At 37.5% G+C, this 64,220-nt stretch overlaps 1 protein-coding gene across 6 annotated transcripts; it reads left to right on the plus strand.

Annotated features, from left to right (window-relative positions):
- The first annotated feature begins 3,411 nt into the window (after nucleotides 1–3,411).
- LOC139980241 (acetyl-CoA carboxylase-like) lies at nucleotides 3,412–59,153 on the plus strand. 6 transcript variants are annotated; one of them, XM_071991774.1, is made up of 53 exons: nucleotides 3,412–3,595; nucleotides 9,453–9,544; nucleotides 10,369–10,481; nucleotides 10,599–10,856; nucleotides 15,155–15,320; nucleotides 15,702–15,840; nucleotides 16,509–16,700; nucleotides 16,991–17,199; nucleotides 18,072–18,235; nucleotides 18,861–19,017; nucleotides 20,036–20,209; nucleotides 21,040–21,131; nucleotides 21,669–21,738; nucleotides 23,106–23,269; nucleotides 23,568–23,718; nucleotides 24,894–24,997; nucleotides 25,966–26,193; nucleotides 26,877–27,071; nucleotides 27,627–27,717; nucleotides 28,137–28,283; nucleotides 28,949–29,137; nucleotides 29,383–29,483; nucleotides 30,183–30,396; nucleotides 30,930–31,157; nucleotides 31,698–31,787; nucleotides 32,139–32,257; nucleotides 33,916–33,936; nucleotides 39,959–40,090; nucleotides 40,787–40,871; nucleotides 41,864–41,974; nucleotides 42,879–42,977; nucleotides 43,505–43,642; nucleotides 44,096–44,260; nucleotides 44,732–44,892; nucleotides 45,564–45,831; nucleotides 46,251–46,316; nucleotides 46,684–46,758; nucleotides 47,350–47,481; nucleotides 47,927–48,064; nucleotides 48,641–48,761; nucleotides 49,822–49,919; nucleotides 50,297–50,407; nucleotides 50,841–50,984; nucleotides 51,573–51,693; nucleotides 51,953–52,046; nucleotides 52,555–52,651; nucleotides 53,046–53,181; nucleotides 53,569–53,746; nucleotides 54,385–54,530; nucleotides 54,995–55,116; nucleotides 55,920–56,090; nucleotides 56,562–56,701; nucleotides 57,453–59,153. In XM_071991774.1, exons 3-53 carry the CDS (start codon nucleotides 10,471–10,473, stop codon nucleotides 57,580–57,582), a joined length of 7,053 nt encoding a protein of 2,350 aa, XP_071847875.1. In that variant the 5' UTR covers nucleotides 3,412–3,595; nucleotides 9,453–9,544; nucleotides 10,369–10,470; the 3' UTR covers nucleotides 57,583–59,153. The 6 variants fall into 6 exon arrangements, with proteins under 6 accessions (XP_071847875.1, XP_071847876.1, XP_071847877.1 ...); XM_071991775.1 differs by lacking the exon at nucleotides 33,916–33,936; XM_071991776.1 differs by lacking the exon at nucleotides 10,369–10,481.
- Nucleotides 59,154–64,220: the final 5,067 nt, after the last annotated feature.

Consider the following 64,220-nt stretch of genomic DNA (forward strand, 5'->3'; position numbering starts at 1 on the left):
ACAACCCCCCTAAGCCAATAGTGGAATTGGCCACCGTAGGTTTCGTTACCACTATAGCTAATCCCTCGCATTGCTTGACGTGAATAAACCGTGTATTAACATGGATTATTTCTCCAATGCAACCGGGCACTGTAAGGGTGAATAAATTGTTATGAACGGGGTGCTTTTGCGCATACCGTAGTATACCACCGTCAAACTCCCGCAATTGAATTTTTCTTCACGAAGAGCAGTTTTAGATACAGTTTCTTATATATTTTTTTACCAACAAGGCCTTTTCATAAGTACACTTAAATTGAGGTTAATCACAAAAGAGTTTACCCCTCCCCCTCTATGCCAAATTCAAAATCCGCTTTTAAGTTTCATATGTGTGACACAGGTAACGATATGTAAACAATTAAAAGTACTGTTTGACTGTCATGTGATTATGCTAAATGAATACAGGGATCTATTTCAGCCTTGACAGTTCCTCTGTTGCGGATACACATTACACAAGCCATTCCCCCAGGTCAGACAATTAACACGTCTTTAGTGTATGATAATTTGTCACCATAACCAGGCGCGTATCCAGGATTTTCTAACCCCGGGGGGGGGGGGGCGCGAATTACTATCTAAGCGGAGCGCCACCATCGGTTGGCGCGCTGCGTACAAGAAAATTTCTGGTTTTGATACCCCCCAGATCACCGGAAACGGCACTTCTCGGGCTTGAAATGACCAACCAGATGTACACTTTTGGCCTGAGAACCAAGTATTTCCTAATAGTTTTTTTTTTCCATCCATAACCTTTTTGAAGATTGTCAACCCGGCACACGTCATGTTCGACCTGATCGCATGTCCTGTGGGTCTTTGCTTTTGTAGGTGATTCTACGTCGCCGCCCACAATACCCGTCAGCCCCACTTTTCAATGTTTTAAGCCCCAAATTTGTTCAGAATTTGAAAATTCACATTTCTCGTGAATAAACTCACTTCAAAACATACCCATAATGTTGTACAAAATTTCATCTATGGACAACCAATATAGAAAAACTACCTTCAACCCCTAACAGACCGGTCAAAATTGCACGAGTAGAGGGAAGTGTGATGCAGAATGTTGGTCAGAAATTTTCGAAAATTCAGACACAGTTAATTTATTGGCGTACAAATATTAAACCTCTTATAACGGCTATTATAAAACTTGGTTGAAGGAAATGAAAAAATAGCAGATATTTCCGAAACCGAACACTACACACATAGGCGTAGGAGGCGCGGCGGCCGTGGCGGAGCTAGGGGTATTGGTCAGGAGGGGCGAGAATGGTCTGTAGGGGCGCTTTCGACACTATCTAAGCGGAGCGCCACCACTGGTTGGCGCGTAGCGCACAGACAAATTTTGAGTAAAGATACTCCCTAGATCGCCGGAAATGACCCTTTCAGGGCCTGGCTAATTTGCAGATAAACGAAGACTAGGGTGTCATCACATCTACATGAGACATGTCGTTGTTTACATTAGCATCCCGCGGTGTACTGCGCAATTTTAACGGACCGTACGGTACATGATGGCATGCGATGTAATAACCGATGCTTGCTTAAATGATATTGACATGAACACGTTGAATGCGCGCGAAAATTTTTGGTTATTTTTTCAGGCAAGTCGGACAGTTTTGAGGCTTTTCATCCTGGAACGCCATTTTCATGCTCACTGATATGATGTGATATCTGCTGTTTGCGTTACAAATTCGAACAGGCGCGTAGCGAGGAATTTGCCAAGGGAGGGGCGAAGCCTGTAGGCAAATTATCTAAGCGTAGCGCCACCATAGGTTGGCGCGAAGCGTACAAGAAAATTTTGGCCGAAAATGCCTCCCAGATCGCTGGAAATGGCACTACCCAGGACCATTTGTTAGCGCGAAGCGTACAAGCAAATTTTGGCCGAAAATGCCTCCCAGATCGCTGGAAATGACACTTCCCAGGCCTTGTAAGTTGCATCTAAGCACTTTCTATTTTGAAATTGCTTAGCGATATCATTTAAAAAAATGCTGAATGGGGGGGGGGGCGGTCGCCCCATCTCGAAATGCGTCATGTTCCCCGACGACACGGTCGAGTTCGAGACCAGCCACAGTTGGTTTCATAGCACAATTCTACACACGCGTTATGATAGACCATATATAGTATATATATAGATCATTAGTGAGAGAGGAAAATGGACACGTCAAAAAAAATGGAGTTGTCGGTGTAAGGGGTAGGGTGAGGCACACTTTTACGAAATCATTGATCCGTCACTGGCTACCCTTCAGCGCTGTAATGATGTCACTGTTCCTCTTTCTCTTCCCGGTGTCTTCGCGTTTTTCTTTTACTCCCTCCTTATCTCCTTCTTCTCTCTTTCTTCTTTTTCTTTTCCCTTCCTTCCTCTCCTCCTCCTCCTCTTTTCCCCTCTTTTTTCCTTTTTTCTTCTCTTTTTTTTCTCTCCTCTTTTTCTTACCCGGGGGGCAAGCGCCCCCAACGCCCCCCTGGATACGCACCTGATAACGCTGAATGGAGATCCTCAAGGAATACAAAAGTATTAAAGACGGCTGTAGATTTCACTCACTATAGAAAATAAAGACCTGTTACAAAATGAAGCATATTTCAGATGAACAGAAAAACCAGGGTAGCCTAATAATGTCAAGGCTTTCCGGGCAATCGAGAGCTTTTCTACCGTTTTCGCACTCCCGACCAAACCGACCAACAGCTATCGTTTGTTATAGGGAGGAAACAATCGTTGCCAACGACTTGGTAGAGTCTTAAGACCAGGGATGGAACATTGGATGTTATGATACCGTATCGAATGTGTGAATTCTGTGCTAACGTATCACATGAAAAAAAAACACCATTCACATGCTTCTTGAGCAAATTCGGATCAACTGTAACTCCCTCATCCCAACCCCCTCCCCATTCTCCCCTGGACCCAGCCGGACTTGGAACATACGCATGCATATTTACGAATCACCCAAAGCCATAGTCTTGAGTTCGATACGAATTTACAGTAAATGTTTAGAAGGGACTGTTATAATGAGCACAGATTTACGATAAGCTTAAAAAATTATCAATTCCGAAACTTGATCAACGTTCGATTGGGAAAGTTGGGTTGTAAATATATCTTATCATATTATTGTCTTACAATATTATTTCGTACTGTGAAATCCTTAGACCTGTGTGTAGGGTTCAATTGATTGAACCACCAGCGATCCCTTTACATGATAACATACAAGTACACTTACGATGACGTAAATAGCGAGAACTTAGACCCCTCCTCCATAGGACTGCTTGGCTTATCAAGTTTTCTCAGTTAATACATATTTCTAGTCTGGTACAAGGAGATGTAAGGCTCGCCGTGCAGGTTAATGTTTCAAGACACGCCTCTATATTGTCCGAATGACTATATAGTGTGATATGGTTCGATATTTGAGATTCTATGCATGGATTGAACAAATTAGGTTGCCATGCCTGAACGCAAAGATTACACCTGCAAATAAAATTACCGTTGAGTTTTGCAGAATAATGACCATGAAATACGCAGAGGAAGAGCCATAATTGTGATATTAGCTGCACTCAAGTGTTCCAGACAGGGTAGACAGCTATTCGAATTGTAAGTAAACTTACTGGGGAAGTGCAACACCATAAATAATGCCTAACGTTTTGCTAATACTGAAGTGTAGATAACAGTTTTGCGAAAAACACCATCGCTTAACAGTACACTAGCCTAGAGTAGTAATATAATTGTATCGGCCTACCTGTAGGCTGTAGCTTATATCTCAATAACACCGTATTGCTAACAGGTCAGATAAGCTCTCCAGAAGGTAGAGTAGTCAATGCAAAGAAACCTTGGTTGCAAAGAAACTTTGGTTGCATATGCCTATTCCATATTCATTGGAGAATGGAAAAAGGAGAATCATTTATTTAGGGCTGGCTCAGCTTAGCCTAAGTTAGTAAGTAACCAAAGGGCAGGCTTATTATGCTAGGCCAAACCAGTTAGGCTAGCATGAATTGCAGCAGTGTGGTTGCTGACGAGTGTGACCACAGTATCAAAATCTCATGGAATTTGGAAGAAATAAAAGTAAACATGCAACTAGGCATAAGTCAAATAAATTGATGTATTTCCTTGAGAATTTAAATAAATATTCAGAGAACTAAATTAAAGTAAAAATTTGTAGAGCAAGCAAATAGTGCAAGCGTTTAGCTGGTGGTTAAATTAAAAATGCCTTGGCTAACATTGTTTGCATATCATGTGTGTTTACCAAATGGTTCCAATTTCGCTTGATTTCACTTGATTGCGCAACACATATCAGAGGAAAGAGCGCAATGTTCTGTTCTATAACTACTGAAAACATGCACACACACACACACACTGAGAACATCACTCTCTCTGAATAGATTTGTTCACATTTAATAATCTCAAAAATGAAACTTTCATCTAGTCTTGAGTTAAATGTCTGGTAATGAAAATTCACTAAAACTCGGGCTTTGCAGAAGCATGTTCAACATTAATATATCCATTGTGCAGTACATGTATGTATGAACAATATTTGATTGCAGCTCAACTTAAGCTAGTTGCTTCTGGTTAATGGTTACATGTTAAAAGGAGAGACGGTTAAACTTAACTAGCAATTCTGTATCTGTTATGTTAATGATTGATCCATGTTCCTATCTTGTTAATATACTCCAGTACTCCTAGAATTTTTTTTTTTGGGGGAATCCACCGGACAATTATAGTGGGTTGTAGTGCTACATCCCACACATAATTGTCCGGTGGATTCCCGATGAATATTCGAATGTCGCGGGGACCATGCACTGACCTGGCCTTAATAGCCAGCTACCACTGAGACATAGGCGATGTTAGATATATTTGTAGTGATTTCCTACTAAAGTATTACTATGACTATACGACTATCCTTGACCAATTCACTGAACGTAGTAACTGAAAACACTGTAGCTGTACACGTGATCGTACAGTACAGTATATTATATAACTGTCTCTCGTTGAACACCTGTCCTATTGTATCTTATACAATAACTACATGCTCGTTTGGCGAAGATTAACAAGAAAGTTGGACAATAGAATGTTTGTCAACAAAATACGTAGACTGGACTGTTCCACTTTGCGAGAGGGAATACTCTATAGGCTCGCTTGCAGTCACTACAGGTGCTAGGAATGGTTTATATTTTAAAGGAAAACCACTCAGTAATCTTGAGGTGATGTGGTGAAACATTGATTAATGTGGAGAGCTGAAAGAGCTTTTGAAAAAGATCAGTGGGCTGTTGGTAATACTGTAATTAGATATCAGATCTGTTATTTACAGCAGTAGTACCTAACATCCATGTGCTCCATGTATTAATTCACAATATTTGTCCATCAGACTGTGTGTATATTGGTGACTGCGATTTATGGCATAGTAGGTGACTGCATTCTCTGTGGAGGCAAATAAGAAATATAAGATCGTACAGTAGTACGTCATGTACTGTACATTCGTAGTGAAATGTTTCAGACTGTCTCTAGGAAAACTTTTCTCCTGCCAGGATTGAAAATTCAAGCATCTACCTATAAATATGTACCTTTCCACAGCTGGGTTTGATAAGGCAAGCAGTTGGTATCTATCTGCTTCACATCTTTCAAGAAAAATTACTGTTTTGATTGTTTGACTTAATAAAAGTTTACAGTATATGAACCATAGAATATACCGGTAAGAGGTTAGAGCCTCGTATTTCATTTGTTGACCCGACTCTGGTGTAATTGTTTACAACAAAAAATGTATCATGGGATGGGATGGTCAATAAACAGTTAGAGTACTAACTTTTAATCAAGGGATATCCATCAATGACAGCATTAATGAATGAACTCATGAAGTACATGAATGCTATCAAAATGTCACAGCTCCCAGGGTCTAAAGATATCCATAAATGTGGCGGAAAATTGTGTCGTGATGTTGGTTCATGCAGAGTGTATCGGAATTTGTCTGTCCCAAAGGTCACATGATGTTAACAGCTAGGATAAAGTCTGAAAATGTTATAAATACATATCAGGGTTTTCTTAAGCTTCAAGGAGGCATGCATGTGATACTGATTCCACTGATTATATCAAACAAGAACATACTCTTAGCTCCTAATCCTTACTTGAGATTTCATCTTAAAGAACACAATCATGTTAAGAGAGCCATCTACTGTACTGCTTCTTTTCCCCATAGCAAACAATTGCAATCCAAGGACAAAACCAAATCGCATACAGTGATTGGTAGAAAATCAATGCAATTTGAAGAATAACCTGTAATGCACCATTTGACTGCATAGTTCCTTCACGGTTTATAAGAATAGAGAAAGTTCTTCTGTTATATTTCGTTTATTTTTCTGTCAAATACGACATTTTAGATATATACCTGTAGAGATAACTGGATTAGTGACCAATGTTACTTTTCATGTAAGAGATGTCATTTTGAATTGGCCATAAAGTCATGCTCACTTTTATGTTGAATTATTGCTTTTAGAAGATATTAAATCTGTGGTAGTCAATTTTCATCTGGGACTTGTTTGACCCCTCCAGTGTGTAAATTTAGCGGTCGTCCGGTCGTCCGAGACGACCAAATTACCTGCCGGACAACCAAAACTTGTCAAATCGTGAAGTACTGGTTGCCCGGCGGACAACCAAAACCTTTCAAAAAGGCTGGTTAATGTTCCATGAAACAAACGGAAAAAGACACGAAACAAGCGTGAAACCAAAAACTTTAAATGACATTTCAAATAAGAAGAAACTCATTCCAAACTCCGCCTTCATCTAATAAATAATATACGTAGGAAGGCCAAGCCCTCACATTGACATGGACAACTCAAACCAAGCTTCATGGTATTTTCTGTTCCGTCCATTTGTCAACAAAGGCCAATCAGAGTTCAGGTTTACCCCCACAGGCAAAGACCCCGCCCATCCACCACATTTTTTTTTGAGAAACAAACACTAAGTACACCTCACAACTAGGTCAACGGAAAACAACAAAACACAGTTTTGAACAAACATCTTTCATTATTTCTTTCCAAAAAACCACAACTTCTTCTGACAAGAACCAAAAGTTCTCCTACTCCTACAGATCATTAAATTTGTTTGAAAATAAATATATCATAACAATCAACTGCAAGGTACAGGGTTACCAAAACTTCATTACAGATATTTTCATGCTAAAAATAGAAAATGATGCTTTACCAAGATTCCCGTGATTGATTGGCTAATATAGTCCTTATCGATTGTTTGCAAACATTATTGCATTTTCAGTGCTCAATGAAGCCTGGTAAGTTTGCGTCCCTGGGATGCAAACTTTTTTCGCTAATAACATTACTGAAACTGAAACACTAGACCAGTACTATGACGCACCTACAGCTTACCACGTGGTTATTGTGTCGTTACGCCCTGCAGCAAAACATCATGTACCTAACTAATGTACACAATCTTTGCTACAGTCAGCATTATTAGAGAATAAAATCCAGCAAGGCCGCAGAAAGAAACACAGAATTTGATCTAGAATCCATGAAATCGCTCAACATTCATGGTTTCTTAGGAGTCCCAAACAAGTATTTTTCTGAAGATAAATTACTATAGCTTTACAGGACGACCAAAATTTCAGCAGGACAACCAAAAATTGGTGAGCTGGTTGTCCTGGGGACAACCACTTCAAATTTCTTAAATTTATACACTGCCCTCCCCCCCCCCCTCCACCCCCTTCAAAGGTTTAGACATGTTATACGGTACAGTGATCTGTTTGTTTGTTTCTATTTCCAATTTGAAACTTTTATCTTCTCTGGGTTGGGAAACTGTCTCTTTCAGTTGATTACAATCCTGGGCATAACCTTTAATATTTTGTCCTTTTTTCAAACAATTGCTACCTGTTTCTACTCTAATGTGCTCAATGAAAGCATGATTTATTACTGCTCATAAACAGTTGTACATGTCTGACTTAAATAAATAGCTTGTAGATTTAGTGTTATTATTTGAACAGTACTGCATTCTAATTTTGTACATGTATTTGTTTACAGTTGGTTTTAATAGCCTAATTCTATATTTACCTGTTGTTATCATCAGATAATAAATTGCTTTATTTAGAAACTTTCTTAATACAGTGAGTACAAAGTACTAAGGGTATAAAAACGTATTTATAGATAGTATGCAGAACAATGAATGGCCATATAAATGCTGAACAAGAGACAGGGTAAACACCATCGCACAGAGTACCATATAACTAAAACTTTGCATATAGTTATTTTTACTGCCAAGTCTTCTTTAAATATATTATAAATTTTAATTGATTTAAATTTAAAAATAGAATGGAACGATCAGTTTTTAAAAAGGGCCCAGATTGAATGAGGATTTTTTTTATCGTTTCCTTATTAAGTAAACAAAAGTCTCAGTATGTAGTATGTCTGTATTTTGCTGTTTAGTGGATGAAGATGTACAATAAGGTCATTTTCAAGTCAGCCGAGGTCGAGGTGTGAAAATCTCTCTCTCTGGTATTCTATCTGATGAATGACATGACAAAGCCTCAACTCTCACAATGACATAGTAGGCTGCCTCATTGACATATAAAATGGTTAACCAAAAAAAAAATTGAAAATAAAAATTGAAAAGAGTTTGAAGGCACCTTGGTCAGTAAAGGTCGCAGTACAGTAGTACACTTACCTTATTAGTATGCTGTCACAAGTGCTGCAAGACTATGTGTGGTTTCTCTTTTGTGGGACACAACAAACCCTATTGGCAGACAGAAAATTACAAAAAATGTGACTGTATTCTGTAAAGTACTTAAATATTATACACTATACATGTGTGGTAATACATATACCGTACATGTGTGGTACAACCTATACAGTCGAAAGTCTTACAAAATCATTCTATGCTGTAGCAGTGGCACCCTCCATTTTACCAAAACTAATCAAAGGAGAGTGGACACTGCCCTTAGACATCCCCTCTGAACATCATAATATCTTAGCCTCTCCCCCACCCCACCCACCATCCCCTGGTCTCATGGTCAGATAAGATTAATAGATGTGTCAAAGTAGGATTTCATTGTTAAGACAATATCTCAAGAAACCTGCCAGACCTGAGTGGCTCCCCTTTCATGAGCACAAGAACCTTGTTATTTTTGGTCTTGGTCATAAAAAGACATTTGACACTCTTAACGTTGTAAATTTTGAAAATCTCCTTTTAAGCACTGTACCCCATGATTACTGCCATGGACAGCCCTACTGCCCAAGATTACTCTAAATAGACAAGTTATGGTATAGTGAATTTGACCAGATAATTGACCCAGGTTTGGTATAAAGTACAACTTATTTCCTTCCACAATTTTTAAAATAAATGAGTAAATTACTGCATGGAAATGAGGGTTAAAGTTATCACATTTTGCAATTTTCCATAATACAGTCCATACACAATTTTTCTTATATTTTTAATACATTTTTCTGTCTTGTTTTAGATTTACTGTTCTTGCAACCCATGATATTTTCTGTGACAATTCAAGAGTATTGGTAAACTGCACAGATGGAAGAGAAGTGGTAACTTTTGCTGGTAGGTTTCCCATCTTTCATTTCCTTTAAACCATCTGGTGCGCTTCCATGGAAATTTGACTACTTGATCCAGTACCATTTCATCTAGCAATATGGAAGTGCAAACGTAATGTGCACTTAATTGGCTTTGCTGGTAGATTTTAATCTTACTTTAACTAGCATTTTACAGACCTTTTTTTTATCCATCTCCAAGGTGGACCTACTTCGAAGAACAGTTTGTTTCAGGGAGTGGAACTTTCTCTCTCTCATTTCGCTTGGAATTGAAAACAATTTTTTTTTCAGATTCAGGGCTCGCTTGCACTAAACTGTTTAACCTGCTAGGAATTCCTGTTGGTTATTTGTCATTACTGTACAGTATTCGTATTGGTTCCTTTATTCACTTCACTCCTCTCAGTAAGATTTGGGATATTCTTTGGCATTTATACCAATTATCAAATCCGAGCTGACTTGAGTAAAGAAATGTACATTTTTGCAAGTTTATGTGTTCTTCCTCATGGTATTTTCCTTGGAAATCAAACTGTGGTGTGTCATGTCTTATAAAGAAAGCTATTAATTAATAAAAAGTTGAAACCATATTGTGTAACACAGCTGAATGGACTGTAGGGTGTGTACAGTAAGACTGTCATGAAAAGCCCATGTGCAGTAGGATTGTGTTAAACCTTGCATATCACACAGCATGATTAGCAGTACCCCTGAGAGCATCACTGTGTATAAACTGCACACACTGGGAAGTGCTACTGTAGAAAATGATGAACTTTGAACATTTTTTTTTTTAATGTTTTCTGTACTTTGTAATATTGCTTTGCTTTGCTTTTGCATGAAAAGAAAAGAGAAAAAGGAGAAGAAAACAGAAACAGAAACAGAAAATGCAGACTTTTGCTCCATCAGACTGACTTTGAATTTCAAGCATCTATAGGACGACCAAGCATGCTGAAAAAGTCTGTTCTTTCCTTTAAATTTTTGTTGGCCACTTTTTGTTTTTGCTTTCTCGTTTTTCTTTGTCGTCTTTGGTTGAACGGTGAAAAAGTTCTCTTCCTTTTCTCTCACACCTTTAGAGTTTGCACTCTTTGCTCCGCCATTCCACTAACACGCCTTTTCACAAGTCTAATACGGTCAATTTTCAACTATCGCACTATGTCTAAGGAGGAAGATGACGAGGTGTTTGCTCTTTCTTCCGAACAAGGAAAGAAGAAGGTATCGTTCTCAATCTCAGAGGAATCGCCACCGTCTTCTCCGAGAGGCAGCAGCGGCCCCCAGTTCGGGAAGGAAGGCAGCTCCACGGACCCTCCAGATAATGGATCTCTGAAACAAAAGTAAGATTTCTGAAATAGGGACCTCCCGTTTCCGGCTGATACCACTGCTTAATTAGGTGGTGGTATAATTGGTATCATGCCAAAGGGAAATTAGAAGAGTGCTCCTCCTCCTTTATTCTTCCTCACCACCCTAAAAGAACAATCTGGTGATATGACAGAACATATATATATATATATAATAGTAATAATAATAATGTTATTTTTACGACGCTTAAGCGACCACAAATGTGGGAAAAACACGCAAGGGCAAATGGATTACAACTTACACATCGGGTGGCTACCAGTTCAACATTTTTAATTTTAACTCAAATTGGGATCTTGTTCAATTTAGAATGTCATTTCAGATGGAAAACCGTAGATTGCTATTGGATGAAAAACACACCTTACTACCACCCGGCCCGGATCGAACCCAGAACCTCCCAAGTGCTAAGCCTCATTGCTTGTATAAAACAGCTAGAGTGCTGCATAAATGCTATATATATATATATATATATATATATATATATATATATATATATATATATATATATATATATATACATATATATATCTATATCTACAAATAAATTAGTAATATGCAACCAGCAGCTTAAATGCATTTATCTTCTTTCTTTCTCTTTTTTCTTTATTTTATTGTTATGTTTTATAGAAGAGAAGGGATGGAGGATTTGTTTAAGGTTAACTTGAGTGACAAAATTAATTTTTTTCAGATATGCAGGTTGTATATGGTTACCACTTTTAATTGATGAGAAACAGCATTTTTTTTGCATATGAGGCTCATCAATTAGAGTGACTGCGCTGCCTAGTCTAACATACAGCCCTTAATATTGAAAGGTCAGTTCCTCAGAATGCAACACAAAATTCAATAGGAAAAACAATGGCCTTCAATTAACCTGTGTATAACGCGTTGTAATTTGTCAAGAAAACAAAATGATGTTGATTTTCATCCCAGAATGCTCTGCTCTTTACATTCATGTTTTGGCTATGGTATTGGAAATGATTGCACAATGGATTAACATGAACATTAAGGCCTGCACTGAAGAGTGGGGACACCACTATTGTCACCCACAAAAGTAGCAAGTGGCAATGTGACACATTCGCCTAGCAGCTATCCAAAAATAAATATCCAATGTGAGAAAATACTCCAACCAACTAATGACACAGAACAAGTTTAATAAATTCAACTTCTTAATTTGCCATGTACCTGTACAGTATTTATTTAGGAGGAACTTTCTCCTTTAAAAAAAAAAAGATTAAAAGTTACAACTGCAATATTGCTTGATTACATTACAGTACTGCATAAGGACACATATGACTTTGAATACTTAGATACCGTACAACGTATTGCTTTGGAGCAATCTTTATCCAATGATGACAAAATCTAAATCTAATCTAACTCCTGAAAAAGTTTTAGACTTTCCAACGTTGTAGTATATCTCTGGATCTGGAAAGGAGCAGTTCAAAGATTTATCATATTTTAAAGGTTAATATCTGAAAAATTGGAATATCTTTATTGAAATATTATTAGCACATAAAGTTTTCTTTCTGCTTGGACTTTGACAACCAATACTTAAAATTCTGCCCAAATCATTCTAAAAGGTGAATGGGATGGGAGATCAAATGTAATGTGAGGGAGATCAAATGTAATGGGAGGGAGATCAAATGTAATGGGACGGGGATCAAATGTAATGTGAGGGAGATCAAATGTAATGTTAAGGGAGATCAAATGTAATGGGAGATCAAATGTAATGGGAAGGGAGATCAAATGTAATGTGAAGGGAGATCAAATGTAATGGGACGGGCATCAAATGTAATGGGAATGGAGATTGAATGTAATGGGGGGGGGAGATCAATTGTATAAAGGGGGAAATCAGATGTTATGTGATGGAGAACAAATGTTATGTGAGGGAGATCAAATGTAATGGGAGGGAGATCAAATGTAATGGGAAGGGAGATGGAATGTAATGTGAAGGGAGATCAAATGTAATGGGAGGGAGATCAAATGTAATGGGAGGGAGATCAAATGTAATGGGAATGGAGATCAAATGTAATGGGAGGGAGATCAAATGTATAAAGGGGGAAATCAGATGTTATGTGATGGAGAACAAATGTTATGTGAGGGAGATCAAATGTAATGGGAAGGGAGATCAAATGTAATGGGAAGGGAGATCAAATGTAATGTGAGGGAGATCAAATGTAATGGGAAGGGAGATCAAATGTAATGGGAAGGGAGATCAAATATAATGGGAAGGGAGATCAAATGTAATGGGAAGGGAGATAAAATGTAATGGGAAGGGAGATAAAATGTAATGGGAGGGAGATCAAATGTATAAAGGGGGAAATCAGATGTTATGTGATGGAGAACAAATGTTATGTGAGGGAGATCAAATGTAATGGGAAGGGAGATCAAATGTAATGGGAAAGGAGATCAAATGTAATGGGAGGGAGATCAAATGTAATGGGAGGGAGATCAAACGATTAATTCACTAACCCACGTGTTATCAGATGTTCCTTGTCTGTTGTCAGAATTGATATAGTTGACAGATTGGATTTGCTTTTAACGCTTGTAAGCATACAGGTTAGGCTAATGTTACAAAACCGAACAGTGTTAGTGGTATGATGCTTCAAATGGAAGGGCTAGCAATATTATCCCCTTATACCATTGAAGGAGAATACTGTGTTAAAACAACATTCATTTAAGGAGAATTTCTGAGAGCACTCATGAATTTTTAGTTGTTCTTGACAAAGGGTAGTTTTAACTGCTTTCTGATACCAAAAATATTATAGATAAAAAGAAACAAAAAGACAAAAATATTAATTTGTAAACAGTTTCAGGAGATGCTATGATTCAAGTAATACACAACAGGTTTAAGAAAGCTTAGTTGAAGTTTAAATGGTACTGTTAAAGTCAAATTGAATTTGCTGCCTACAGCTACTGTAGATCAATAGTGCTTAGACTGTTCATCAGAGGTGTTTGAGCAAACTGCTGTGAAATGTCATTACAGCATCCATTGCACTCTGTCAAACGGATAGAATCATCAAAAACATGGAATATAATTTATAAATATTCAAACATGGTCAGCTTTTTAATATGTGCTGTGATATTCCTCCTCTTAATGATTTTTTAGTTCTTTTTGGTCTTTAGCAATGAGTAACTGTTTTAAGATTAATGGCATTAATATGATGTATAACACATGGCTACTGTGTATAGTCAATATGCCTGCAACCCTGTGTGGATTCTGAGAAAGCTCCTTGCTGGTATGTACAGGTGTACAATGCATACTACCTCAAGCCATGCTTTATTTGTTAATCGGATCAAGAAGATAAAAAAATTATCCCTGTGCTGATATTGGTTTCCATTCATCTCTGAAACTTATCTGATAATTTAAGATCAGAGGTCATGTCTTTTCTTTACTGAGCAGTTCTACAGTATCTGGAAAATTTGTTAATCTCTTAGAATAGTCAACTTGCCAAACCACAATAGAGTTTGTGTAACTTTGGTAAACTCTGTCACCTCCAAGGATACACAGATAATTTACCATTGTGATATAGAATACATTGATGTAATCATCATGTGTGATTTACGAACTGTCTGCAGACCAGGACACACATTTAATCCCAAACAGTACAAGGACTCATCAAAATTGGTCACCTTGTTCAATATTAATGCATAGATCTTTACAACATTTGAGCACCCATTTTTGAACCCTTTTTTTTTAACCCGAAGTCAAAGTTGAGAGTGCCTTTTTTAGTGGCAGTTAAAACTATTCTAGTCGGCACTTCTTTCAGTCTGGTCGGGACCGTTGTCTGTTTTGTGAGTGTTTTTGTCAGCAGTGTACTAAAACAGACACATTTCGAGGAGGCTGCAGGAGCTGCAGCCTCCTGCAACCAGGCTGCATTAGGAGATAATAATCATAATAAACACTTATAAAAGCGCTGGTTTCCGACAGGAGTCGCTCGTGGCTGTCTGCAAGAAAAATGACGAACATTGAAGAAAATGAAAAGTTAGTGATAATATGTGACTTGGAAAAGTTAGGCCTTTAAGTGTATTCTGAGATGAGCACAATTGGCACTGCTGCAAGTCTGCAGAGATAAATCCCTGTCATTTGATATTGATATAAACTCTGAGTAGGATTTTACAGCAGCTTTTCTGCTTAAATGGGTGTGTTATTTCCATCTCATCCTTTTACAGAAGAGCTGAAGTGACAAAAAACAGTTGTCAGTGATCGTTCATCACAATTTGTTAATATTATTGTATATATCTTAGTCATGTATTCATCGATCTGTTTCTTCTGCAGACTTCATCATACCATGTCTGGGATGAACCTGGTGGAGATGGATAGCTCGTCAAGCCGCCGCATCTCGGGAGGGCAGTGGAGAGGAAGAAGAGACAGCCGTGACATGTCCATTGCCTCGTCCGTTGAATTTGTGAGAAAATTTGGAGGAGATACAGTCATCAATACGGCAAGTACTTTTAATGCTCATTTTCATGCATGAGATCGCTGCTGTTCACTGAAGATGAATGGAATAGCAATAGATGAAATGATATCTTGCTATATAGCACCAGTGTGCTAAACACATGCATCTTAAGTTAAGGCCAAGAGTCTGCTCCAGTGGTGTCATGAAGCGAGGATGTCTATTATGGCCGATAAAATTGTGATATCACTTCTGGGAAAGGTCTGGATCTCAATTTTTTAACCCATTTTATCAAATTTTTAGCAAAATTTTTTCAGGATTGGCATACAAACCATACTGTATTTCCATTTTGTCTAATCTTAATCTCTGTGGTTTTACTTGGAATGATACCGACAAGTTAAAAAACTGAATTTTTCTTTAATGATTCAGGTCTTGATTGCAAACAATGGTATCGCAGCTGTGAAGTGTATGCGTTCCATGAGAAGATGGGCATTTGAGGTTTTCAGAAATGAAAGAGCCATCCGTTTTGTTGCCATGGTGACCAAGGAGGATCTAAATGCCAACGCAGGTGCAGTAATTGATATGAGGGTATTCTACCTCAAGTTGAACAGTCCATTCAATGGACTGGCTCGTTGCCCCCGATTACCCCCCCCCATTTATGTTGTTGCCTGTCTGTGTCTCTTTTTGTACTCCTCCTTATTACATCATAAGTTGGGAAACTCTTTTAAAAAGCAATGTGGAAAATTTGTGTAATAATTCAAAAGCACTTTGGTTTTTTAAACTCTTTTGAAAGAATGCATCCATCTCCTTCTCTCCCTTCTCCACTCCCCCTCTCTGATCAGCCATGCCAATACCCCACATTGCATCTTGATCTACTAAATCACTCCTACCCACCATGCCTAGTAAAGACATTGGCAATGATCTTAGCACTTCAGGCCCATCGGTTAAATAATTCTACAGAAAGGCACAACAAGTGTCCCTCCCCAAATGAACCATTTAATGTCTTTACAACCATTTCCTTTTAAGAGAAAAAAAAAACAAGTTTGGTGATTCGTTTAATCTTTCGAACTCCACAGAAGGCTTATTATCAACAGGCTAATGATAACAGATGTCATCTTTTCTAACCTGTTCTACCTCGTTCATAACAATATTTTTGTGTTTGTGTGATTTTGTCAATATTTATTACTTTAAATTATTTTAAACTGGTTCGACATATTTTACTTCCAACCCGTTCAGAGTACATCAAGATGGCAGATCATTATGTGTTGGTACCAGGAGGTTCCAACAACAATAACTATGCCAATGTGGAGTTGATCCTGAACTATGCAAAGAGGGAACAGGTCCAGGCCGTGTGGGCCGGATGGGGCCATGCCTCAGAGAACCCTAAATTACCCGAGATGCTTCATAAAAATGGCATCTCCTTTATTGGTGAGTTATAAAAATTAATCCTCAAGCGGATGGCTCTGAGAATAATGAAGGAAGGCAAGCTGTGATAGGCTGAACCATGTTTTTCCTTTTTATCCATGTTCTGACCAAGCTTTGATGTTCTTCATGTAATAAAAAAAAAATCAGTTCTAAAACAAAATGTTCAGTCTAGAAGTAAAGTCATTATTTCCTCGAGTGATCGCTGCTTTGCATCGTTTCTAGAAGTAGCTTGTTGGAGACGTAAGAGGGGTTTTAATTTTGACCATGTTATGCTCTTGAAATATCTTTACCAGGCCCTAAAGAGAGCGCCATGTGGGCCCTAGGCGATAAGATAGCCTCTGCCATCGTTGCTCAGACCGCCGGAGTGCCCACTCTACCATGGAATGGCGACAACTTGGTGGTCGACTGGACGGAAGAAGACGTGAAGAATAATCGTATCGTATCTGTCCCACAAGAGATATACAAGAAGGGTTGCCTGGAAAACGCCGATGACGGTCTAAAGGTAAGGATTCTAAATTTACTAAACTAATTGAATGTTTAGTTTTTTTACTTAAAAACTGGTAAACAGAGAAATAATATTTGACCAAGAATTTTGGGCAGAATCTCTTCTTATAGTGGCAGAAACCTTCAGCACAAGGACGATGATAAGGAAGAGCTGGTGATAAACTAACCTGGGAAGCATTCTCTGTACAAAGTTTTTTATTCTACATTCTTTAATTCAATGAACTGGCCAAATAACACTTGATGTAATAGTGTACAGGAGGTGATATTTGAACACAAATTAAGTCAAAAAGGTGCTTTCCTTTCTTACCCTGAGTTTCAATGATGTTAAAGGAATGTCTCTCAGATAGTCTAGACTTTTACATAAAGTTGTCCAGACAACAAAAAATTGTATTTCAAAACTGGTTACTGTATAACAAAAAGTTCAAGATTGATTGCTAACAGATGGAAGTTCCTTGGACAACTTCAAACAAGCATAGTTGCAATCGTAGAATTGGAAATATGGACTCGTCGGACAACTGGACAATCTGGTACACATCAGTCTGTCTCTCGAACAGATGCTTGTCAATTCCACATACTCAACTGATGATATTACATATATGTTATAAAAGATATGAAGAAATATGGACACATGAATTCAAGCAATGCCAATCACTTAGCATGGTTATTGGTGACAAACATATCAAAAATTTGTTTTTAGTTGAAGCCAAATTTTTGGACAAGTGTTTCCCACTTGGATTTCAATGTATAAATTCTTTTCAAAACCCAAACTAGATGTCAATTGTTGGAATTTCAGCAGACGGTTTAATTTTTAAACGCTTCGATATGGCTTTATAAAATAATGAGATGATGAGTCATTATGTTTTACCGTAGGCTGCCAACAGGATCGGCTTTCCCGTCATGATCAAAGCATCTGAGGGAGGTGGAGGCAAAGGCATCAGAAAGGTTGAGAAGGAGGCCGACTTTCATGTCATGTTCAGACAAGTGCAAAATGAGGTGCCAGGCTCACCCATCTTTGTGATGAAGTTGGCCAAAAGGTAAGTAATCAGTAATTTCTAATGTAACAAAAAAGCAATGTGCAAATCCTCATTCTAAACTCCTTTTTTCCTACTAAAGTTTCCCTGAGAGGAAAACCTTTAAGCAACCTGTCATGAACTAGTGTATGAAATTTTGTTACATTTAGAATAACTTCCCTTTCTTTGTGGCCAATTTCATTAACTGGTAAATAAATAAATGATAAAACAAAATTGAAGGATGTGTGAAAATTCAAGAAACATGCATGAATTTAGCAAAGAAAGATACTTTTTTACTAAATTATTCTCAGCGTGGATCCAGGGGGAGGGACAGGGGGAGGGGCAGGGGGAGGGTGTCGTTGGTTTAGATCCCTTCCCTTCTTCAATCCCACAAATGAAAATCAAATTTAGTTCTTAGCACTATGGTTTTTTAATACGTAAAGAAGGACCTAATTTATATCCTTAATATGCCTCAGAATGCACTGTTTCATGTCATTCTATTTCTTTCTGAGACAGAGCCCCCCAGTGCACCCCCCACTGCATGACAGTCCCCTCTCACTGACCTAAGGGCAACTACTCCTTTCAAAATCCTGGATCTGTCTCTGGGATCAAACCGCAAAACTTAATTTGTGTCTTTCTTTACTTGCAGTGCTCGTCACTTAGAAGTCCAGTTAATAGGCGATAAATACGGAAACGCAATATCTCTGTTCGGAAGAGATTGCTCGATCCAAAGAAGACACCAAAAGATCATCGAAGAGGCCCCGACAACAGTAGCGAGAGCTGAGGTCTTTTGTGAAATGGAAAAGGTAAGTCTAAATTGGTTGCCATTGAAATTCAAAGTTTGTTCAGAGTTTTGTTGTGTTGAATATTCATGTGCAAATAACAACAAAAGTGAAATAAGTTGCTGACAAAGGTGAATGCTAAAGATTTTATGTTTGCATTTCTGTTTTGGTATATGTTGTATGGCTTTTCGGGTGGATTTGAACAGAGAATGCTAAAAATCTTACAACAAGATCAACGAGGAAGAATTGCTCTGCCACTTTCACAGTGTATTGTGGCATTAATTGGTATACCATGTTGCAACAATAATATATGGTGCTATAACTGGTATTCTCAGTTAATTTTCTCTGAGGGTTAGAGGAAAGCCTTGGTTCAAGCAAAGGCCCAGAGAGGACCAAAACTTTCAATATACCTAAATTGGACAATGTACAGAGTGGGGTCTATAAGGTGTTCAAGCCTACGGTGTAAGGGTTTTTATTTCTGGGAGATTGTGTTCCGACTATTTTTGCTGACTAAAACTTAAATCTTTCGCTGGCTGGATTTTATCCCACCGGTCGCCTGTTTAGAATCCCTAGTCTTTACCACTATGCATGTTCCATAATTTTCATATACAATGCAATGTAGTTTCGTGATGTATCAGGTTTTATTAGTTGATGTATGGTTTCTAACAAAGCGAGTCCACTTAATTGGCATACTCATTTACCATTGATTGTAAATGAAGCTCTACGGTCAAAAGTCGACTGAAACACTGGTCTTTACCACTACATATTCTCCATAATTTTCATATACAATGCAATGCAGTTCGTGATGTATCAGGTTTATTAGTCAATGTGTGGTTTCCAACAAAGTGAGTCCACTTAATTGGCATGCTCATTAACAGTCGATTGTAAAAGAATGTCGACTGAAAAACATTGCAGAGGCTGGTTTCCCAATTCCATTTCCCTGTCATTAAATTCTCTTTAATTATTATTATCATTGGTAGTAGTACCAAATATTTCTGGGAACAAGAAACTTTTAGTTGCTTATTATTCTTCATCCCTACAGGCGGCCGTTAAGTTAGCTAAGATGGTCGGTTATCAAAGTGCGGGGACAGTGGAATATTTATACAACGATGAGGATGGAACTTTTGCGTTCTTGGAGCTGAACCCTCGGCTTCAGGTAGAACATCCCTGCACAGAGATGGTCACTGGTATTAACCTGCCAGCTATACAGTTACAGGTGAGTTGGTGCATCTGTAGATCTTTTAACCCAGGGATACAAGGAGAGCATCCCTGTGGAGAAATGGTCACCAGTATAAACCAATCTTGTAGTCTAAATATAATTATTATGTACTCAGTACTGCAGCTAAATGGTTCTTCACTCCTAACAGCCTACCTTCAGATCTCCACAATTTGAAGAATCTTAATATTTTTAGGAAGAATTTGAAGACTTATTTTTTGTTAAATGCTTAGAGTGATTTATTCTTATATGTTTTTTTATTATCTTACCTCTCTTCATGCTATTGTGCATTTTTATTATAATTTTAAGCTTTAACATTTTACCTTCAGATCTCCGCAATTTGAACAATCTTAATGGTTTAAGTAGAATTTGAAAACTTATTTTTTTAAATGCTTAGAGTGATTTATTCTTATATGATCTTTTATTATCTTACCTCTCTTCTTGCTATTGTGCATTTTTATTATAATTTTAAGCTTTAACATTTTATGCTGTACAGGCGCTTTGAGATTTCATGGAAAACGCTTTATAAGAAGTTTATATTATTACTATTATGTAAATCAAATAAAATCATAGTGGATTTATATTGTACTTTATGGTTACAACTTAAGTATCAGCTTTGTGAATTAAATTTAATATTTAAATGACCTAAACATTGTCATTCCTGGAGAGATGGTAGTCACTTTTAAGCCGTGATGGATTAAACAGCTTAACTCAGTGTAAAAGCACATCTATATGAGATCACCTTGACTATAGATTGGCTTATTATCCTATTCGATTTTGATATCGCATTCTTGATTCTCTTGAAATGTTGGTTCTTCATTGTCTTCTAGATTGCCATGGGTCTCCCTTTGCACCGCATTAAAGATATCAGACAACTTTATGGTGAACACTCTTGGGACGATGCCGAGATTGATTTCGAAAAGTAAGTTTTATAGTTACCTGTTTTAGGAATCTGTTAATATCTTCTCTGTGTGACCGATACATGCTCGGTCTTTTACTTGGTACTTGATAATCCATTTAAAATTTATTTCACTGTTAGTAGAAATCTCTTTTTTTTTATGACATATTATTGGATTATTGGCTTCAGAAGGGATCAATCACTTTCTCCCTTTCTGAGGTGGCAAATTCTTCACCTTGTTTTGCTGAATCATCCCAACATGGTTGGATCAAAATGCACATTTTTCTTTAAATCGCAATATATTATAATATCTTGTCAGCAGAATTTAGCACAGCAGAATTAAGCACATGTCATTAATACACATTTGCAATTCAAAGAAATGATAACGTTTTTAAGTCAGGCAAAATGAATCAAAAGTTCTGAATGAACACCAAATTTCTATCTGTCAAATTTATACAGAGGCATAATAGAACAATAGCTTATGTCATTAATGAACAAAACTTTCAGTTAGTCTGTGAATGACAAATTAATCAAGATAACCATATTGTTTCTCATTTGCAGCCCTCCAAACCCACCAGTCCCAAAGGGACATGTCATTGCCTGTAGAATTACCAGTGAGAACCCTGATGAGGTGAGGTGTAGTTAATTCTTCTTACAAGTTTTATAACAGAAAATATATGGTAGAGCTGAGGAATTTGGTTTCAACTGGACACTCTTATTAATAATTAAATCTGAAATGGATAAAGTTGATGTTACTTAGAATTTACACTAGTTGTTAGGGTGGAATTTATATAAGTCATTTGGCTTTCCCTAACAAACACATATGTGGTTGCTAAGGGTAATTTGAATAACCGTCGTCCATTTTGTAATTGGACGTTTGGCAGGTAGAAGAAGAGCTATTTTTATTTAATTATTTTTTTACATTCTTAGATGTGGAATATTTTGTTATTATTTTTATAACTTGCTCAATCTATAAAAGCAAAAATGTCGAGAGCAAAATCCTGGGCTGTTTATTTATATGAGGACCTGTACCTGGCACCTTAACATTGTATTATCCAATAAAGCCTTTGAACAGAAACACAGATCCAGCCGTTGTTCCTTTCTCCTTTGGTAGCTTGCATAATTCGCTTCTTTTTTTCTTGCTTACCTGTCTGCTCACAACCTCAGTACTGGCAAACCTTGAACACTGTATGCCCTCAGCATCAAAACATTTATGCATGGCTACCAGCTCTGTTAGATTCAAACAGATAACTAAACCTGTGCAGAAATACATCACTAGGCACTTTGGGTGGTAGAATGAGAAGGACGGTCATTGTCGTGGTCATCGACCGTGGTGACCGGTCGATGAGGGCATACAGTGTTTGAAAGGTCGTCAGTTCCACTCTTAAAGGCATTGCAGACTTGCCCCAAACCGCGTTCGGCCATCTGAAAAAGTTAACTTTCTGTTGCTCGCAAGTCACGTTTTGTTCGTGTCGCTACAAAATGCAAACAGTAATGAAACGTGATACCTTGTTATCTTTAGCTGGACCTGAGATGTCCATCGCTGTAGCATTGATACACTGTGCTGTGGGTATTGACCGCAGCTGTATGTACTGACTGTACACTAGTGTCTATTACCGACGGTAGCAAGATGTGTGTGTATTTTCTGGGATTGATGGTGGTGTCTAAAACTTCTGTAACACCCCATTCGAAGCTAGGTCAGATTACCGGCATTAGACGTTTCTTTTTGCGCGAGTCTTCACACCGTTTAAATATGGTACAGCAAGGGTGCGAGGAGACATGTAAGCTTGCCACTCGTAAATTTCCATGCTGGCGATATTTGGGATATTTGATGAGTCGTCAGTTTAGGTATTATACAATTATAGCAAAGGAATGAAGCAAACCAGAATCACAAACTACTGGTGATGGCAACTTTTTTCTCTCGCTGCAAGACTCTTCTCTACATATCAATTATTATTTTGTCCTTAATTTCTCTTTTTATCTGCCTCTCTACTCCAGGGATTTAAGCCGAGTGCTGGAACCGTCTCAGAGCTGAATTTTGCGGGCAATAAGAACGTATGGGGTTACTTCAGCGTCTCTGCTACCGGAGGATTGCACGAGTTTGCCGACTCCCAGTTTGGCCACTGCTTCTCTTGGGGACAGGACCGCGAAGAAGCCAGAGAGTAAGATCTTTACATTCTCTTCATATACTAACCCCAGGTATCACGACTGTGAATACGATAGTCGGTGTATCTGTGTCGCAGCAAAACCGAGAGAAACATGGCATTAACAAGATCTGAATAAATGTTCTCGTTTTAATGAGTGTTGCATTTGACTTCTTACCAAAAGTAACTATGAAGAGTCCCATTTCAAAAGGTTTCTGGTATTTAAATTATTGTCCCTTCTGGTATTAAATTGATAATACTTTCGGTGGGACCTTTAAAAAATAAAAATAACTACTTACATCTCTGGTTTTTGCAGGAACATGGTGGTTGCATTGAAGGACCTGTCCATCAGGGGCGACTTTCAGACAACTGTGGAGTACTTGATTATGCTCTTAGAGACGGAGGCCTTTCAGATGAACTCCTTCGACACCGGCTGGCTGGATACCTTGATCGCTGAAAAAGTTCAGGTATTATCTCGGATATTTTCGTTTTGTCAAATTGGCTGATATATAAAGTAACTTCCCGGTAGATTCATTTGAGTGAAAAAGTGAAACCAACAGATGTATAAATAAGCTGATATTAATTACGGTATCAAGTAAATAACAATGTACAATGTGTGGCCCAATTCTTCTATGCATAGCATGTTATGTTATAATGTAGAAATCCACAATCAAAGTTGTTCAGATCTAATATTTGCCTCAAAGAAGTAACAGGTTTACTCGAGGTCTAAGACTAACGTATATGTTAAAGGGATATTCTGGTTGAGGAGAACGTAACCCTTATCATAGGGAGAGAAATATTCCACACTGTTATTTAAAAAGTCCACCTCGATGGATTGTTTGTAACCTTAAGATATGATTGATTTAGTGTAAACTATGGTGAATGGCCAAATCCTGGGTTCTTTGACAGTAGTTGGTCTGTGATGTGATTGTGGTAGTTGTTCTTTAAAAAGTTTGCATTCCTATTATTATCTTATTGTTTTATATTTATCTTTAAATATGTGATGCATCTACATATTTTGCTTCATAGCTGCAAATGTTCTCTGTATATGAATTTTCTTCAATTGTAACTGTTTTTTTCTCTATAAATAAACTTGTATGTTTGCATAAAGAAAAGCAAAAGCAGTTCCAACTGACTTGTCATGACTGGCATCATTTACTCTCCTGTTGCCAGATAGATGCATTAATAAAATATAACCAAATTTGTAAAAAAAATTCATATCTTTGCCATACCAACTGCTATAAGGATGTGGTTTTGATCTAATGATTGGGAAAATTTCCAACATCTTTGTTCAGCAATCATGGTCGGCCATAATAATACTTTCAGTGGCATAATAATACTATCAGTGGCATAATAATACCTTTAGTGGCCATAATAATAATACCTCCATTGGCCATAATAATACCTCCAGTGGCAGTAATAATACCTTCAGTGGCCATAGTTATACTTACAGTGGTGAATGAAGTCATACACTGTATAGCTGTTTGTCCTAATATGAACACTGATCCATTTTCACCATTGACTTCTTAAGTTGACATGTCAACGCTATAGCTGGAACTTGTCGGGGGCAATATGCCCACAAATCCTTTTTATTTTAAGCAATTTACACCTTCATGCTAAATTCCTTCTCTTTCTCTGGCAGGCCACTAAACCAGATACAATGGTTGCCGTGGTGATTGGAGCCTTGCACGTGACAGATGCAGCGATAAGAAGTAGTTTCTCAACGTACCAGTCCTACTTAGAAAGGTCTGTATTGATTGCTGCTCTTTCCATAGACTATGGGATGATAGGAACTTGTGTCCATGAGCTGTCACAATTTTTTCCAAATTATTTGTTCTTGCCCTCTCTTCTCCATCTTATCTGTTAGTTCCTTACCACCACATTTTTTGAGGAATAAGTCATGGATCTTTAAACAGAAATTCTCTAATTGAATACAAAGAGTTAAGTTCAAACTCTAGCAACAGTACATCAGTTTTACTACTCACAAAGTCTTCCTAAATGGTATTTATAGTCTTGTTCAGCTTTAAGGGATGCCCAGAGAAGCATACTCAACACAGGGAACATTAGCAGAACATTTTCTATATTAAAAATTACAGAAATGTCCCAAAAATAATTGCAAAATGAACTTCTACCCAGCCTGGGATGTCATGTCATTTTATCCTAAGTTACCTTCAGTTTACTCAGACATATGAAATCAGGACAAAGTAAAAGAAACCAAATGTCATTTCATACTTGAGAGGTTAAAGCAGTTTTAACTGCAAACTGAAACAGTTTGTTATCTGACTTTTGAGATGCAGTACCTGGTTGCATTTACTTGTTCAATGCTCTTAGTATCAGATAAACTTCAGTACAAACTTTGTTGTTTTATTGTTTTGCTATATTAATCTTATAACTGATGTTTTGAAATCTTGGGTAAGCATATTTTACTTCTCAGTGGAAACATCCACACATAAGTTCAATAGACCTACCACACTTTCTAAGAAGAGATAACTAACCTAGTCTTTTCTCTGTTCTTTACTCTCTTTGTTGTTGTTTTGCTGTATTAATCTTACAACAGATGTTTGGAATCTTGAGAAAGCTTTCTCTTTTTCGACTACTCAATAGATACAACACATTTTTCTGTATTGATATCAAACCTTCATTACTAAGCCAACTAAGGAATAAAATGTCAGCATTTCTTTTCATTTTCTGTTCTGGTTTTCTCCTTTGTACAGAGGGCAAGTTTTACCTGCTAGCTCTTTAGACAACACCAGAGACGTTGAACTAATCTACGAGGATTTCAAATACTGCGTCCAGGTCTCTCGACAAGGACCCCAGAGTTACTTCCTCCTGCTGAACGGATCCACAGCGGAGGCAAGCATCCACAGGATGAGTAACGGTGGTCTCTTGGTGTCCTACAACGGTAGTAGTTATACCACGTACATGAAGGAACAGATTGACAGGTAAAATTAATATCATTCAAAGATGACTTTATCTTGATTTAAGCTAATTCAGATAGTCAATTCTTCCTCTTGAGGCAATCCTTGAGATGGTCGCCCTCATGTGACGGGACCAGTTATGTGATGACAGCATTCTTTCAATATTTTCGTTTTTGTGTTTGAATTGATAAAGAGTTTTGAAATTATTCAACAGAAAAATGTCAGTTGAGTATTCCGAAAAGCAGGTGGATGGGATATCACCCCAAAGTTTTGTGGCATGTGTTATATTATAGTATGTTTATTATGTTATGATATGTTATACTATAATATATTATGTTATATTATATTATGTTATGTAATACTATGCTATGCTAAGTTATACTATCCTATGTTATGTTATGTAATACTATGCTATGGTATGTTATGTTATACTATATTATGTTATGTTATGTTATACTATATTATGTTATGTTATGTAATACTATATTATGTTATGGTATACTATATTATGTTATGTAATACTATGCTTCGCTATGGTATGTTATAAGAGGATTTTCTAATGTGTGTACTGGGCCATTCTCACGGTAGCAGAGCTCCAAACCGTCATGCATTTGCAGAATTTACGCTATCATACAGTGGAGTCACCACGGCTGTATCTGCAATAAAAACAAAGTACCGTCAAGAAATGTGTTTTATTTCGTTAACAGCTATCGGATAACCATTGGTATTCAGACGTGCGTTTTTGAGAAGGAACACGACCCGACCATTCTCAGGTCACCTTCGGCTGGCAAACTGGTACAGTTTATGGTCGAAGAAGGAGCTCACGTAGGAGCAGGGGATGTATATGCCGAAATTGAAGTCATGAAACTCATCATGAGTTTAAAGACATCTGCAGGTGGCAGGTAACCATGGAAATGCAACTTTGTGATGCTTTTCCCCCCTTTCACCTACTCTCTTTTCACTCTACCACTTTCCATAATTCACTTTGGATCCAGCATATATGAGATATTTTACATATAATTTCATATTGATGATTCTAGTTGGGGTTAGCTAAAACTTAACGTTTAGAGATAAAACACATTTCTCCTACAGTGTACATATTGCTGTTCTATTCACCAAACCTACACATCTCTCTTACAGTGTACATATTGCTGTTCTATTCACCAAACCTACACATCTCTCCTGCAGTGTACATATTGGTTATTGTTACTTTGCTGTATAGATCACGTTTCCTTTCGAGGGAGCTATAAATCGTTACTGAAACCTGTTAACCGGTATTTATAACATCAACTTGACAAGCATAATGCCCGGAATTTGTCAGTCGATTGCATCTAATATTAAAACTTACATTCAGATTCCCCCTTTTTGTATACAATAATTTGAATTAAATAAAAATAAAAAAGATAAATTAAGGGGAAAAAAATTTAATATTTACACCGAATAATATCTTGTTTCAGAATTTTGTACGTCAAAAGAAATGGTGCCGTACTGGACCAGGGCAGTGTGATAGCAAAACTGGAATTAGATGATCCAGGTCGGGTTCAGCAGGTATTGATCAGTTTGAGGAATTTTTATTAATATTTAGTAAAAAATAGAGTTGAATTTTTATATACCAAACCTTCAATCTGTTATGAAATATTTCATGATACTTTATCTGAGAGAGAAGAAGCGAGAATTTTAATTCGTTTGGCTTCTTTTTTCGTTTTGATGCATTTTTTTCTTTCTTAATAGAATCAAAAGTTTTATGTCACGGTAGAAATGCTCAACCATCACCAAATTGTACACATTTTCTTGGTTACTAAATTTTCACCTTGCAAGAATGTGTTAGAATAATGAATTAACTCATAAGAATAATGAATTAACAGATTGCGTCGGTATTTGTCACTCCAACATCATCACCGTAAAAAAAAAAAAAAAAAAAATCGTCTGTTTATCTGATATTGATCTTTCTGTTGTCTCCGTTTTAGGCTAAGCTCTTTGAAGGTGGTTTCCCCGAGAAGAGTACCACCTTCAGCGATGATTTCAAACTGAACACCATCTTCACCAAGGAGAATGAGAAGCTGGAGAATATTCTCTGGGGCTACTGCGTACCTGAGCCACATTTCATGACACAGGTGATCACCGACTGCTCTCAATCCATAAAGAGAGACGTCCAGCCACCTTTGTTTTGATTGGTCGTTCGCTTCTCAAATCACTTTTTTCTATACACTTGGCCTCCTCCGATATCTGGCAATATTTAACGAGCCTACCAATTATCATTTTTAATCAAGCCAGCTAATAGTGAAAGAAAGACACTCTCCTAAATGTTATCATCAAATTGAATCAGTCAGTTTTTCATTCTGCTTTCATTATTCTGTACGATTGAAAATATTTTATAAACGATTGGTTGAATATAATAATAATTTTCCGTATGATTCTAACAGTTTTGTCACTCATCTTATTTCCCACACTAGCAAAAAAATTAGAGCAATTTCTGACAAAAATTTCCACTTTTTTTTCAAAATTATTTGTCGTCGTTCGAAGTGAAAGTTGACTAATTGAGTTAAGGAGTAGCACTGTCGCAGGATTTGAGTATCAATCATATCAGAGTACTCTGCCATCAATGCAACAAACCACATCCAGAATCTGTGTCACGTCTTCGCACCCCCCCAAAAAAATTGAAGATTTGAAGGTGGTCAGGTGGCCAAACTCATGTCAGTTCCACACAATCTGTTTTGCATGTCTCTTTTATACCGGGTGCATAAATAATTATTTGTTGTTAATTTTGTTTCTCCCTCAGGTTGAGACCTCCGTTGACAGACTTATCAAAACCTTGCGAGATCCTTCTCTCCCTCTGCTGGAAGCTCAGGAGATCATGTCGAACATCTCCGGTCGTATTCCCTCCCAAGTGGAGAAGGATATTCGAAAGCAGCTGAACATTTATGGGAGCAACGTAACCTCTGTCCTCTGCCAGTTTCCCAGCCAAGCGGTAAACCTCGTCCTTCCTTTTTTTTATACCTTTACGAAACCCTCTCTGGCAATCACCCTCCTCCCATTCCCCAACTTCCCACGGATCGACGCATCTGATATAAAGCTTAGCATAATTGTTCGTTTTTAAAAAGTTAAAATTTTTGAATTTTTAAACTGCTATGTAAGTATGGAATCTTTAATTTATGATCTTTGAGTGAAAACAGAATCATTTGTTTTAATTGATCATTTTTAACTTCTCTGCAGATTGCGAACGTGATCGATCGCTACGCGGGTCAACTTCAGAGGAAAGCAGATAGAGATGCCTTCTTCATGCATACACATGACATCGTTCAACTGGTACAAAGGTTCGTGTCATCGTCGTCATAGCAACAATGCAAGATTTGGATATGGGATTATCTGCTTCCTTTAATATTCGTTCTTAAGGCTTTTTGTTTATGATCGTTTCATGCCATTTCATTATTGAGTTTAGAAGGAATCCATAACATCATACAGGTCAAAGAAGTTGTGTGAGGCTTAAGAGCCAAATAGAAAACATTTGGGATGGGAATGGGGCAAACAGGCCAAACTGCCTACCCATGTCCGTGCTTCTCTTCAAATTTTTATGTTATATATTTATTATTATTATATATATTATTATATCTTATATATTATTCCTAAATATTATTATATAATTATATATTATATATAATTATATATATATTATTATTATATTTTTATGATATTATTATTATATATATTAGTATTATATATTTTCTGTTTTTGCAAGATATGTGCAATTGTCATCAGAGTCTTAGCTTTCAACCCTTGACCAGATTTCCAGTTTTATTTTTTATTTTTTCCAAACCCCTCCAATGAGTGTTGTACTAGCTGAAACAATTCTAACTTTACTGTCCATGAACAGGCATAGAAGTATCACCAGCAGTACTCTTTGTTATATTTCCATTTCTCGTTATTACTGATAAAGATTCTAAGCCTTCTACCGTATACCTGAGTTTCACAGAGTTTCTGATCCATTGCTTTTAAACATTTCCGTTTATTCACAGGTTTAGAAACGGTATCCGTGGTCACATGAAGTCTGTCATACAAGAGCTGCTTATTCTCTATTACACCATCGAATCGAAATTCCAGCAAGGGCCTTACGACAAATGCGTCAAATCTCTCCTTGACGAGAACAAGGGCGACATGCTGGGCGTAGTGGGCTCCATCTTCTCGCGTTCCCACATTAGCTTCAAGAATCAGTTAGTTGTCACCCTCATAGTAAGTATCTAATTAATTAATTGTTTAATTAATAGGGTGAGAGGGAGGGTGTGAAAAATGTGTGCTTTATGTGTGGGTTTTGGAGGGGGTTGGGGTAAAGGGGAGGGCAAAATGGTGTCGTTTCAAAGTAAAATTGTTGATATAGTAAAGAGCATAGCACATTATAAAGATGGCCCACTGGTGTCATTACAGTCAGTAAAAAGGACCTTTTTGGACTTAAAAGTAAAATAAATCTTAAATGGTTGTAGTAGAATAAATGTTTGTTAGAACTCGTTTCCTCAGAGGGCTGTGTTTGAATGGAAAGATTTGCCCAAGTCTGTTGAACTTTCAAACAATGTCAATGGATTTGGCAATGCTCCAGACCATCATTTTAAGAATTGCAACAGGATTTGCGAAGTCTATGTCTTTTAACTGTACTCCTTTTTTTAGGGCTCTTGATGGGGTCTATGTCCCTTCTAATCCCCCCTTTTATTTTTGTACTAAAATATTGTAAGAGGGTAAAGAGAAATTTCATAGAATATTATCGTTTCTAGGATAAATTGAGTAGTCGTCAGGCTGGTTTGACCGATGAACTGACAGACATCTTGAAGAAGCTCACCACCCTCAGTAAACAAGAAAACTCCAAGGTGGCGCTGAAGTCTCGCCAAGTTCTGATCGCAGCCCAACAGCCCGCCTACGAACTCCGTCACAACCAAGTGGAATCCATCTTCCTCTCTGCCGTGCAGATGAGAGGCCACCAGTACTGCCCGGACAGTCTCAAGGTCTCTTTCTCTTTTCCTTTCACATCTAACTTCACGTGTTTTGAGCCTTTTTTTTATTAGTTGAAGTATGCAGCAGAGTTAAAAGGGTGGAATATAATTTGAATAAAGAAGCAAACCTATTTGTGAGAAGCATGCCATGTGTAAATATAAAGACAACAAAAGTTACCCAAGCACAACACCTGAAAACCACAAGGAATGTCGGAAGAAGACACCAAAGAAGTTTGGGACAGCAAATAATTTTTATAACGTTTATCTCTAGATTCGATTGAAGTGAAAGTATAGTGTTTTTAACGTTGATGTTTTCGGAGTATTTGAAAACAGAGATTGAGACTTTTAATCTTAGATTTCCTGTACCAAGGTATTCTTAGGAAGTTTTTTACCGACCAAAGTGATTAGGAGTTTGAGGTAGTGTTTGCATATAATTAACAAAGACAAAACTACAAGAATGTGAATGAGGATGGAAGAACCAAAATGTTCATGCTCAGTCCAGTCTCCTATCAGAAATATTTGTTATTCTTGAATCCATTATTTTTTCAACAGAAATTGATCATGTCAGAGACTACAATTTTTGACGTCCTGCCCAGTTTCTTCTATCATAGCACAGAAGATGTCCGAAGGTCTGCTTTAGAGGTAAAACACAAATTTTTATTTCTTTTCTTTTAATTCCTTTAAATATATTGAATTTGGTAATACACCAGAGCATAAAGGTTTTAGCTAACTGCTTATCTATCAACAACAAATATGAGCCTGTGTAGGTAAATTCATAAAAGTTTAGATGGCATGATGTTTTGATCATAGCAGTATGTTCTCCAAAAGCCTTTGAAGAGCTTCCTGAGGGGTTTGAAACATCAGGTCCAATAATAAAATGATCAGCTTTTTTTTATCTTTCTTACAGCGATTTTTTCCTGATTTAAAATACACGGAATACATGCTTAAACATTGCAACAAATTTTCAAGATATTGAATACTATCAATTTTCAGGTTTATGTGAGACGTGCTTACATCGCCTATGAGTTAAATTGTCTCCAACATTCCTCGATGAGCAACGGTATCTGCCTGGTTGAGTTCCAGTTTATGCTGCCGAGCTCTCATCCGAACAGGTTTGTTGTTTTCTCTTAAAATCACCATGTTTATTTCTTTCTCTCTGGGATTGGTTTATTATCAAATTGCTCACAGACCGATGGTCCTTTTGTTGCCTTGGTGATGGCTCCCATGGTTATGAGAGCAAACACCAAAACGATAGCTAACGATTCTCTTTAAATGGCGTGTAAACTTGTTGGTGACAAAGAAACAATATCTCGTCAGTATCTTTACCTTTGCCTATTCTATCGACACAACTTTATCTGTTTGTTTCTGTTTTCAATAGGTATATACTCCTTCCACATTGTATAGGTCGAAATAGAGGGGTCTCCATCTTAAGTCAAGCCAAACATTAAAATGCACGCAATTTCATAAAACCACTGTCACAACAAGTCATGATTCTAGTCACAAAAAATTTCAAAATATGAATCGACTCGAATTATTGTGCATCGGGTGTTTCCTTGTAGAGCATAAAACGATTACTCGAGTCAGGAGAATTTCTACTAACAACTCGAGCGGACCTCGTCACAAAATCTGCATAAAGCCGATCCTTCTTCCAACGTTTGGTAGCAGGTGACTAAAGGGCCATCGGTTTCGTGAAGCATCGCTTGCCCATACCATAGACGGCTGTGCACTGCTTTGTAGTTTTAATATCTCTCTCTCTCTTCTTTTGCATAATTTATTCTTGATAATGGTTGTAACGATAATTGACAGGATGCCAAGTCTTGTGTAGTCAGAGTAATGTGGGATTTACTGTACAATACGATACTTACAATGTACTATAATATCGTTCATTCCTGTCAATCCCTACCACAGTACTCATGCTGAAGGATGAGTACAAGATAGGGACAAAATTGTAAAGTGTTGTTTGGTGAATTCTGGATGTGCTCTGGGCAGAATCGTTTTTGAATTGTAAATATGTGAGTCTGCACAGTTGCTTGGAAGAGATAATGTGCTGGAGAATGAAATGAAATCTTGTTTTGATTTGCAAAGCTTTATATCATGTTTTTTTGGCTATGAGCATACTAGGTTGTGTGCCTACTGGTTTGGTTACTGCTATTAGAATTAACAGGATTCCTGCATGTCCTGGTGATGCTATGAAAGAAAAGATTTCCATTTTTGGGATAACAGTTGGAATTATTTTTAAAAATAACCAAAAGTCATGGGAAAGTCTTGGAAATGTTGGTACTGAACCCACTGAAGGTAACAAGGCAAGTCGCATACCTCTATGTCACCAGCCAAATTTTGCAGGTAGTCTTTTGCAACTAAAGCATGGTTGCTATGCAACTAAAAAAAAGTCTCCTAATTTGATAATTTAGTTGTAGATAAAATGTCAACATTTTCTTTCAGTGAAGTTATAGAAACTCCGATAAAATAATATGCTTTGAATAATGTTTACAATGTTTAATGTTTTTATCAAAACTTTCAATATTGCTGTGTAAACTTCTTATAACTGTCTGCATTAGTTACCTGGCAACAATTGTCTTGCGCTTAAAGCATGATTCAAACCAATAATTATGACCATCTGGATTATAATGTCATATGCTCCACTCATATAGATTTTTCAAGCCTTTCAGACTAGTGGATAAGAAACTGTTTCTTTAATTACTTGACCTTATTTTTCTCCACAACTTGCTGTTTTTTTTTTATCAATTTGGCTTTATAATTTTACAATCAGGAGTACCAATTATCAATACAGGTAATTTTTTCCATCTTTTTTAATTTTTTGTTGTAGATACTTGCTTTTATATTCACTGCCTCTTGTATCTTACCTTAAGCATGCTCTCCTTTCCCGCCTGCCTTTTAATTCTTAACTCTTCCAAAAAAATATTTTTAAAGAGACGGTTACGCAGCTGGTTGTGGTAACTTCAGAAACATTATCTTCGACGACAGACAACTGTATATCAAGCACAAACATTACTGTTAGTTTGTTGTATAGCAATGACACAACACCTTTTTTTAATTTTCTAAAATGTGTAAAAATATGACTTGCTTTTCCAAAACAAAATTCTGCACTTGGTCTTGGGCTTTGCACACTTTTGAGTAGTAATTACATTTGTGCAGAAGGCACCCACCCCAGTTGGAATAATTTGTTCTAGCCTGTACTTGCATTTCATGCTTTCAAAGCACTCATGAGTATGTGCAGTATGAATATCCTCCTTTTTATCCAGATAAATGTTAGGAACTGTTCATACTGTCAGTGGGAGTGCTTTGAAGCATGATATTATAGGACAGTATAGGGTGGTATTAACATTAGAATCAGAGATAGGCAAGGAAACTGTTCATACTGTCAGTGTGAGTGCCTGGAAGCATGATATTATAGGACAGTATAGGGTGGTATTAGCATTAGAATCAGAGATAGGCAAGGAACTGTTCATACTGTCAGTGGAAGTGCTTGGAATCATGATATGAGGACAGTATAGAGTGGTATTAGCTTATAATCAGATAGGCAAGGAACTGTTCATACTGTCAGTAGGAGTCCTTTGAAGCATGATATCAATGGACAGTATTGAGTGGTATTAGCACTGTAAAAATTGTCCCCAACTGGCTGTGTTTGCGGAATGGTGCTATTCTCATTAATTAGTTCTAAAGACCGATTATAATTCCTGCCCTGTCGAGAAGAATTGCCATTCGTAGAAATGGCCTGAAACATTCGTTTGCAGTGAATTTGATGGGAAAATAGTGTGTGGAGATGTAACAGTATGATTTAGATTCCACAAAGGTTTTAACAGCACTCATCTTAAATTTTTGGTGTTGCTTTCTTTGGTTGCAATTATTTTCTTCCTTTCTGTTTCTTTGAAATTGTGACTTTTTCTTTTTTGGTTTTACATAAGTTTTTTTTTGTAGAGAAATATAACTAACTTCAAGTAAAAAACCAAATCTTTGCCTGTCTTTTTCTTAAAGACAACATAAAGTGAAAGAGCTCTGATTGCACCTCAATGCTGACAGATTGACTCTAAAATAATGTTTAAATCCAGTCTCCAAAATCTGTAAATAGCAAAATATAATAAAATCCTATCCATTTAGATCATGAATTTCTTTAATAAAGAAATTCAGTAATGATTACTCACACATGGACAGAGAGCAGTAACAGACTTTCTCTCACCAAAGATAAGTTCAAAAATAATTTGATCTATTAAATATTATCCTGGAATGTAAGGAAGTGATAGATTGAAATTAGCTTTTTTTTATGTTCCTGGGGCATTTTGATTTTGTTAGAAAGATGTTCAGGAACCTAAGAATAGCTTTTGAAGTCTAGAGGGTTAGTGTTAACAACTGTATCATCCACTCATGAGCTACAATCAAATCATTATCTTTGTAATGTTTGTGTGTTGGACACTGAAAATAAAGTCTTAACTTTTAATATACCAGTGCTGTGGCCGAGTGGATAAAGGCGGTGGCATTTGAAGCAATGAGGCTTAGCAATCGGGTAGGTGGCGGGTTCGATGCACGGCGGGGTCATAGTAAGGTGGTTTTTCATCTAAGAGCAATCTACACTTTTCCCATCTGAAATGACTTTCTAAAATTGAAAAGATTCCAAATTTGAGTTAAAATGTTGAATTGGAAGCCACAGACGTGTGAGTTGTAGTCCGTAAGCCGTTGCGGGTTTCTCCCACATTTGTGGTCGCTTGAGCGTCATAAAAATTACGGTTGATAATTATTGTTATTATTGTTATTTAAGACATCCACATTTATTGTACTTCCGCATAATAAACTTCCCTGCATGATTTAAGCTTTTGTTTTTATGCTGATATACTAGAATGAGTTTTAATAATAGTCCATTTTGTTTAACTTTAATGCTTGAGGAAACAGTCATTTGACTTCATCTGTGACTGTTTACTAACCTTAATTGTTACACCCACCCTTTCACTTTCAACCTACCCACCCACCAACCTTCCCTATGGCATGTATTACCCTTGTGCTGACACTTACTAACATCAAGACTACAATTGGAATGTTGGTTGCCTCTTTCCTCCCATCCCCTCGCCCCTCCCCCATGGGGAAGGGATTTGAACAACACTTGTTAGGAAAGTATATTTTTTTGCTTGTGTTTCAATCAAATGCACTGTTTTCAACTCCCAGCATATGCAAAACATCTCGCACACTGTAGAAAATTTCACATAAGTAATGTCTGTCTAAAAGTACACAATGCTTTTGACAGTTGAGATTCAGGCGACTAGACAAGCACAATCTATATTTTGATTCAGATATCAACAAGAATTCACAAATCAAAAGAGATATATGTTAGTTTACAATATATCGTGCCAATTTATTAACAACCAATTAGCCATTGGCATGACAATGGTATGGATGGAGTGATCATAAGGAAAACTGTGTAAACTTCAGATTGTATTTCACAATATGAAATATTATTATTTATAGGAAGAGAGCTTCAGTTGATTAGACCAATCATCAGGTCCCTTTCATTAATTCATCCCATTTTGTCCATGTCGTTATCAATAGTTCCAGTTTTAATTTAATGATTAAATATATATGCAGACATTATCATACATAAAAATTGGTAATTGCATATGGTTGTTGTTTTTGTTGTCATGGTTACAGTTCATTTCACTAGGTGGAATTTTGGTTTCTGTTATACTCCCAAACAACTTTTTTCCCGAGATCTTTATTTTGTTAAAAGCAAGATTACAAGTGTCATATTCGAAGCCAAATTAGCAGAAGTACCCAAGCTTTCGGAATGTGTCGTCTTTCGTTAAAGCGCTCAATCACTTCTTTCATATTAACAGGAACTGATCGCTTCTTTTCCCCAGAATTTGGAACATTTCACAAAGAATGAGTAAATTACCCAGAAGATAAAAAGAACCAAAAACGCTCAGTTTCCATTTCCAATTTTCTTCAAGCTGTCAGCCTCCAAATTTTGAGCTATTGTGCTCTGAGAAATTTGTCTATCCGTCATGCCCGAAGAGGGGGAGGTGGAGGAGAGGGGGAGGGTGAGGGGGAGGTGGAGGTGAGGGGGAGGTTGACGAGGGGGAGGTGGTCGAGAGGGGAGGTTGGACAAGAGGGAGAGGTGGACGACTTGATGAGAAAAAGACCCCGTAGTAAATTGATGGCATTTGTTGCATGATGTACGTGACTATTGGCAGACGGGATTGATAAGACCTGTGTTTATATCGGAAGAAATAGTCTGGCTATGATCTAGAGGAATGGAAATCATTTACTTTTACTTTCCAAAATATAATTAGCTACTATAATAATTCATTGTCATACATAATTAATTCATCTCAAAATGTATCGCAAAACCTAAAAATATGCAAACAATATCCAGATGCCAGATTCACAGCTTTTAGTCTTTTCTTTTGGTTATGATTTCTGTCTTAGTCTGTCAAGCAGACAGACAGTTTTTTAACAAAAACAGTTTTCAATGTTCTTCTTAATTGTGAATTCTATCTGCATATTGAGTTAATAGATAAGGAAAGGCAATTTCCTGATACAATTTGTAAAAAAAAGCAAGAAATTGTTGCAAGCCAGAAGTGCTCTCTGGATGTCGCCATGTTCTTGTTTTATTTTTTTTAACCCATTGTGAATGTTTTGTTTTAAATTTTTCCTTTTGTTATTTCCTCTCACCATTGATAGAAGGAGTCCCCCCCCCCCTTTTGGGATTTGATATCTTTTGGGGACAACAGGGTGGTTGAGATATGGAAATAAGCAAATAAAGTAACATTTTGACACCATTTGGGATTCACCCATCATTCAGATGCATTCCAAATATGACAAGTTTGTTCAATTTTTTTTGTATAATTGTTACAACAGATGTGGCAAAGTTACATTTCTTTGTATGCAATGAAAAAAAGTTGATTCCACACAGACACAAAAAGTGTAACCTTCAATACTTTCGAAATTGAGGTACCTGGCCCAACCCATTTTTGCGTACTAAGTGAGTGTTAGCTTGCTTTAACATAATTAGATGAAGGACAGATTGATGGCTCCTTTATGGATAGATTCTTGCATACATGTCCCAATGGCTTTTCATATTGTATAACTTCACCACTCGAAAGTCAAAATGCTGCAAAGACCTTTCAATTAATTCTCTTATTTTCTACAAGGATACAAAGTATGTCATATTATACCATACAAAGAATTATGTGTTTTTTCCAAATAAACAAACTTGAGCTTATTATTCTATTGCCTATTACATCACATGCAATAGTTTCTATTATCACATGTACATAGTAATGTATGTTGCACCAAATGCACTTACATGAGATCATATATAAATTCCTATTATTTCACCATGATAGTCTCTGGTATCACATGCAATAATATATGCGGCACCAAAATGCACTTACGTTAGATTATGTCAATGCCTATTATTCCATACATGATAGTGTCTGGTATCACATGCAATGATATGTGTGGCACATATTGTGATATTATGACAAATGTTATTATTTCATACACGATAGTCTTTAGTATCACATGAAGTATATATTTTTGGATAGCAACTGTATTTATCTGAAATTCACAGTCTAATATTGATCATAAAACAGTCTTTGGTGCTGCTACATGTATGGGGTACCTAATGCATTTCATGTGGTGCATTAATGTTAATATACCATAGTTAGGCTGTATTTCACACATCATGACCTTTACATTCCAGTGGAAAAGTTTTGTAGCACTAACTTTGAGATTTTGAGATCCTATGCTATAAATTAATTATATCATATACAAATACTCTGCAGTACCATATGCAGTAATCAAAATCACACACATACACACACACACAATAGTCTGTACTATCCTTTGCACTACATGTGGGGTAAGTTATGTGTTATCATGGGATCATACTGCCACAGTTAGAATGTCTCATCTCACATAATCTCTGTTGTCACACAAAAACTTTGTGGTGCTAAAATTCACCCACTTTAGAGCCTTTAAACCAAAACCTATTATATCACATACAAAAAGCCTTTATTATCACATGTAGTACTCATGTGACATCAAATAAACTAATTTCCCCCCCCCCCCAAAAAAAATCCTTTTACATAATTCTATTATTTCACACACAATAGTCTTTAGTGTCACATACAATATATGATGGGTGGCCAACACATTTCTATGGGAGTATAAACATAAGTCTATTATGTCACTCACAATAATCTGTAGCATCACATGCATTATGCGTTGTGTACACCGTGCACTCGATACGAGATTATACACATAAGCCTATTAATTCACACATAATAATATGTAGCATCCCATGTAATACAGCATGTGACACCAGCTGTAGGGATCTCTAACTGTTATTAAGATTAGAGCATGATCCAAACTAACTTAGTACCACTTATATAATTTTTATATTTATTGTGACATTCTAATCTTCCTGTGAACTCATATTACCCAATCCTTTAACAACAGTTAACGATATTCTTATGCAAACTCATATTGCCAAAAACTTAACACTTCTGTATAAAAAGCATTGAAATTGAAAAAAGGTGATATACAACCCTTTGGATTTGCAAATGTGCACAACACTCATGCCACCATGTGATTGGGCCAGCACTCAGTGAAAAACAAACCTACAAGTTCATATCATGAGAGATTTTAACGTTTTAAACCAAGTGAAGAGCGAACACGTTTCTCTATCAATTAAAAGGCATAAAATGGTAATATGTGTTCTGTTTTCTAATAGAATGAATAAATGTATTCAGTCAAAACAATTTTATAAATCATATTTTTCATGTCTTGGTTAAAAACTACAGAATGTCATCTCGTCAGTTGCTGCAAAGAACGGACAGCATCGGAGAGGACGTCATGACGGGAGATTCCCATCAGCCTCCCTGTCAGAGGACTGGCATGATGTGCTCTTTCCAAAGCATGTCGGAAGTTCAAAGGTGACTCAAAAATTTTGCATATCTTCCAAAAAACGAAAGTAGGAGACAGTCATGCGATTAGAAACTGCTGTCTTTATTTCAGCAAGTTTTTTTATATTTTTTTAAAATTTTTTCGAACTTAATATCGACCGAGATACTACTACTACTACTACTACAGGAGCACAACTCTTGTAGTCCATCTGTTGCATTTGGGTGTCACATTAATACAGATCTGAAACCGTTCAAGAAGTTATTTCTTTCTGTTTCCTTTGATAAAATATTCAAATGTGGAAAGTTTACCAAGTCTTAATTCAACACTTTTCTAGATGGGTCTACTTCGCTCCAAATTAATTTAAGCAGTGTGGTTGGTTGGTTTAGTCAAAGGATAGGCAAGCTCAATCATCACCGTTACATGGTATTTATGATTTTGATGAACATCTGCCATCCTCCCCATCCCCTACCCCCTCCCCCACCGAATATCTAAGGCTTCTTGCTTCAATTTGTTCAAACTATTGGGGTGTCTAATAAGGACTCGGACTCAGTACTGATCAGAGAATATTTTCAGTATTCAAATTCTCTGTGGCAGCTTTGAAAGCACTGAACTTTTGATTTCTGAAATTGACTAAAGTTGCAAGGTTTTAGCCAATATCTGCTAAAAATCTTGTCTCACAGAATCCAAACGGTGATTTACATTCTCTCCTCGTTGTTTCGTTACAGTTCGATAGATGAGATCATCGAAAGATTCCGATGCACTCATTTTAACTTTGCGGAGGAGGGATTTGCAAACAGAGGATCGGACAGTGTAGGCAGTTTTCTCTTACTGACTTTTTCTTGAAGTCTTGTGTTATCTTGTGTTATCCTTTTTTATCTTTTTGACTGACATTTTAAGCATCACTGCATAAAATATAGTGCTGGAAGGTATAGCAACATCAGATGGTTTAAAGCAGGGTTTCCCTAACTTTATCCCCCACGAAACCCCCTGTGGATGTCAGAGTTGTCCACGAACCCCCAACTTTTCGAGACACGATCTGAGTCATTATTATACTGTAATACGTATAACAGTGCTTGGTAAAAGATAAAGTTCATAGTGTAATATTGTAGAGTTTGTCGATGGGTACGACTTCTGTACATTACTAAATTATATGATGTATCAGATTTTAGTTCAACAAAAAGTACTCTAGTTTTGCCTTTCAGAAATGTCTCACGAACCCCCTAGGATGGACTCACACACCGCCTGTGGGTTCATGCACCCCAGTTAGGGAACCCCTGGTTTAAAGCATAGGTGGGCAAAGTGAGAGACACTTCACCTTTGGACTTATGCGATTCAAGTTCATGACTCGTGAATACAAAATGTATCATAGTGTGTACCGTACCACATTGACTCCGGTCAAGTAAAAAAAGTATTAAAGGTGACCAACATATCTGAGACACAATACCTTTTTTGGACTTGAGCGTCTCAAGTCATGACTTGAGTGATAACTTGAGTAGCATCAATAATGTGTGTACCGTACCACATTCACAAAGTCAAGTTATTGACTTGAGTCATTGTAAATTATCTCTGTGGGGAGGGGTGGGGGACAGTATGATAATAATAATAATAACTAAGATTTATAATGCGCTAATTATAAACAAAATAGTTGTCAAAAGCGCCATACATATAAATATATCATACATATAAATATATATAAGCTTATATGAGACACTTTACCTTTAGATTCGAGTGAGTCAAGTTGTGACTCGTCACCACACCATCAAAGTCAAAGCATAAGGCTTTGTAATTTATCCTCCATGCAGGGCTCAGAGTTAGATGAACCAATCCATATCGTGAACATCGGTATCGAGTACAGGACACATGTCTCAGAAACCGAACTATCGGAGATGTTCTTCGCCATCTGCCAAGAGAAGGTAAGTTGATACCTGCGAACATCTAAACTCATTCCGCTATAAATTGATTATCAAATCTGTCGATGCTGTTTATCTGATATAAGCCTCTTTATTATGTCAGATGTTTTAAACAATGCGAGAGTGTTTGATATTCTGAAATTCTGAAATTATTTCACTTTTTTAAGAATAAAATGCGAGTTTAGTCAGTTTTGTGATCACATTTTTCATACCATTTTGTTGTTGTTAATAACAATTGACACAAGGATGAAAAAAATCATGCAAATTTGCATTAAATGTTTCCTCTTTACTTCTTTATGATAGTATTTGCTTCATTTTACATTTACCATGTTATTTATGATAGAATTTGCTTCATATTCTGCTGTAAACTGATAATCAAATGTGGTGGTGCTATTTATCTGATGTAAGTCTCTTCAAGGCCAGTTCTTTTAACCAGTGTGACAGTTTCTGTTATTCTGAAACTCTTTCGTGTTTTTATGAATAAATACGCACTGTGATTCAGTCAACGTCGTGATCACAGTTTACATTCCCGTGTTAACAACTGACACATGGACAAAGAAAAGTATGCAAATTTTCATCAAAAGTTTCCTCTTTACTGCTTATTAAAGAATTTGCTTCATTTTTCATAAGTACATAATACCTGTGTACTTTTTCCCTGCTTTCGAAAGTAAAGATAAAGCCTACAAGGGCTCGTGAACTGTTAAATATCTGCTGATGTTAAGCACATACCAACAAAACTCTTGATGCTCGTACCAATGGACTGAACTTGATTATGAAGTAAATGTCAGCCAGCATAATGAATTTCACCAAAGATCAAAATCTAATTTATATGTTACAGCCATAGTACCGTAAAAGAAGTCATTGCGTGGGGTCTCATGAATATTTCTCCATCTGTTTTTCTCATCAGAAATCTGACCTCTTGGAGGCAAGAATTCGTAGAGTAACATTTGCCGTTTTCCGGGAGAGACAGTTTCCGAGATTCTTCACGTTCAGAGCCAGGCTAGATGTAATTTTTATTTCTCTTCTTTTTCCTCTCATTTTGTTTATTCCTTAATTTTTATATTTGTTTTGCTATCTTTGCAGTGAATGCAATAGTATATTCTGTAAGTAAATTCTGGTTTTGCAGGAAACCTCAAACTATCAGTTGTTATTTTGCTTGTGTGATCTTGGAAGGTGATAAGAAACACACTCTCGGAACATACTAAAATTCTTTGTGCAAGTATTTTTTTCCCTGTGTAACCACAAATATTTTAAAAACCACATTTGAGGGCTTAAACTTACTTTAATGTCTGATGTCTTGGAGACGATAGGAAGTAAAACATTCTGGGTTGCTGCTTGATGTCGGTTCATACCGTTAGCACCCTAAATGATGTTTGCCATTTCCCTTTTTAAGAGAGTTATCTGTCTTCATTAACAACTGGTAAATTTTCTTGCTTGTTATAGTGGAGCTCCTTACTGTTAGCGATGGATAACATCGTATATTTTCACAAGAATCTAATCGTCATAATCCTTGTTTGTATTCTCTCCTTTTAGTTTCACGAAGATGGCATTTATCGTCATCTTGAGCCTGCTCTCGCCTTCCAGTTGGAAATCAACAGGATGAGTAACTTTGACTTGAAACTCATGGACAGAGCAAACTACCGAATGCATTTATATTTGGGTGCAGCTAAGGTATGATTACGAAACAACCTTAATTCTACAATTTTTCTGCCCCAGCTCTCATCCTGCCAACAGCCCCACCCTTCCGTCCTACTCGTCCCATTTCCACACCCTCCCACTCCCTCTTTCCGTTTCAAGCTCTCCATATATTAGTGACAAGTATGCTTACTTCAATTCCCTGAGAATTTTAAAAACCATTTTACTACAAATTAATTTTGCATTAACTTGAACATTCCTCCTTCACTGAGGAAATTTTCCCAACAAAAATTTAGATATTTAGGATCAGACTCAGCTTAATACACATTTAAAACCGAACCTGGAACCTCCCATTGCTAAGCCTCATTGCCTCAAATGTCACCGGTTTATCCTCGCGTCCACAGCACCAGTATATATATATATTAACATCATGAATTTATTGGTAAAAGTATTTTTATTTTGGATGTGTGTGTTTTAATTCCCTCACAGGTTCAGGAAGGTCAGAATGTGACCGACTATCGTTATTTTCTCCGAGCCATTATCCGTCATTCAGATCTGGTCACCAAGGAAGCCTCATTTGAATATCTTCAGAATGAAGGTGAAAGGATGCTTCTAGAAGCCCTAGATGAGCTGGAACTTGCCTTCTCATCTCAGGTGAGTCAGATGACAGACATATCACATGAACCTGCAGTGAATATTATCCATGTTCTTGATACACAGTGAGATTGTATACTACAATGATTAGTGTTTCACTCGTGTTCCATCTAAGCCCATACCTTAGTTTAAATATTATTATGATTATTATTGAGGATTTATAAAGTGAAGACCTATCCACCGATAACGGTGCTCAAGGCGCATCACAATATTACCTGGGTCAACGATAACCTGTCAAACATAGAGACAATCCCTCCACATGGCAGCAGCTAAACAGCGCCCAACTGACAGTTTTATCTCACAGGTCCCCATTTATACACCTGGGTGAAGAGAGGCAATGGAGATAAAGTACCTTACCAAAGGACACAACGTAATGATCTGGCCAGGGCTCGAACCTGCAATCCTTAGATCACAATTCCACTGCCTTAGCCACTTGATCACAACGCTCTCATATTTGTTTGACCTAAACAGATCGTTAGGACTGATTGTAACCACATCTTCCTCAACTTTGTTCCGACGGTCAACATGGACCCGCTGAAGATCGAGAGCAGTCTCCAGGAGATGGTGATGAGGTACGGTCCCAGACTCTGGAAACTACGAGTGCTTCAAGCCGAACTCAAAGTATCAGTCAGGTACGACCATAGGTGTAGGAACTGTCATTACGTCAAGGTGTGGTGGGGTGTTGCTTGTCAAGAGGTGCAGCCATCTCGTTTAACCTCCCTTCCCTCACCCCACCCCACTAAACCTCCATCTCAGGCTCTGCTACAGTTGTGCACCCCTCATGTTGTAAGTTTATTAAATTTAAACATGGTTCGTGGCTTCTTCAGTGAATGTGAGATGAAAAATTGACATTAATATGTTTTAGTTGCTTGCCAGTTGTGTGAAATGTGGGATCTATAAAGTCCCTCAGTACTTGAGGTAGTGATCAGATACTGCATGTGCTCTCTGCTCTGTCTGATGTGGGGAGGGGGGGGGGCGATGGGATGACAGTGGATCTAGGGGTATGGCGAAAGTGCAAACAATGGTGTGTTCTGTGAATGCGTGCGTGGGTGTGTGTGTTCTGTGAATTACTGTATGTGTGATCATTAAATAAACCCATTGAAATCCAAATCTCTGCCATGCTTTCTTTGGGATATCCTCAAATTACCCAGACTTACTGCCTATGTGCTTATGCTATCTTTAAATGTAATTATGCTATCTTTAAACCCATCAGACATTCTCACAGTATGAGTCAATTTGAATTCAGAGACCCAATCACTGTCCATGAATATATTATTCGCTATTCTCGTTTATCATCTTCCAGGTTACCTAATGAGGACAGGCCTGTAGCCTTCAGGGTATTTGTAACCAACGAATCAGGTTACAATCTTGACATCAGTACATATCAGGAAGAGGTTGACCCTGTCACTCAACAGGTCAAGTTTATCTCCTATGGACAGAGGGAAGGTCCCTTGCATGGACGGTTTATCAACAACCCTTACATCACCAAGGACCACCTACAGCTGAAACGATACCAGGCCCAAACCATGGGGACCACTTATGCATACGACTTTCCAGACATGTTTAAACAGGTCAGACCATTACTAAAGGAGGGGAAATGTAGTCATTATGATCTTCAGAAATAGGTTTCTTTGGACTGTACCACTATATAGTCATGGCATGCAGTTTTATTTCACAAAGTTGTCCCAAAAAATGATAACTGTCTTGAACAGACAGAAGGAAGGTATTGAATGTAGGTAAGACAATATCAGTACCATGCATAGGTCTGCATTGGAAGGTGAAAAATGACATCCTGGTAAGCATTTTCAGTTTAAAGCTGAAATGTTTATGAATGAATCTGGTATTTGAAGGGTGACTGATATTGTAAATGGCAATATGAGGTATGTGACATAAAAATATGTCATAAGAATATATCAAGAAGTTACCAGAGGTTGCAAATGTCTTATTTGTAATCACTGATGTTCTTTTACTGTTTTTTTTCTACATACAGAACCTGGAAAAGCTATGGAGGGAGCACAAGAGCCTCTTTCCACTTATGGAAATACCTGCTGATGTGGTAAGGATAGATCACTAACATTCTTTTTGCTGAGTGGATAAGTTTGTTTCAAACACAGTGGAAGTAAAATAACTTTTTTTTTAATAAACCTAAAACACATTCAAGACAAGAAGTGGTGTTACAAGTAACCATCAGGTTAAGATTTCAAAACTTTTGTTGTTTTTGAATGAACCACAGAGCACTAGGAACTAGGAAAGGAATAATTCATCATTCTTTATTAAGATTCACCTGAAAAGTTGGATCAACTGCCATTTTGATTTGAGTTATTGTCAAATCCTTGTAAGTGACAAGCCTGCCCAATACAGTCATTTTAAAGCTTCATCGAAAGGTATTTATTTCTTGTGTTTTGTGTCTGTTCTCTTTCCAGATTCGTGGCAATGAATTGGTCCTCGATACAAACGGGAAATTGGTCAGCATGAACAGAATGCATGGAGAAAACACGGTAAGGGCATCAGATTAAGTTTTCGATTCCATTTTTGTCATTTTTTTATTGCCATCCAGCTGTGGATAGAACTATTCCTGCATCATGACATTGTATTCAACATCAACTCATGTGAAAATAAGGGAACCATTTTTAACAGATAGGGAGGGAGAGTTTTGCAAGTTGTTAGTTCTGAGAATTCTCGCAATTTCTCTCCAAGAAATCTTCCCCAAATAAGACTAAAAGAAAGAATAGTGTTATGGTCGAGTGGATGGAGGGCAGTGGTGTTAGAGGCGATCAAACCTAGCATCTGGGAAGTTGTTGCTTCGAGCCCTGACCCGCTAAAGTAAGGTGGGTTTTCAGGAGAAATCCACCTTCCCACCCACCAATTCTCACCCGAAGCGGTCTTCCAAATTTGAAGTATTCCAAACTGAACTAAACCTGTAAATTGTGGCAAAAGTGTGGCCAATGCAATCAACAAAGCAGTATGTTAATAATTTTAAAGTATTTTATTTGCCCTTTTTACAATTCTATGATTCACCAATCGTCTTTTTACCCTCTTTTAATATTGACCACCATATATTTTGAGTTTTTTCCTGTTCATCTTTTCAGATTGGTATGGTGGCCTGGAAGTTTACATTCTTCACCCCAGAGTACCCCGATGGAAGAGATGTGGTGGTTATAGCCAATGATATCACCTACAGGATCGGTACCTTCGGAACGGACGAAGATGACCTGTACGAGGTAAACTATTCACCAGGGACCACAGCATCTTTGGGGGGGGGGGTGGAAGTGGTTTTTTTTGGGGGGGCTAATTCTAAAACATTGCATTGGAAAACTTTAAATGAAAGCAAATCAAAATATGAAAAAAGGGTAATGATGTCTGACTATAATTATTAAAATTGTTTCTCAGTTCTCTGTTTTGGTTTTGACTTTTGTAAGATAAGTACAAGCTTGGTCTCAGCTACCCGTTTCATTTCAAAATGGGCTCTGCCATCGCTCCAATATCCCAGTCTCAAGTTTATTCTAGATTTGATAAAGGGGGGGGGGGACGGGGGGTGGTGTTATGAATGTAGAATCAACATTTCTTATCATTTTGTATACATCAACATGAATGAGAGTGGCCGCACTTGGTTGAAAAAGGTTGCCTAATTATCTGCTCTCTTTCTCTTCTTCTATTTGAATATAGAAAGCATCCAAGCTTGCCAGGGAGCATAAGATTCCTTGCATTTACCTCTCTGCTAACAGTGGAGCCAGGATGGGGCTGGCTGAAGAAGTCAAGACAGTCTTAGAGGTGGCCTGGGAGGATACTACCCAAATGGACAAGGTCTGTACTTAAAAAAGCAGGAAATAAATAATTCAATGTAGCAGTTTGGAAAGCTGTGAATGTCATCTCTCGTAAAAAATACTACATGGTAACAGTGTAGGGAAGCTGCTATACATCTCTGCACTTGTATATCAATTTTGACCATTTTTGTGGGGAAAGTCTTTTTGCGTTGCGATACTGGGTATATTATTCCCTGTAGAGTAGCACACAGGATTTCTTTCGTTCAGCTAGATGGGCTGGCCTTTAGATGCATGCTCAACGTTGACCTTTCAAGTAAGAATAACTCATAAATATCCAAATCATCGAAATGCTGTAGATCAAAACGACAACTAAAATAAAAAATACTTTATCAAACATTTTATCAGATATCACAACTTACTTTTGGACATTTGATATCCTGCTGCTAACTCCTTTCTCAGGGATTAATGATAATGAAGTCTTGTAGCATCTTTAATATACCGATTATACAGCAGTGTGTTACAGACTCAATTAACTTGTGTCGACTAATCTCTTAGTTAACTGTGAATTGTGGCATCTGGAAGCTTGCAATGAAACGATGTCTTTTTTTATTTTCAGGGGTTCAAATATCTGTATGTCACCCCAGAGAATTACAAGAAGTTGACAGCTTCCAATTCCATTCGTGGAGAGCACATTGAGGATGGAGGGGAGCACAGATATAAAATCACAGACATCATCGGTGAGAGATTGTTACGTGAATTATTAACCAATCCCCCAACTCTTCAAACATGTTTTGTCTGTGTATTAAATAATCACACAACCATGATGATTTGTACATATTTTTCAAAAACAAATCTGCTTGTGCAATTGTCGGGGTAAATGCTTTGGTGGGATTGGTTTTGATGGACACCGATCTCTTGGTTGATTTTAGCGTTCGCTTAATCTCTGAGAACGGGCCAAAATTTTTGGCACAAGTGTACATTGTCAAAGTTGCATGACTATTTACTACACGATAGTAGCAAGGAAAGAAAAAAAAATGCATAACAAGCCTATAATAGTAGGCTTGAGCTTTGGGTCAAACCAGTGTCCACTCATTTTATTATTTGATTTATTTAAAATGAATAATTGGAAAAGAAGATTAAACTTTTTGTGAGAGTGAAAGAAACCACCAAATTTGGCATTTTCTTAGTATAAATTTGTACACTGTATCAATATTAATATGCAAGATAAGAAATGGATGGTATCACTTGCAAGCCATCATTGTTTAAACAAACCACACAATAATGGTTGTTTTTGTACAATTATTACTCTTGATCGGTTGGAATGAAAGTGATAAATAATTATAGACCCCCTTATAGGACTATGTGGAATGATAATTTCTTGAATGTTGCTATGGTAACTAGGGAATGCTGGTAATTATTGTTATTATATTTGATGTGGTAGTGAAATTGTTATGTTAATTGAACACCTGTGTGTTAAGATAATGGTATTAAGTGATGTTCTCTAGTTATTATATATCATGGATTCTTTTTTATAGGTTGGTCCTCAATAAAAAGTTGAGCAAGTTTACATAATGATGACTGTCAATTCTCTCAACCCCTCGGTATTCTGTGGAATTACTTTCTGCCTAATATTGAGATAAAACATCTTACCTCCTTCGACACAGTTGTTTCATTTTAAAGATACTTTGTTGACAAATTAAAGGAGGGTATTTCCATTCTATGGTTTACAGATTTTAATAATTGTTGTCATGTTGTTTCACATGTATTGAATGTCATCTGTATGTGTTTCCTTCACAGGCAAAGATGGAGGGCTTGGTGTAGAAAACCTGAGCGGAAGTGGTCTGATCGCAGGAGAGACATCTCGTGCTTATAACGAGATCATCACTCTGAACATGGTAAAGGAGATCAATTGCTCTTGGTCTGACACAAACTAACCAAAAAAACACTAGATCTTGTCTGATCTGAACATGTTTCTGGTGGTTCCTATAATTATTTGTTTGATGTTAGTGGCATGGACTTCTTTTCAAAGTGCCAGTGATGGATGGATCAATGCTTTTAAGATTCTTATTAACCCTTGCAAATCGAGCCACTGAAATTTTGTCCCATTTGGCATTCCAAGGCTAAAAGTTATCATCTGTGAGAATGAGACTGTACATAGATATAATGCAACTAAATTTTAAAATTGATTTTAGGTCTCCCCCAATCCTCTTCGAAGGCTGCTCGTTGTTGTTTGACTTTTATTTCTTACCGGGCATGTTTCCATTTTGGACAGGTCACTTGCAGAGCCGTTGGTATCGGTTCCTACTTACTTCGTCTGGGTCAACGAATCGTCCAGGTGGAAAATTCCCACATTATACTGACCGGTGCAGCTGCTCTCAATAAGGTAATGCTAACAACTGCTTTTTGTTCAATTGTGAACCCAACATGTGTTTCAAAGTCATTTGATTCAATATGATCACAGTACCTCAGCCACTAGATCAATACAAGTAAAAAAAAACATCTCATTTCCCACACAAATATTCTTACTCATTGGACACTTTGACAGCCTAATTTGCTCACAGGTTTACTGGTACCATCTCTGGTAGATATGCAATCTGGTTGTTGCATATTACTGGCTTAAAACATACTCTGGTGTTTTAATGTTCCGAATGTAGGCCTACACAATTTCAACCAAAGTGTGACACACATTAGAATAGTTCGCTGTGGCTTTAATTTATCTGTTCTAGATGATACCAAGAAAACACAAGTATTCCAGCATTTGTTTAACAAGAACAATAGGAATTGTAACAATTGGATTTTTCTTTTCCTGTTTTTAGGTGTTGGGTCGTGAGGTGTACACATCCAACAACCAGCTTGGTGGTATACAGATAATGCACAATAATGGTGTGACGCATGGTATATCTAAAGACGACTACCATGGTATATACCTACTGCTGAGGTGGTTGTCTTATATGCCAAAGGTAAGCAGACCTGATGAAAGACATGTCCTGGGGAGGGGGGTCAGGGGGGAGGAGAATGCAACCCACAGTTCTCTGGAAAATTTGGGGGTCTAGAAAATATAGGCTGGGGAACAATAATATCTCATTTTCATAATATATTTGTTTAAAAGTAAGTTGGCCTGAAGTTTCAATCCTAGCAGGATCTTCTTCAAAGGCTAAATGACAAGTAACAGTAACAGAAGGGACAAAAACACGCACAGAAAACAGACATAATGTATTTAACTGGATAAAATATAAAACTTCAAAATGTGAGTTGACAAAATGGGAGCTGATGACATAATTGTCAGTGAGACTGAATCAGGCTCTTCAACGGCTGAAAGTTAATAGTAAAGTCAGCCTGTTTATCGCTACTACTTCAGCATTATGTCATGTAATGAACAAATACAGGCTGGAGTTTATCTGGAAATATCTAGTAATTCAGGTTAAAAGTACCTAGCAGATAAAAATTCTTTATAACTATCTCATAACCTTGCTATGTCAGTTTCCTTCATCTTGTCTCCATAATTCTTATCTTCATCTTTTCTCCATAATTCTTATTTTTCTTTACAGACTCAAGAGTCTCCTCTCCCATGTATGCCTACGTTGGATCCAGTTGAGCGAGAGATTGAATTCCAACCGACCAAGACGCCGTATGATCCCAGACACATGCTCGCAGGAAGACTTTATCCAGGTTAGATATCTGTAGGGTTTAAAAAAACTTGGGAAAACAGCAAAAATTAGTTTTAATAGTAGTGAGCCACTCATCTCAAAACTTTGTTATCCTTGGGTACATTTTCATAACTTATTAACACTGTGAAGTATGGAAACCTGCAGGGTTTGCCACGAGCTTGGGAAACATGTTTCATGACCAGCAGCACAAGTCAACCATGTAATCAAGCATTTGATCTGTTTTCATTTATAAATAAAATTCATTCTCAATCATTTTTCAGAGACCAAAAAATGGCAGAGTGGGTTCTTCGATCGTGGCTCGTTCTTAGAGATTATGGCACCATGGGCAGCTACTGTAGTTACTGGAAGAGCGAGGTACTTTGTTGCTTATTTTTTTGCTTTTCTCTAATCTTTTCTCTAATGGCTAGGAATTACACCAAGCAGGTGGTCTGTCAGTCATGGTTGCCCCCATACTCTGAAATGTGTATTAACATAAGAGAGGTTTTTGATAATAAGAAATCATGAAAATGTCAGTTTGGAAGATGATGTCCTTAAACAGAAGTCTGCAAACTTTTCCATGAGAACTTGGCCACAATGCACCAGACCCCCACCTCTTGGATTGGATGCTCAGAATAATTAAACACTAGCTTGCACTATAGACATGGGTATACTCTGAATACTGTAGATAAACGTTCCAATATCTGGACAAATTGTGGAGCTCTGTGAAACTTTTTGTGCAATGCACTTTGATAAATTAATGAAACTAGTTGCATTAGATAGTAACAAATGTCAGTCTAATCATTCCTTCTTTCATTCTGTCATTCTTACATTGATGCATTCAGATTATACTGTCATATCTCTTGTTTCCCACCATTAATTTCAGGTTAGGGGGTATACCGGTTGGAGTCATCGCAGCTGAAACTAGGACAGTCAATTTGGATATTCCTGCTGATCCTGGAAATCCTGACTCAGAGGCCAAGGTATTTGAGTTTTCTTCCAGTGTTCTGTTCCACCATTTTGTACATAAATTTATTCGTTATTGTCAATCTTTACTTCCCCTGAATGGAATGAATGAATGAGCTATAACAAACTTTATATTCTTTTGTAGAAGTTCATCACTGTTATCCAAACTAATTCTTGTCCCAGTAATTCCTTGTTACCATGTTTTAAATGTAACTAGAATTGATTGGCTTCAAATAGAATTGAAAGAATCTGTTTATTTAATACCTTAACATGCTACTATAGCTGCCCCCATCCCCCAAATCCTGCCATTCCCTCATTCCTCCCCGCCACTTCTAGTTAGGACTACCACGCACCCTTATCCTGAAGGTCATTAGCATACTTTCATATGTTTTGATCTATTTTTCCCTCCAGTCGATATCCCAGGCTGGTATGGTCTGGTTTCCCGATTCTTCCTACAAGACAGCTCAGGCCATCAGGGATTTCAACAAAGAGAAGCTTCCTCTGATTATATTTGCCAATTGGAGGGGATTCTCTGGAGGAATGAAAGGTGAGTCATTGAGACCAATTTCTTGTTTATGTTTATCATCGGTGTTAACCCAGCCAGTAGAGTAAACTGGGATCCAAGAATTAACAGGGGCAACACTGTTGCTGCTTTATTATAAACCAATCAATTTATCCTTTCGACCTTGTCCCATATCTTAGATGTACGCCCCCCCCCCCAACCCTATGTTATTGTTAATCCTTAATTCACAACTTCTCCTCCTTTCATATTTTCTTATGATCTTGCAATCTGTGTTCTTCATCCTTTAGTAAAACTTTTGTGAATTACCAATTATTTTCTCTTTCCTGCGCCTCTTCATCCGTTGATCTCGCCGATGTAATCTTTCCGCCATCTTGCCGTGTGTGTGATCCAATTCTGTCCTTTCTATTTCAGACATGTACGAGCAGGTTCTCAAGTACGGTGCTTACATCGTGGATGCTCTCTGTGCGTACACTCAGCCGGTACTAGTCTACATACCTCCATGTGGGGAGCTGAGGGGTGGTTCTTGGGCAGTGGTTGACCACAAAATCAACCCTCAATACATGGAACTCTATGCAGATATCGACAGTAGGTAAGTACCCCTCACCACCAGACTTACAGTACCCAAGTCTTACCCGAGTCTGTACCCAATTTGTATTTACTGGTACTCGTACACGAGACGTCGCACTTTTACACAGAGAAGGTCAATTTCATGTACTAATACTTGTACTAGGGGCTTTGTCCTCACACTTCAATTCTACTCACCACTTAATAATGCAAAGGGGTAATTGATTTGGACTTAGCTCTATTAATTCCTAGGACAGTTTTTCTGTGATACTACTCTACTCTCACATATGGATAGAAAAAACACAGTTCAAGGAAGGTGGGGTGTAGGCTCTGCATACAAGTTTAACTATTTATAAATAACTGATTTTTAAGACTTTACAGGTAGGTTTAAGAGGTAAGGAACCATTATTTTTCTAAAGTTATAGCTGTATTAATATTTCATGAAATGTACTACAATGTGAATGAATAATTTTCACTTTACTAACATGCATGCATTTTGGGAAGAATTTTACAAGTATTGAAAAGACAATTTCCTCTGGTAGCAGGATCAAGTCCATAACTGATTCTCTCTGTGTCTATCTACCTAGCATTTAAATATAACTCTAAAATCTTCAGACATCACAAGACATTTTCTTTCATCACCTTTCGTGTTTTCGTACGCAGGGGTGGCGTTCTGGAACCCGAGGGGATGGTGCAGATCAAATTCCGTAAGAAGGATCAGTTGAAACTGATGCATCGACTCGATCCCAAACTGAAAGAACTCCAAGAGAAGGTCGACGGCGGTAAACTCTCTACAAAGGAAAAGAAAAGTGAGTGAGCAAACTGCAAGAATAGTATAAATAGTTAACCAGCAGTAGTAGTAGCCAATGTAAATAACGAAGCTCTCAAAAACTTTAAAAATCAAAGATAAATCCAGAGAATTTCCAGGTGGAACACTGTGAAGCTGATCAGCTGGTTAATTTTCCAAACCATATCACACACCTCTTGTCCTCTCGGTTACGTCAGGTTGTAAGACCTTGTAGAGTAGAGTGGTGCAAAAAATAGGAATGAAATATTGTTAAAAAGATTATCAGAAATTAAACGTGAAATATGCATTGAGTTGTTGAGACCTGGTTTTTCACAGATGTAGATGTAAAGTCAATCAAATCTCTTCACAAACCATCTTGCAAATAATCAAGAGCAGTATTTGAAAGTAGCTGCTCTTTAAATTGTCATTGCTTTGTGTGTTCGATTTTTGAAAGAGCGTTGTTGTTTTTTGTATGTCTCTTGTCAGACGTGGATAAGAAGATCAAACAGAGAGAAGAAGCTTTACTACCGATCTATCACACTGTAGCAGCTCACTTTGCCGACCTTCACGATAAAGCTGGTAGAATGCAAGAACTTGGAGTCATTCATGTAAGTTGAAGAAGTGTGATGCAAGAGAGAGGGGAGGGGGGGGGAGGAACTCAAGTAGAGGGGTAACTGGCCTATGTATCTCCTGGAATAAAGGTATTGCATAGTCATGGTGAACCATACCCTGGAGGCTTGACTACCCTTCAAAAGGGAACTTTCTCTAAAGGCAAATGCAATGAGTATTTGAGCTGAAAGCTTTAGTCATATCTTCTCTTTATTGGGGGGGCAGGTAGGGGCAGGGTAGGGAGAACATCAGCATCATCCAGGGGAGTGCCAAATGTCTCATCAATATCTTCTCACCTATAGTGTACATCTGTGAAGAATCCAGATCACAAAAAGCATTTCCTCTTTAACTCCAGGAGGGATGATTTATTTGGAACAGTAAAACATCGAGCCATACCTTCCTTGGCTCTGTACTGAATATCTTTGCATGGTATGGGCCACGCAAATCACTGTCTGTTTGGGAAACGCAACATTTTGACAATTTGCAATTGGGATTATTTTAAATGCTTGATATATATATATCCTCTGCCAAAGGGTTTCAAATCAATTTGAGGTATAAATAAATAACATGATAGTAACAGGATAGTATGCAGAGGTAGTGTTCTCTAGGAGGAAGTCAATTAATGTGCTGTGTGAATAAACATTGTGCTATCAACCTTGTCAATAGGGTCTTATCTAACAAAGGCTTCTATTGACAAAAGATGACAAGTATTTTAGTCACCTACCTCTTGGGAGAGTTTCAACTACCTCAATCTCATTTACATCAATTCTTTGGTTTTGCTCCCCTTATACCACTAACCCAGGACATTTTACATTGGAAGACATCTCGCACCGTCCTGTACTGGCGTCTTCGCAGGCTACTACTGGAGAACGCGGCCAAGGCCAGCATCAGGGCTGTCAACGAAAATCTCTCGTTTGGAGAAATCGGTTCCATGCTCAGAAGATGGTTTGCAGAGGATCAAGGCTCAGTCACTGTAAGTCCAAAATACGACAATGCAATCCATGTAAAACACAGATTGGAACAATATCCATCCTCTCACCCCAGACTGGAACAATGTCCATCCTCCCACCACAGACTGGAACGATATCCATCCTCTCAACCCAGACTGGAACCATATCCATCCTCTCACCCCAAATTGTCTCTCTGATCATGTGCGTCGATTTGTTTTTCAGTCGGGGAGACATTTTAACTGACGTGGAATGTGACTGGGTGCCATCATTATTAAAGGAATAGGTCTACAAACAGGAGGACAAAATGCACCTCCTCCAAAGGATTTCAAAGCTTTCCCCTTCCTCCTCCCCTTCCCCCAATGTCAATGCCCATATCTTTAAGTATGAAGCAAAGAAAAAAAAAGATGTATAATTCATTTGAGTTTGTTTGTGTCCTTTTCTCTTTAGCTTTTTCTTATTTCAATTGCCATTTCTGTTTTGTTTCTTTATACCAGGGTTATCTCTGGGATGACAATCAGGCAGTCACCAAATGGTTCTTGGAACAAGAGGAACTGGAGACCAAAACAGGAAAGTCATTCTTGACAGAAAATATCACAGCACTGAAGAAAAATCACATTAAACAGCAGATATCTGAGTAAGTGTTTTATCTTTTAGATTTTTTCTTTTCTTAAGTAAGGTTGATGTCTTGGCTGTGAGTATGATAATAAGAATATTAGAATCTGTAGTTTAGTAATATTGTGAGAAAAATCATCCATCCATTATATGTTGACAACATCAGATGGCTCAAAGGTAGTTCGTTGTGTTGCATTCAACTCGAATTGTAATAGAAATAACATTTGAATCTTTTAAATATGAAAAGACCATTTGAGGTAAAGAAAATGAGGATTGTTCTGTGATGTGCAACCCCCATGTTTATTTGGACCCTTGAGGTTCAAAGCTAAACACTTTCAGACATTATACCTTGTCGTCCCGTAGATGGTGTCGCAGCCCGACATGATATTACAAGGAAACTACGTCCGGACAGACAAACTATACCGTTCTTCATTTCCTGTAAAATGTTGTCCCTGTAATAGTTTTCAGGTTGTAAGCATCGCCTAGTTTGAAAAATTCATAGACAACTTTCGCTTTCCTTTTGCATTTTTGATTGAGGGACCAAATAACCTATAAAATCGTTGCCGACATGTTTTGAAGTTTCTGGCCGGGCACTATTTCCTTCGCAAAAATGGTCCAGATGGACCCTTTCTACGGGGCACAAAATAAAATGCTAGATAGGTACTTTTAAGTTTTTATTCACTCGACAGAGTGATGATTTACAAGAATAGAACTCTTCTTGGTTAATACCATAAATTTCCACTTTTCGATTATTTTTCAACTTTCTTTTGTAGGATGATATCAAAGAACCCAGATGTGGCCTTTGACACCATCATGGCCATTGGTCAAGTCCTGACCAGCAGTCAAAGGTCAGAGGCCGCACAGGTGCTAACATCGTACGAAACCTCCAATTTACCGACATGACGTTCATGCATCCACTCCACCGAACCATAAAGTTTTAAACAACTTTTTTTGTTTTAAATAGTGACAAATGTCATAAAGTGCTACAGGTTCAGTAACCTTAATACATTTAAGAAACTTTTATTTGTTTTACCGAAAGAAATTGCAATAATTTGCATTAATATTTAATACTACTTTGCAAATAGTGAGTGTCTTTGCAAAGAATAGGTTGACACTAATGTTCTGATAATGAGAATGTCATTATGGTTAATTTTGTGTCCCGATGTTTCTAATTATACAGGGTCTGATATAAATTATATATTTTGGTTTTTACTGAAAATCTTACTAATGAAGACAAGGTTTGGTAAGTTTTTAAGTGGCTTTTATACACAGTTTTTGCATTCATTTCACCAGGATAAGTATGTCAACAATTTATGGGTAGTAGCTCGTGCACAGTTAAAACTTGTAGGCAAAGTTATCTCAGGTTAAAGGTGTTAATTATTTATCAGATTATTAAGTGTTGTTGTGAAAATCAAATGTGATGCTGTTGAAAATGCATCTGACCACTGCCCAGGTTAGAGGTGGTTGGATTATTTAGTAGTCATTATAGGTGTAAATACAAATAATAATAATAATAATAAAGTAGCATTATTTAGGTTAAAAAGTGCAAAGCGTAGAAAAGTGAACTGTAAAAGTGAATTTGTTTGTTTACAAGAATGTCACTTTAACTGTATGTAAGTGATTTTTGCTGTTGCAATTCTTACATATTACTGTAAGAATTCATATCGTTCCTGTTCAGAGTGTCTGTACCTCATTGTGGCCGTGTGTGAATGGATGACAGCTATTGTTATGTGAATGTGTAAATGTTAAGTGTCAGTATCTTCTCTGTGCAAACTGTGTAAATGTTGCATTTTCTGTAGACAAAATCATGTTAAAAACAATGCATTGCCTCCTTAATTCCATCTGTTTGGTAAAACAAACAGTGGTAATTATGAAAGAACTTTTCCACCTCTGTACTCATCGAAATGGGTATGATGTCCCCCCCCTTTTTATTTTTGGAATAACATGCTTTTTTAAATGCCTACACATGACCGTGTCCGAATATGTGCTTATTTGTGTATGTTTGGTCTGTCTTAAATATGTATGTGGTATCATGGTTAACGTAGTCGTTCCTTTTATTCTGTGTTCTCGTCATGCTTTAACCATACATACCTGCCACACAAAAGGTGCTTGTAAGAGATTTGAGGGGATGGGGAGGTACTTGGTGTACAAGCATATTATGGAATTGTGCGGGAGTAAAGATAATGTATAACAAAGTGTAACAATAAAACCACCATCTCCCACTTGGATTTTCACCACATTACTGAACAGATGCCTGCAAACAACTGGATAACTTTGGATACAGGCCAAAATACTGGACGGGCCAGGGGGGTGACATCCACCCCCCGTCCCCTCCACCCACCCTCAATTTTCACAGGTCCACATTTTCTCAGGGAGGGTATAATTTATTGTTCTTATAAAATAAAATAGATACCCCTTCCCCAGGATGGTGTTCAACAAAAATTGTCTACCTCTTCTGTGAAAGACTCCAGCTCGTAGAAAATCCTCGGTATGGGCCTGGGATCTATCGTCTTGCAGCCCAGCAGAGGGCAAAGAAATCGACGAAGGTTGCCCTTTTACTTCCACCATTGGACATATATGTGTGATACATAATTTAAAATTCAGAGCTGAAAGTGCACTGCAATGAGTAAATATAAGTGGACCATAAACGTGCTTTAAGCATGAGTACACATTAATTAAGTAGTTAATTTCTAACTTGATCAATTTTTTACTACCAAATTGACTGGTGGTAATGTTAAGGTTATTAAATCTGGCGTACGCAACTGCGAGGATTGGACAACACTTTTGATTTCTCTATCACTCTATTCTTATTTCTTATTATGATTACCTCTCTTTTCTTTTTACATTTTTTTGCTTTTTGATAAATTTTGTCCACTTAATATGAAGTTTTAGTAACCTGTTCAACAATATTTGGTATGTGTGTGTGTGTGGGGGGGGGGGGGGATTTGATTTGCTAGGAGAATGTGTGCACAATGAATTTAATATCAGTTTAATAGCTGTAAGGGTGCATAGACTTGTGAGAAACAACTTGCCCCTTGTACTGCTCTCTTGGCATCTGATGTGTAGGTTTCCTGTTAGGTCAAGATCAAGTTTGTATTGATATCCTGTTCAAAGGAGGGCGGGCATTAAAAGATATATTGTTAAATATTATCGTGCATAAATTATACGTTAGTTCAAATAGTTTGTAATAGTATGTGAAGGTGCTTTAATTAAACAGATAGCTGTATGTTAGAATTAACATACATTTTTTGCTGAGTTGTTTGTAAAATTTGAATTATTAGCCCAAAATAGGAAAAGTCTTTTGTGATAATATTGATAAATATGAATGCTGGAAATGTGAAGTATGAAATACTGGGAAAATACTGGGAAAATAAAAATATTGGAAACAGTTTTATTCACACAATTGTAGAAACAATTGCCATCAGTATGATGACTCTCTAGATGTCAAAAATATTAGGGCTGAAAATCGGAGATAATTTATACCAAAGACGGAAAAGTTCAGTCAAGTCAGTATCAAAATTCAACCAAATTTGTTGGGAAGCAAATATGGTTGTATATTAGGTCCCTTCCCCAGGCCACAACATCTGCCACTGGAGGGTCGCTGCTATGAAGGTGGAAATTTGTAGTTTCAAAAGAGAAGGTTGACTACTAGTATTCTATCGGACTAAACAATGTCGTCGTGAGCTGTTTCGAAACAAGAAGTAACCTTAGTGTGGATGCAAGTGTAACTGTTGTTAATTATATACCGTGAGTGTGCATTTAGGAGCAATTTTAAACAAACTCTTATTTCTACAGACCAAATTGAGATCAATTGTTAGTGCAATGTTGCAAATAAATTTTGTGCCTTCAATCCTTCAAGATTCATTAATTTCTGTTTACTTTCTGCTTCTCCATTTCTCCTCCATGATTATGTCAGTTGTCAACAATTTATGCTGGTTTTTTTCTTCTTTTCTTTGGGGGGGGGGGGGTGTTCTTTTCAATTTGGGTTAAAAACGAAAATCTGTCGGTCATTTCGTGTAGCTTCTTCTATGATGAAGTTGTAGTACATACTTCATGTCTTACGTTTGGTTAGTATTTGGTAATACAGTTTGCTTGTTGACTTAATGAAGGGTACCCAGGGGCGTCACCATGACGGTATGTTAAATGGACATACATTCCCACTGCCCTCCTCCCCTCACCCTTTAAATGATTGTCTGGCTGGACAATTAAAAAATATCGAAATGGTGGGTACGGCCTATATCGAGTAGAACAAAGTGATTATAGAGGGCAAGGTCGAAGCGACTAATGTCGGTCTGGAAAATTCTCCCAGTTACAGGGAACATGTAAAAGCCCGGTCAGTGCCATGATCCATCGAGTCTTTCTGGTAGATTAATGATCACCCGATTTCACGGAACAGTACAAAAAAAAGGAGCCTAACCCACCCCCCTCCCACCCCTCCCACCCGTCATCGGACTTCATTGACCCCACCTGCTGTTATCGAAAATGGCATTCAGCAATGATACCAAACAGTGGGTTGGTTCCTTTAAAAACATACGGACGTGTATATTACTTGTACGTAGACGTGAAGCTCGCATTACTAATCCTCTTCATACAGCGAATAATTCCTGCAACATTATATCAAACATCTGAAATTTCCAAGTACCAGTTACAAAGTTTACCGTTTGTACACACTAAGCCTATAACGTAGCTGGCTATTTCTATTATTTTAGAAATGATCAATAGTTTCAACTTGGAACCTGCACCACTGTTCCAAAATGATGGCAATTTTTTTGGGTTTTTTTTTTGTTGGTTTAATCCGAAATTCTCCTGGCAGAGTTAACTTACTCGGATGTCTGTCTGCGCGTGGATTAGTCCAATTTTAGTTTTGAATTGTGAAGTTATTGTAAACTGATCATAATTCCCGACAAGAATATCCATTGTCTGGCTACGAAACTAGGTCACCTTATCCATTCTCAAGTCAATAAACTTTTTTTACAATTGTTATACTAGTATATTCATAACTGGCTGAGTGTGGATATACTGTGATACTCATAACTTCTTATATCTTTTATTTTATGTATAAAAGTAAGTTGGCCTGACGTTTCGATCCTAGCAGGATCTTCTTCAGAGGCTAAATGACAAGTACAGTAACAGAAGGGACAAAAACATGCACAGAATACAGACAGGTTAATGAGCACGGTGAACACAATGAGATACATGTAAGGGGATTAGTAGACAAGGGATGGAGGGAAGAAAGCAACAGGGGAAGAGGAGAGGTAGGAAATAAACAGTAGAGGGACAAAGAGAGGATTAAAGGAACAGGGTAGGGAATAAACTTTTATTTTATTTTAATCTGTCTCTGTTCTAGTCACTTAGTTATTTGCTTTCCATATGTACGTATCATTTGGTCCGTATTTATAAATTTGATATAACTTATACTGGAATAAAGGAACTGAAGTTGCAAAAATTGAAGAAGAAGAAAAAAAAAACTAGTAGCATAATAAAGTACAATGGATGATACTAAGACACACCCTGATAAGTCGAACACATTTTCGTCCATTCGTTAAGAGGCCAAACAATCAATTAAATTTCCGATCGCCGTGAGTACGCCAAATCAGCGAAAAAAAAAACAATCAGCAGACAACAGAACAAATTAATCAGTGATATTATGTTTGTCGCAACAATAATTATAGCCGAGAAAATATTGGTCTATTGTTCAAGTATAAAGTTCGCGATATTTTTATTCAAACGATTGGTTGGTATATGACCAATAGTTGGTCTATTCATTTTTTTATGACACCGTGGTGAACTTACAAATTTGTCTGAGCTACATGTATGTAGACAGAATGGAATCCACGGCCAGGGTACCAGCCCCACCCCACCCAGCCCCACGGTTTCTAAAACAGTTTTGGCAATAATAAATTAGATGCGAATGTAACTTTTATATAACAAGTTACTGGAAGACTTTAGCATGCATGCATCCTTAAGTTTGGTTGATGTCTTCATCTGCACCACTTTTTCGGTAATATTTGCTGACACTTGTCTCCCCCTCCCCAACCCCCATCCCCTCTTCTGAGATATCCCGCAAACGCCACTGGTAAAGGTCTCAGTATTAACTGCGTGTGTCGCATAACCTGATACAATACATATTTTGAACTCATTGGCTGAGACCCGATTGGTGAATATCCTATAGAAGCGCCAAAAGCTAGACAACTTTGGGCTGATCAGTTTCCCCTCTATTATGGAGCCTTTCTTTTTCTGTGGTCATTCCGAAATCTTTTCCTCTGCACCGGTAAATGTAAGCGAGTTCACAATGTCAGCTGGTAGCCTCGTCATTGCGTTACGAAACAATCAAAAAGTTTTGAACTTGCGAGGTAGCACTGAACGACAATCAAAAATTTACACGCGTTCCGATTTGTGCTGTGGTATATCTGAATGTTTGATGTATTGTAACATAATATTGGCAGCATGTGTGGGTGTCAAATTAATATCATGCCCCAATTGCGTCTTGTAAGTAGACCGAAAAGTAGGTCCATTCGATATAGGTCAGATAGTGGCACACTTTAAAAGGACAAACACATTCAAGTTGTTGGTTTTGGTTCTACAAATCGGGAGTTTCTTACCTCTTTTTTTGTCCGTTAATGAAATCATGAATCTAGAATACATGTAATTAAATGTCTACAGGAGACGTGACCTGCAAAATGAAAAAAAAGTAGGTTACCGCTAATTCGGTGAACTTATTCGAAAACCATTGGAGAAAAGCTATTCTGCTGAAAATCTAGAGAAATAGGCTTTTGTGCTTGCCGGTTGTTGAAGGAAATTTGAAGCGTTATCTCTGATCAAGTTCGGTGTAGAGAGAAACTAACTGAGTGTGCCGCATCGTCCAAAATCCTTTACAACCAGTGGCGCGAAGGCCTTTAAAACAAGAGGCGCATTTGTCGCAGTAATAGGGTAAAACTAGCATTTGCCGCGACCCGAGGAAATCGGCGAATTCGGCACTTAAATGTGGTTCCCCCGGCTCCTCGGTTCTAAACCGTTACACCGGTAGGCTAATCCACCCCTAGGGAGGATTGCAGATGACCACTATAGCGTGACATGGTAGCCGTTGGTTACAGGACGGCGAGGTAATTCGAAATATGTTAGAGGACTCTCCTCATACCAGGCACCGGTCTATTTGTAGTTGCTTAAAGATTACGCGATGTGATTGGACAATGCTGGAACTTTGAACAGTTATGACGTCATACATCGTTCGTGTACATACTTAAAGGGACATTCCGTTGCCGCAGTGAAAGATATTTCAAACTGTTAGTTGAAGAGCCCATCTCAATATCTCGTCATCATTAAACTTGACATGATGGCACCATTCACCTCTCTATTCAGTCCCGATTTGAGCCCAAAAATCCAAACTTTCCCTTTTCATATGGAAATGCCCCTTGATTATTAAATGTACCCTTTCACCATTTTGTGTAACTACAAACGTGCCCTTTATTAACTAAAAAAAAGTGTCCAAAACAATCAAATACTGGAATTGTTTGTACAGAATGAGGGCTTTTTCGGAACGT

The sequence above is a fragment of the Apostichopus japonicus genome, chromosome 14 (genome assembly GCF_037975245.1).
Source record: "Apostichopus japonicus isolate 1M-3 chromosome 14, ASM3797524v1, whole genome shotgun sequence".
NCBI lineage: Eukaryota > Metazoa > Echinodermata > Holothuroidea > Aspidochirotida > Stichopodidae > Apostichopus > Apostichopus japonicus.

Coding starts and splice junctions, on each gene's coding strand:
- LOC139980241 (XM_071991774.1), top strand. Junction 15,321..15,701: donor GAGATACAGTCATCAATACG/GCAAGTACTTTT, acceptor TTAATGATTCAG/GTCTTGATTGCAAACAATGG. Junction 21,132..21,668: donor GCCGAGATTGATTTCGAAAA/GTAAGTTTTATA, acceptor TCTCATTTGCAG/CCCTCCAAACCCACCAGTCC.